General features: G+C 38.3%; 2 protein-coding genes and 1 pseudogene across 2 annotated transcripts; all 3 read right to left on the reverse strand.

The window, feature by feature from the left end:
• Nucleotides 1–9,902: 9,902 nt before the first annotated feature.
• Nucleotides 9,903–31,268, reverse strand: TICAM2 (TIR domain containing adaptor molecule 2). The gene is made up of 2 exons (XM_063086572.1): nt 31,181–31,268; nt 9,903–14,000 (listed from the first exon to the last, which is right to left on the reverse strand). The coding sequence occupies exon 2, from the start codon at nt 13,943–13,945 to the stop codon at nt 13,241–13,243; it is 705 nt and encodes a 234-aa protein (XP_062942642.1). The 5' UTR covers nt 13,946–14,000; nt 31,181–31,268; the 3' UTR covers nt 9,903–13,240.
• LOC134369817 (glyceraldehyde-3-phosphate dehydrogenase-like) lies at nt 19,906–31,265 on the reverse strand (annotated as a pseudogene).
• Nucleotides 31,269–47,803: 16,535 nt separating the features above from the next.
• TMED7 (transmembrane p24 trafficking protein 7) lies at nt 47,804–59,673 on the reverse strand. Its single transcript, XM_063086573.1, has 3 exons — nt 59,184–59,673; nt 54,138–54,383; nt 47,804–50,946 (listed from the first exon to the last, which is right to left on the reverse strand). Exons 1-3 carry the CDS (start codon nt 59,379–59,381, stop codon nt 50,710–50,712), a joined length of 681 nt encoding a protein of 226 aa, XP_062942643.1. The 5' UTR covers nt 59,382–59,673; the 3' UTR covers nt 47,804–50,709.
• Nucleotides 59,674–72,089: the final 12,416 nt, after the last annotated feature.

Below are 72,089 nucleotides of genomic sequence, written 5' to 3' on the forward strand. Positions count from 1 at the left end.
GCTGAGCAGTCCAAAGTCCAGGGAACACATCTGGTGAAGGCCTTGTTTGTGGTGACATGACTCAGGCGTCTCACATGGCAGAATAGTGAAGCAGAGAGAGAGGGTTTCTCATGCATTCTGCTTTTGAAGCCATCAGAACCATGCCCATGACCACCATTAAACCATCGTTGGATTAATCCACTTACTTGGGCATAGTCCTCACAATCTAATCACCTCTTCACGCCCCACCTTTCATCCACCATAATAGGATTTCCCACCCTTTGTCACAGTGAGGACCAAGCCTCCAATATATTAAACTTTGGAGTGGACACAATCCAATCCATAATACCTGCTTATCACAATCATAGAATTAGCGTTTTTCTTCCTGCTGATTTATAGATGGTTAAAATTTTCTTTGACAGTAAAATTATGACAGTGGGTAATTTCTCTTTATTGCTTTGTTTTGTTTTACAGGAATTTGTGCAGTCATGTTACTGACAAATAATACAATTGTTTATGATTACTTTTCTTTCTAGTTATGCAAATCAATTTTACTATTATGTTACTTTAAAAAGTTTTTTTCTATAAGCCACCATTTTTAAAGCTATATTTTTACATATGAGCCATTTACTTGTTGATTTAAAAGAAGAAACAGAGGCAAAGATATCAGACAAAGTTTATTTGGGCCAAATTTTCAGGCTACAGCCCAGGAGACAGACTGAGGTTGCCTCAAATATGTGTTCTGGAGGACAAAAGAGAAGTTAGTAGTATTTCAAGGGAAAAGCAGAATCTTAATGGGGTAGTTTCAAAGTTGTTTGCTAAAAATTTACATTGGTTTACTAAAATAACATAAGCTACTGATTAGCTACATATTGCTCTCTGCATTATAAATTCCAGGGACTTTGCTGCAGAGAAAGAATAAGGGTAACATTGTACAACTTTTGGGCAATCTATATCCAATGGTGGTGGCAGCCTTTCTACTAAAAACATACCTTTTAGCAATTAGCACAGAGCTGTACAAAGGGGACGTGATTGCAGCTCCATGCCCATATCTCTCTGGGCCCGATACATTTACCAGACCTTGCATAACTCAGATTGCTCTGTTATTTTTCTTTGTGGAATATACCAATATTTATAAAGCAAATGTATTTCACAGGGACTCCAAAGCCCTGAAGTTTCAGGTTTAGCCTAACTTCTTAAAAGTACACATAAAAATGTTAACCTCGCAAAATACAGGAAACTTTCTTCAGGCTAAAGTCTTTGTAACACAGCGAAGTTGCTGACTCAAGGACAGACAAGTTACTTGATTGATACGTAAAAATGCTGAGGAAGCTGCTGTAGGGAAAGAAAATGTTTGCTAAGATCAAGATTTTGTTGGTAAATTGACTTAACCTTTTGCAAATTGCATTATGGAATGTCACTTTGCTTGTCTCACTGATGTTACTAGCCTCTACTGTTAAACCATAATTAGCCATAACCACACCTATGTTCTTTCCCTGTAACTTCCTGGTCTGGAAAATAAATGTGGGGTGAGAACCCCAGTTCAGTGGTTAATTTCCAAAGGAAGGAATGCCTCTCTCTTGAGGGTTCTGGGAAATTAACCCCTTCAGGGTCTCTCACTGCTTGGAACAAATGGGCTTTGAGTAATTCTTTTTGCAGTTCCATCACCCAGGGGACAAATCCATGTGAGGCAAAGCAACATTCTTTCTCATGTTAATAAAACCATAATTTCAAAAAGAATTCTTTTAGAAAGAGCAGCTATATCATAAATAAAATGGGGAAAACATTCAGCATTTGTAGGCTACTCTGATTTTGAAAATATTTTTTGACCACTAGTACACCTCTTATACCTGTTACTCAACCACAATCTTGCTATGCAAGCTAACCTTAAAGAATTTCATTATTATAAAACAACGCTGCTTCTTGTAGAAAGTCAGAAAATACAACAAAACACAAAGAAAAAAAAATGCCCACAATCCAACTCTTGTAGATGGCTAATACTAATATTTTTAGTTTACTACCTTCTTGTCTTTTTTCAAAGTATATGTGATATACACATATTCAACTTTTAAAAACCAATTCACACCATATTGAATATGCCTTTGGTTTCTTAAATTATTGATGGAATTTTTATGTCAATAAATATTTATAAAAAATTTTTTTGAATCACTGAATGGCATTTCAAGATAAGGATTATCATAATTTAGCCAAAACTTCACTGATGTACATTTACATAATTTCTAACTTTGTTATTATAAAAAACACTATGAGGGGGTCTTCAAAAAGTTCATGGAAAATGCATGTAGTAAGAAAACTATGTATGGATTGCAAAATTGTTTTTCAACAAAATAAACTCATACTAACTTGTTGTAACATGTCTAAATAGGATCTAGTTTGAGGACAAAACATCAGTTTGAAAAGCACCCTAGAGCAACATGAATTCTACTAAAATTGAAGCAAGACATGCATCAAATTTATGGTGAAGCTTGGGTGAAATAATGATGAAATCATTACTAGATGATTTACCAAAAAAATCCTAAGAATATTGCCCTAAAGAAATTGGCAGTTTACAATGGATAACTCATTTTAAGAAGAAACAATCTCAACATATGACAAAAAAGAAAATAAAAAGAAAGAAGGAAGGGACGAGATGGTGTCAGCGTTGAGGCTCTCAGCAACAGACCATCCACATCAATGTGTGAGGAAAAAATTTACCTTGTTTGTGCCCTAATTGAAGAGGACACACGGTTAACAGCAGAAGCAACAGCCAACACCATAGACATCTCATGTGGTTCAGCTTACGCAATTCTGATTGAAAAATTGCAGATGAGCAAACTTTCTGCTCAATGGGTGCCAAAACTGTTGCACCCAGATTCAACTGCAGACAAGAGCAGAGACTTCAATGGAAATTTTAAACAAGTAGGATCAAGATCCTGTAGCACTTCTCTGAAGAATTGTAACAGGAGATTAAACACAGCTTTACCAGTACAATTCTGAAGACAAAGCGTAATCAAAGCCAGAGCTACCAAGAGGTGAAAGTGCTCCAGTCAAAGCAAAAGCAGACCAATCAAGAGCAAAGGTCGTGGCAACAGTTCTTTAGAATGCTCAAGATGTTTTGCTTCTTGACTCACTGGAAGGCCAAAGAACAATAACATCTGCTTATTATGACAGTGTGTTGAGAAAGTTTTCCAACCTTTAACAGAAAAATGCTCAGTAAAACTTCACTAGAGAGTTCCTCTCCATCATGACAGTGCTCCTGCTCATTCCTCTTGTCAAGCAAAGAGAAATTTAGTGAGTTTCTATGGGAAATTTTTAGGCATCCACCTTACAGTCCTGATTTGTCTCCTTGGGACATTTTTATTTCCTAATCTTAAAAAATCTTTAAAGGGAACCAATTTTTATCCAGTTAATAGTGTAAAAAAGAATGTATTGATATGGTTAAGTCTCCAGGACTCTCAGTTCTTTAATGATGAGCTAAATGGCTGGTATCATCACTTACAAAAGTGTCTTGTACTTGATGAAGCTTATGTTGAGAAATAAAGTTTATATTTTTTATTTTTATTTTCTAATTCCATTTTCCCAGGAACTTTTTGAAGTCCCCTAATACAATAAGCACACTTGTATACAACACTTTATACATATCTCTAATTTTTCTTGCTTTGGAAGAGAATAATTAGAATATGAATTTTTAAGTTTCTTAAGACATATTTTTAAGTTAAAAATGCTTACTATTAACTTTGGAGACATAACCATAATACAGAGTCGAAATGTTTTGCTCAAGTCCTAAAGCAAATATTATTGGTGCACTAGTGCCAGGCCTTCTTTAAACACTTGGCACATCTAATGCATACAAAAGATTGGCATTTTTGTTAAAAGCTCCCAGGGATGGTACATTCATGATGCTGTTTGGCATAAGATGTTCTTAGATGTGATGACATAGCATCATAAGGATATCAAATCTTCTTAAGCTAAGCCATAAATGTAGTACAGTCCTAAGGAAAGTAACAAAAGAATTTTTATAGCTATTTAAGCATATTTTAATATTATCATTTTAAAATTAATATTTTATACCATATACAATAGTCAATAAGCAAGTATAGGAGAAGAAATTCTAAAAATGAAGAGTAATAAGGGTGAACTAGCTTCCTGAGATATTGAAGTATATTATAAAGCTACAGTAATTAAAACAGTATGATAATGATGCTTAAATAGATTGACAGATTATAGGACAGACTGTGGAATCCAGAAATAGGTCCAAAATACATATATGAACACTTAGTAGATAATAAAGGTGACATTTAAAGTTAGTGAGAAGAGATAGATTATTACAAAAGGGTGTTAGAGCATTTGGAAAACAAGTAAGTAGATCCATATCTCCCAGTTTATGCCAGAGTAAATTTTATACAAGTCAAAGACTTTATGGGAACAATAAAACCATAAAGAAGAAACCAGAGGAAAAATTTTAAAGAAACTTCACATGGGGAAGTTCATCCTAAGTATGAACAAAACTGAAAAGAAGGAAAACAAAAACTTAGATAAAGAAAAAAATTGATAAATTCCAGTATTTACAAATAAAAAATATCTACATGGGGAAAAAACTACCATAAGCAAAGTCAAAACCTTCACTGAGAAAAATATTTGCAACTTAAATCATAGACAAGGGCTAATTTATCCAACATATAAGATCTCCTTTAAATCAATATGGGAAGACTAATAATTCAGTAGAAACTTGTGTAAAGGGTACACACAGATATCTCACAGAAAAGGGAATATCAAAGTCTCTTAAACATATGTAAAGATGTTCAACCTCACGTTTTAAAAAATGCCAATTAAAACTTCTAGGAGACACTCTTTTTTCTGAGATACTGGTTTTTAGCTATTAGATTGGCAAAGATTAAAAGTTTTATTGACATGCTCTTGGAAAGATCTGGGGAAACAGGCACTCTCATATAGGGCTTGTGGGAATATAAATTGATGCAACTTTTGGGGAGCATCTATAAAAACTTCATATACACATGCTCATTAACCCAGCAAGTCCATTTCTAGGTTTTCATCTTACCGATATATTCATTTATACATGTGCAAGTTTTCTTATATGTAAGTTTATTTGTTATAGGGATATTGTAATAACAAAGGATTGGAAACAACATAAAAGGCCATTGATACGGACTGGTTAAAATAAATTATGATACATTGAAACAATTAAGTATTAGGCAGTCAATAAGAAGAATGAAATGAGGAAGATCTTCACGTATTGGTATAAGATGACCTCTGAGATAGACAGATAGATATAGATAGATACGTGTATAATTTATGCACAAATGTGTATGTGTTGTTGTTTGTATATGTATGAAGTGTCTTTGGAAGAACTCACAAGGAGCTGGTAATATTAATGGGCTTTGAGAATGGAAACTGGTTTGTTTCATCGCACGTTTTGAATTTCGATATGTTTGAATGTATTAACTATTTTAAAAAGTAAATATATCTAAAATGTTTCAAGTTGAGTAGGCCCCTGTAACCACAAAAAAATTAGCTTGGGTCTTAATGAGGCAGTCCGAAGAAGAATAAAAGAAATATCTCATCAAAAGGCTAATAACCAGGACCTATTGTTCACCTAAATCCCCAATTGTTAGGTAGCCTAAATTATCTACTCCCCATGCCAACCACGTAGCAGAGCACCAACCAGTGCCAGAATTTCTCTGGCAGCTGAAATCAAGCCCAGAGCTGCCTTCACCTCCCTCTCCTTGTTTGCTAGCAATGGAGAAGCTACTACAGCGCGTGCTTAGACTGACCAATGAATGAACGGCTGGGAGCCTTCCAGTTCTTTAGCAAATATAAAACTCAACGAAGCAAAGAAAATATTGGAGTCGCTGGATGTGTGATTGCAGATCCTTACGTCATCCCCGCTTTAGAGCACGAGCCCTTGAATTCTCTCTCCCGGTTGTGCTCCAGCAATTGGATGCCTTCCTGCCTCAGCCACCCGACCAAGCCTAGAAGGAAGCAGTGTGTATGAGGCCCGCCACAAGATGGCGCTCTTCACAGAGATCGTTATTTTCTCCTAAGCTAAAAGCAGTAAATTTATTCTTAAGTGGCAGATGGATTGTTCCTGGGCTTTAGGCAGTCTTATTAGAGCAAAGAAATCCATTTGGCTAGGAAGGGGAAAAGCAGAGCAGGTGTCAAGATCTGGATCTAATTGCTTAGCTAATCAGCCATGAATAATTGGCAAAGTGAGGATGAAAGTGACTTCTGAGAATGGCTTACTCCCCCTGTCTTAAGGACTTTACCTGTATCAACTCACTCACTTTTCACAACAACTTAAGAGGTAGTTATTACTATGATTCCATTTTACAAATGAGGCAACTGAAGCATAGAAAGATTAACTAATTTGTCCAAAGTTATCCAACAAATAAATGGCAGAATTAAGATTGAACTCATAATGTGGCTGCACAGTCCGCACAGTCTACACATGGCATTTTATGTCATAGTAATTTTACATATGGTATGATCTAAACATGAAAAATAATTTTTGCTAGCTCTATCCCATCCTGAAACACAGATCACAGTGTATGTAGATGTCTATATTTGTTCTCCTTAGTTAATGTCTCCTCCATTGCTGAACAAGATTTTTATTCTAAAAATACAGAAAAACATGTAGAGATATGCATCCAGGAGCTATGCAACACTAATTCTCCAAAACAAACACTAGTCCCACTCATTTTCTTCCTCCCTATAAATCAAAGCAAGTGTTTCATTTAACATATGTATCATCTAGTGTGAGCAAAGAAAGAAAATAAAACAAGCAAAACAAAACAGGAGTCCTAAGCAACACTCTAAATTACCGTGTCAAGCACAGTAGACTTTTTGTTCAGAGCTAAATGACACTACCATCCTCTTTCTGTCCTAGACATAGATAGGGTGTCCTGGGAGGGCATCATGTTTATAACATAGCTATGTCCAAAAGTCATGGAGTCGGTGAAAGAGAAGTGCTGAGTGATGCTTGTTCAAAAGTGGAAGTGAGAAAGGAAAGCATTTTAGAATTGACGAGATCTTAAGAGTTCACAATTGTACAGCTAGAAAAATGTTAGAAATCAGCTACTGCAACACATTGAGTCTTCTGGAAGAGAAAACAGAAGACCGATAAAAGTTAGCTAGACAGCAGAGCAGTGGAATTGGGACACATAGCTCCTGGCACCCAGTCATGAGTTTCTCATACTAGGCAAAGAAGACTAAAATTAGGACAACCTCACCATGCGTTTTCTTGTTCTCACTTAGAAATTGCTATGGCTTTCTCTTTGTACTACTGAGCTCTCCTAAGATTCTCCACCATGGGAAAAGCAGACAGATCCATTGAGAAGCAGAATTATGGAGCCTAAAACCCACCAGGCTTTGGAGCCAGACCACTGGCTATTTCAATGACTCCGTTACCTACCAGCCTGTGGTCTTGGGCATATTACTTATGTCTCCAGCTTCAGTTTCCTGGGACTAATATTGAACATGATAAGACTAACCATGTAAAAATTTGAAGAATATTGGAGATAATGTAACTTAAGTGCCTGGCACAGTAGGTGATAAAAAATGAAACCTATTATTACTGATATACAATTTATTTATCAGTTGACAGTCTTCTTCTTTTTTTTCATTCCTCAAATCATTGCATGTGTGAGGAACTTCTACAGCACCTAACATGACTACAAGTGTGGGCTAATTTAAAAAATGATTATGAACTATTTAAAACATACAGAAGAGCATGGAAATTAATATACCATCACCAACGTATGTATCCATTGAAAATATAGTGCTCTCTTGTATGTTTTAAGACTTTAAGCAAATGGTATCAGATTGTCTATATTATTCTATAATTTATGCCCCTTCCCAGCATTATGTTTTTGAGATTTACCCACAGTCAAGTATGTAGCTTTGTTAATTATTTTAAATACTCTATAGTATTTGATTGTATGAACCCAACAATAATGTATTTCTGCATTCTCCTACTGATGGACAATTAGATTGTTTCCAGTTTTTCACTATTACAAAAACTGTTGCAGTAGGCACTCTGCTTACACGTGCTTCCTTGGGTACCTGTCCAGAGTTTCTCTAGGGTACAAATGCAGTGGAGGAATTGCTAGTTTCGCAAGATATGCTCCTCTTCCACATTGCCAGCCATTGCCAAATTGTGTCTTCAAATCGCTGTAGCATTTGTTGTTGGTTTTGCTTGAGTGTTTTTTTAGGTTTTATATTGAACCATACAATTTACCCATTCAAAGTCTGCAACTCAATGGTTTGTAGTATATTTTCAGAATTGTGCAGCTATTACCACAATCTAATTTTAGAACGTTTTCATGTGATCGTGTTATTTATAAATAGAAATGTGTAAAGCTGATTATGTGTCCTGTTCAATATATCGATGGAAATCCTCTGAAAGGAGCTAGTTTGTAGAGCTCTTCTTCAAATTGTAGAAAGAAGTACTTTCCTTGGTTTTTGTTTGTTTGTTTGTTTTTGTTTTTGGCAGCTGGCCAGTAGGGGATCGGAACCCTTGACCTTGGTGTTATTAACACCACACTCTAACCAGCTGAGTTAACCGGCCAGCCCTAATGTCCTTGTTTTAAACCTGTAGTTTGAGTAGGTAGTTGGAACAATCCTGATTAGATTATGAAACTGCTTAAATGTAGGTTCCTGTTATTTGCTAATAAAAGCACTCCTATTTATTCACCTCAGAGTAAAATGACTCAGAACTCGCCTTATTTGAAGAGAAGGGGAGGAGTGCTGTACTAGATAAAGGAGTTACTTCCCCCAGAACAATTCCCGGTCATGCCTGAAAGGCACCGAGATGTGGAGGGGTGTAGATGTGGGAGTGCATCATGTGAGAGCAGTGCGATGGCAAAGCTGAAGGGACAGCAATCGTTTTTTCTTCTTTAACAAGTTAACTTAAGCTTTTAATCAAATAATTTTTATGCGATGAGCTGTTAATTAATGACATGTTCAAGTTCAGGCCCGACGTTCCTCCCGTTGGTGTCTGGGGCCCTGCTGCTGGCTCCTGCCTCCTCCACCGGCGCCCTCCGCAGCCGCGCCCTCCTCCACCGGCGCCCTCCGCAGCCCGCGCCCTCCGCAGCCCGCGCCCTCCGCAGCCCGCGCCCTCCTCCACCGGCGCCCTCCGCAGCCGCGCCCTCCGCAGCCGCGCCCTCCGCAGCCGCGCCCTCCGCATGCACAGCTCGAGCTCTGGCTGAGCGCGGAGCTGCTCTCTCTTCTCAGCGCCGGAGGGGAACTGTACTGCACAGGGAGACAAGGCCCCGATCTCTCTTTCGCTTTGTCTAAAATCTATCTCCTGCAAGTTGCAAGCTCCCAAGAATAGGGTCATGGGTAGCTATCAACTCATCTTGCCTTCTCCCGCATCCCATGTTGCAGATTAAACGTGTGTAGGCAACAATGATAGTTCTAGTGGCATAGATGTGGTAGCTATGTGTGAGGGACTATGTTATTTAATCCTCAAAATAACCCTTTCTAGGAGGTATTATTATCTTTATTTTGAGATGAGGACACTGAGACCCGGAAAGGTTAGGTGTCTTGCTTAGGAACATAATTTTTAAAGGACAGAAATGGGATTCAAATCCAGGCAGTGACTCCTCAGCAGTGGTGTCGGGGTGGAGGGGGAACACCCTGGTACGTGCGGGTGGAGAGAATTTTAAAATAATAAAACCAGCTGGAAGTCAGAGGGTTCCCTATTAACACCAGGTATCCGCAATTTTCAAAGATGCAGTGATAAAATATTTTTTCTACTTGGGTGGACTGCTCCCATTATCTTATTAGGCTGGGCACTGTTATGCCTGTATTTGGTGTCTGACGCTGGAGCAGCCACGGTACAATTCGGTGGAGAGCAAAACTAAAACGCTAAGAATGGCAGAGCAGAAAGATAGGAAAAACTTGGGTTTGTTTTTTACATTTTTTTATTATTATTGTGGTAAAATATACATAAAACTTACCATTTTAACCGTTTTTAAGTGTACAATCCAGTGACATTAAGTACATTCACAATGTTGTACACCATCAATGCTACCCAGTTACAGAACTTTCTCATCACCCCAAAAGGAAACTCTGTACCCATTAAATAACTCCCTATTCCTCCCTCCCCCAGCCTCTGGTAACCTCTATAATTCATGTCTCTATGACTTGTGTCTCATATAAGTGGAATCATATATTTGTCCTTTTGTGTCTGGCTTATTTTATTCAGCATAATGTTTTCAAAGTTCGTCCATGCTGTAGCATGCATCAGGATTTTATTCCTTTTTAAGGCTAAATAATATTCTGTCGTATGTAAGAACCTGGGGTTTTTTTGTTTGTTTTTTATTAAAAGATGGCCAGTAAAGGGATCTTAACCCTTGACTTGGTGGTGTCAGTCACCCAGTGAGCCAAGTGGCCATTGCTATATAGAGATCTGAACCCATGGCCTTGGTGTTATCAGCACTGCACTCTCCCAAGTGAGCCACGGGCCCGCCCTGAACCTGGGTTTTTAACAACACCCTTAAGCCAATGGAGTTTGGATGTGTTGTCCCCTCCAAAACTCATGTGGAAACTTGATCTCCAATGTGGGGGGTGTTGGAAACTGATTGAGTCATGGGGGCGGATCCCTCATGAATGGATTAATGCTCTCCCTGGGGGAGGGGGGATTAATGAATGAGTTCTCCTGGATTAGTTCCCACCAGAGCTTGTTGCTTAAAAAGACCCTGGCACCTTCTCTCTCTCTCTTTCCTTTATATATTACCCAGCCTCAGGTATTTCTGTGATAGCAACACAAAACAGACTAAAACAGCCACCATACTTTGGGGACCTCTTAAGATAGATAATAATTTTATCTTATGGTTTAGGCCATGTGGCATTGGGTTTTCCTAAGTGACATAAGGCACAGCTCAAATTATTCTGTGTGATGCTCCAGGGTGGGCAATAAGACACACTGAGGATATGGAAGCTCCCTAGCCTGAGGCAAAATTTCCCAGAATTTCCCTTTGTATGTATCTATATCTACATGTGTGCACATAAGCACACATACACACAAACACATGACTAAGCCCACACTTTTACCTCTCTTTACATTTTCAGTTTTGATAATCCCTGTTACAATTGTTAATTTCAACATCTACTGTTACCCAGCACTTAACATTTTTTTCATCATAAAGAAATATATTGAACTCCAAATCGACAGATTCACGCTTCTTTTCAAAACACTTTTTCACAATCTTCATTGGAGTTAGAAATAACTAAGTTTAGTCAATGGTAAAGGATGAAAACATTTATTGAAAAAATACCACCAGCATCAATTTATCCAAGTTTGGTAGGCACAAAGGGTGGGTGGCTAATGTTTTATTAGTATATGAAATCTGAGATACAGGAAGCATTATGGCAAAAAGAATGAATACTTTTATTAACAGAAAAAGAAAAGTGAACAGTAAGCTACTATGATGGAAAGGAATTTTAGGTTAAGAAAATGTCACCGTGCAATGAAAGCAATCTCCTCCTCTGATAAGTGCTATAGAGGAGGCGGCTTGATTCACTTGCAAATTCCTCATGGAACATTTTGGTTCATAGCCATGAGGAGGGGCACTGCAAAAAGATGTGAGCAGACCCCAGCACTAGTGGAGGATACATAGAAATGGGGATAAGGAGAAAGAAAAGTCAGGTAGAATGTCTTTGCTCAGGGTACCTATAACAAATGTATTTTTAAAAAATCTGAGTAAGGATGTATAATCATTTTTTTCTGTGACTATAAAAGTGTAATAGACCACATTAAAAATGAATTATGCTATAAATATACAAAAATATCCTTTCATTGTAAGCTTATATGAAGTTTCTGCAATTATTATTTTATTATACATCACATTATAGGATTCTGTCTTTTTTGCTTGTTCCCTTTTCTGGTTCCTAGTTTCTCACATCCTGGGAGAGGACAAAGGCCTTTAGAGATCCATCAATTCAACCCTTTCATTTCACAGATAAAGGCAGGCAAGTGGCTTGCCCACAGTCACATCAATCCTCCGTGGCAGAGACCAGACCAGAACCAGGGCCCGTGACCCCCAACAGGAACTTTCCTAATTAAACATAGCCCATTCTCCAAACATGACTCATTCTCCACTCTGTCCCCAATCTCAGATGGGCAGAAGATACTGTGAGGGAAAGGAATATGTTTGGTTGAGGCCTCTGGCTTGTTATGAGTGTGGGGCACTAGAAGAGAAAGTGATAAAAATGCATCTCCTTCTTCTCCCCCAGTCTTTAAAAATAATCCACAACACACACACACACACACACACACACACATGCGCGCGTGCGCTACTCTGGATGTTTACATGATAAACATTTACTGGGTAGAGCATTGTGTGTGAAAGAAACTTTTTAAAGGCTGCCAAAAGAAAGGTTATTAATTTTAAACAAGAATATCTGACCACACACAATCATACCACCTTTCGGAAGGTCTGCAAATAAAGCCCTGGTTACAGACGATGACTAACACGGAGAGCTTTGTGCTCCAGTGGGCATCTCAGCACCACTCCATGCAGTCCCTAATCACACACTATCAAAAGGGCTTCAAATCAGTGGTGGGAACTGGCTCCAAATATGCAAATTCCAGCAGAAAAGAAAACACGTTTGACTGGATTATTTTAAAACGACCCACTATTTTCACATCTATTTCTGATTTCATATTCATCAGCACTCAACATTCTAAATTTTCTATTCTGGTAGTCCCTGTTTCTGCGGGACAATGCCCACAATGCTTTACTGCAACGTTCTTGAGAGGTGCCTCAAGAGAGAGGGTGGTCAGATCTCTTGGGGTCATTTTCTTCTGTGTCCTTTGACAACAAAAGTCAGAGCATGAAAGTGTTATCTCTTTCATATTTTTAAAATGACTATCATACAAGTTTTTGTTCAAGGTTCAATACAAGGAATAGAATTGAGAATATCCTTTGTCATATCCATGAAATAGGAATACTGTGAGAGAAAAGTTCTTGAAACTCTGACAATCTCGAGTTTACTGAAACATCAAAAAGTACCACAATTCTATGAACTGTCCTGCAGAAATTTATCTTTCTTGTGCTCCATAGGTTTCTATAAGAATAAGGCTCTCTATTTTCTGGAGGAAGCTTTGTCATTAAAAAAAAAAAAAAAAAAAAAAAAAAGGCTTTCTTTTATTTAAACATTTCCTAGAAATTGCTTTCTCAAGTGCAGATTAATCATTTGGCTTACAAAACAGGGGCCAGCCCTGCATTGTGTTTTCATCTCAGGCAATAAATTGTCTTTGTACCATATTTCTCGTCTCTTTCCATATAGTTTGTTGTGTCTTATACACAGAGTCCTGAAAAATTCTTTCTACTTGTGTAGGAAAGCCTCGACTTTCTTCCTCTAAGGCATTGATGGTTTGCAGAACAAAAGGAGTCCTGTCGCGGGGAAGGGGATTGTTCAGTGGCCGCATGGGTATGACAGAGTTGTATTTGTGCTGCCTGTTAACGGAGTTCATCAGGGACGTATAGAACTGGAAACTACACCAGGTATCTCTTAAAAAGTTTTCAGTCAATAATAAGATTGTCCATGCGGACCCATTTACAGCATCATCTAAATTCTGTAAATGCTGTCTGCCACATGGCATCTCAGCAAAGATTATGCCAGGTTTGACACCAAAGTCGTTTTCTAGCAGATTCTGGACTCTGAGGGCTTCCTTGGTGTCATCTTCCGCGTGCAATATCACAAATTTGAGGAACTCCTCTCCTGCCTCCTCTTCAGGCCTGTCTTCCGCTCTCTCAGCTCCCTCCCACTTTCTTGCTGGCTCCTCTGTTGTGCTGCTTCGCTCAGCGACATCACACAAGGACACATCTTCCGACTTCTTGGAATCTGACTCATGATGTCCTTCACTTGTATCCACGCTGTGGCTTCTACCCCAAGAGAGAGAAAGAGGGCAGGGATGTATTTTAGACTTTCCGATACCCATTATAAATATCCAAGGCAGAAGAAGAAAGCTTTATTTCTTAGCATTTCTTTTCAATCTGAAAGAAGAAATAACAAGGCAGAAGAACATTGTCAGTTTCATCAAGACATTAAAAATGGAAGCTTTCATTCAACCTGAACAACTCCAAAAGATTATAACAAACAGGTCCGAAGAAAGAAATGACGAACAGAAAACTGGGAAACTAAGCCACGAGTCTTTCGTTGAGCTTCACAAGGGCTACCACAGGCAGTCAGGGGTAAGTTAAACAGAGGGTCCAGTTTAACACAACAGGGGACACCGGAAATTGTAAACGGTATTATATTAACACTATAAACTCCTTATTAACACAAATTACTTTGGTATTTTGGTGAAAAGGTAACATCCCATTCTATCCATATGGAGTTTACATACAGCTTCTCCATCATCAATCAAATTATCGTGAGGAATAGAAACAGGAAAACCTATAGAAACATAATATTCAAATATTAAATACAAATGATTTTTGTAGCAAGCACAAATGCCAAATAGAACACAAATATCCTAAAGATGACCGGCAGCAGCTCTGCTAACTCAGCATAAAGAAAAGATCGGAAATGTCAAATGAAAGTATGTCTACGATTCACTGGTTCAGAGCTTTTTTGCTTATTGTGGTGGTGGAGCTGGTAGAGAAGAAATTATAATAAGAATGTGTGAAAAGTAAGGGATATCTTCTTCTAACTAATCCTGGAAAAACTGAAGAAAATATATTTATTCACCTAAGGAAAACTTAACATCTCAGTTTGGAAATGAAATCTACAAACAAAGACTTGTAATTTTCTCCAGCAAAATCAACAAAGAATGATTGTAGCTGAAATTCATTCTTTTATATAAAAAAAATTCTAAATTCAGAGTGGAAGAATTACATCAGCTGGGAAAGAAAAGTGCTCCATTTGAATCTATTTTAAATAACTCTTGGCAATGTTACTAATAATTCCCCCCAAATAGGCAGTTTCAAGGGGAATTCTATTATGAAAAGACAGAAAATTTAGAATAAATAAATATAGGTTCTATATTTTCAAATATGGGCCATAGGCTATATTCCGGGACATTTTATTCATTGTGCATGGGCAAAGATCAGATTCAAAAAGAAATTATAATTACACTCGTAATGACATAAGCAACATGGCTACTTATGCCTAAATAATTCAAGTTTAGAAGAAATTGTTCAACAGAAGTGGTGAAAACTGTTATGGGAAGAAAAGATAAGGAAAAACACGTTGAGAATTTCATCCTAATATCTATAAGGAGGAAAGTGGTTTGCTGCTACCTGTGACTAGTGAAGGCACAGCTGGCCACTGCTGTCATTCACCACATCTGTTCTTTAGGTTCTGGCTCCCTGGTGTATTGTCTGCTCCTGGTGTATTGTTTTAAGTACCAGGCTTAAAACATTTAGGTTTCACCTTCTTTGCCCCAGCTAATTGGGAGGAGATGAGGGTAGCCAGTGGAGAGAGGACATGACATCACTGCTCATAGGAATAAAAACATGTATGTGTATGTACATTTTTTATTTACTTTCTAAAAAAAGGTAGTGGTTGCAACACATAATAACTTCGAAAAGGTTAATTTTGAAAAATCTCACTCCGACCCTTGTCTCCATCCATACTGTTACTTAGCCCCATGGCCTCCTACTTTTATAGTTTCTCCTATATCCTTTCATTGTTTCTTTATGAATATATATTCTTTTTTTCTTTCCTTTTTTCAAAAGGGGTATCATTCATATACACACACACACGCCATATATATACCAAACAGCAGTATATAGATAAACACTAATATACATTTTCCCCTTAATATTATATCCTCAGATCTTTCCATATCAGCACATAGAGAAAACTTCCTCACTCTTATTTACAATTATATAATCTTCCATCATGTGGATGTACCATAATCATTCCCTGTTCTCAGATATGCAAGTTGTTTCCAGTCTCCTACTATTATGAACAATACTGCAATGAGTAACTTTGTACAAAAGGCATTTCATATGTGTGCAAGCTTATTTATAGAATAATTCCCCCAAATGGAATTTCTATATCAAAGGACAAATGCATTTCTAATGGCAATAGATTTGGCCAAGTTGCCCTCTGCTTTTGCTTTTAACTTGCTTTTAACACTCTATCTCCACCTCTTGCTCCAGAAAAGATCTAAGACCGAAGCTACTAATTAGTATTGACCAAAGCTCAACCGAGTTAATCACAACCCCTCAGGCAACAGAAAGGTGGAAAAAATTCATCAGAACAGAGACCTTAAACTGAAGTTCTGAAAGGAAGATCAACAGTTCTGAGATAAGAGACTCCAGAATTTATATCTAGGCAAAAAAGGGCCTCAATGGAATTCCCCACATTAAACAGGAGTAATAGGAGTAAAAAGAGTATGACAAATACGCTATGGCAAGTATGCAAAAATATTACAGGAAATAAAAAGAATATAAAAAAGAATCATAGCATACAAAAAATTTAAAATTCCATTTTCATTAAGACTAAGCATTCTGGAATCAGACAACCAGAGTATAAATCAAAGTCCTGCTACAAAATAACTGTGATTTTGTACAAGTTACTTCTCTGTGCTTTGATTTCATCATCTGTAAAATGGTAATAATTACAGTACCTACATTTACGGTTTTTATGAAGATCAAAGGGCTTAGAACAGTGCCTGGCACATAATAAGCCCTCAATAAATTTTAGCAGCTATTATTGTTATTAAATACACAACAAAAAAACGAAAAAAAATTGTATAACAAATGTTTATGTTCTAGGTAAGTGCTACTCAAAATGTAGTCCATGAAAAAATTGCCTGTCTCTGAACTCTTTGTTACCAGAAGATAAGGAGATTGTGCCAGGATGTAAATTAACTACATCAGTAAGTAATTCAGCTGACATTTTTTTCACAGCAAGACATTCTCAATGAAGAAAGCAGTTTATATTATGGTACATGCTTCTTAAATTATTACGGTCAAGCATTTTGAGTAACATTGCTATAGGAGACCCTAAAGAAAATACGTAATCAATGAAAAATTGTTAAAGATAACAGAATTAGATGAAAAGGGAGATTGTAGGGAGACTGTCAAGGACCTAAACACTATTAGAAGAAACAGAAACAGGAAAGAATGGAATAGACATAACTCAAAACCAAATCAGTTAAACATAGTAAAAAGGCTTGAGAAAAATCACAGAATATGGAAAGGAAAAAAGACACTGAAAGTAAAGAAATTTGGGAAAAGATATAGCTATGGAAATAAAAGCAACCAATGTAATGAAAACAATAGCACCTGAAATGAAAAAATAAAAAATCAATTGAACACACAAAAAAATTCAAAGATATAACAATTCACCACCCTAACTCAAATGATCAGTCTTAGCGTTGTTGACACAACCAGACATTATATGTCTCCTGATGTAATTTGATATGATATACACAGTGTAATGTAGAATGTATTCTTGCCAAAATGTTTAATCTGACTCTAATCAAGTCTTCAGATATAATCACCAGCTTATAGAAAATAAGGACAAGAAAAATGTCCATCAAGAAGTGAATGGAGAAAAATTGTGGCCGATCTATCTCATGGAATTCCACTCAGCAACAAAAGGGAATGAACTATTGATACACGCAATGATGGATGAATCTCAAAATAATTATTTTATGTGAAGGAAGCCAGATCCCCCCAAAAGTACACATTTTATGATTCCATTTATATCAAAATGCACAGAATGCGAACTGATCAATAGTGGCAGAGAGCATTCCTTCAGACTTGATAAGGAGGCGGCTCTATCACTTCTCTTACCTGTAGCATTTCTGTTTTATATGACGTTCTTGAGAACTAATTTGCCTTTTATTTTTAAAAATTCCCATTACTTACAGAGCTATGTTCTACGATGGTTCTCCTGAATTCTAAAACTCAGATTGCTCTCTCATGGAGACTTTGTTCCATCACCTCAGCTCCACTGAGTGAGGTTTTATAATTTGAATACATGCTGAGGTAGGATCTAGAAAATGCAAGCAAGGTCCTAAAGAGTTAGCCAGTTTTTCTTAGGAGTGAAAGAAAAGCTTCTAGCTTAATAAGCAGTACTAAAAAGTAACTGTCTGAATTCATTCACTCAACAAATATTTATTGATAATCTACAACCTTCTAGAAGCTGAAATTCAGCAGTGAACATAACAGAAAAATATCCTTGCCCTCATAAAGCTGAAATTCTACTGGGGAAAGACAGACAATAATAAATGAAATATGTATATCATACAGCATATAATATAGTCTATAATTGAGAAATGTGTTGTTAGGCAATTTCATCACTGTGCCAACATCACAGAGTGTACTTACACAACCTAGATATTGTAACCTACTACACACCTAGGTTATATGGTATAGCCATTGTAATCTTACGGGACCACCATCATGTAAGTGGTCTAGTGTTGACTGAAACGTCATTACATATATACACAAAGGTACTTCAAAAAGTTCATGGAAAGATTAATATTATCTTTCAATTCTGTTTTTCCATGAACTTTTCAAAGTACACTCGTATATACATACACACACACTCATATAGTATAGGAGAAGGTGTTAAGTGTTATGGGAAAAAATAAAGCAGAAAGCTTAATAAAAACTGTTGAATGGAATTTTTGTTGTTGTTGTTTTTAAATAAGCTTGTTGGGGATAAGGGACAATTGAATGACGATATCAATGAGGGGAGGAAGTCATCCATGCAGACATCTGGAGGAAGAACATTCTAGGCAGAGACTAACAAGCATGCAGGGCGTGAGACTGGAGAGTGTGTGGTGTTTGAGGAACCATGAGAGGGTGGGAGAGGGCACAAAGGGGCTGAGTGAGCAAAGGGTTGAGTAGAAGGAGATAAGCAAAAGGAGAAGCCCGGACAGGGTTTGGAGCAGAGATGTGACAGATCTGACTAGTTTCCATAGGATCACTCTAGCACTGACAGTAGAAGGAAGGGAATCAAGGACAGAAGCAGGAACACTAGTTAGGAGATTGTGGCAGAAACCCAGTGGGAAAATAATGGTGGCTTGCACCAGGGTGGTAGCAGTGGAAGTGGTGATAAGTGGCTGGATTTGGGGTATATTGTGAAAGCAGAACTCGGAGGATTTGCTGATGATGTTGAGTAGGCACTGAATACAGAGTCTGGAGTTTGGGGGAGAGGTCCGGCCAGGAGATGTATCATTGGCATTTATCTTTGTATAGGTTGCATTTGAAACCTAAAGACTATATGAGATCATTAAGGGACTGAGTATAGATAGAAAAAGGAAGTGGTCCAAGAGCTGAGCCCTAGCGCTTTCCAATATTATGGAAGATAGATAGATATAGATATATAAATATATGTGTGTATGTGTTTGTGTGTATATATATATATCTGTATCGATAAGTATATCTATCTATCTATCTTACTGGTCCTGTCTCTCTGGAGAATCCTAACACAATCTTCCCTAAAAGTTTGTTGTTTAAGAATTAAAAGTTAATTTTTGCATTTTTAAAACACTTAGACCACCTGGGAAGAGAGGCTCCCAAACAGTAGTAAGTACAATAATCATCAGTAATAATTTAATAATAAAATACACACACATATACAACTTTCAGTCTGTCTGTATGTTTACCAATATATAAGAGAAAGTTTATATATTTTAAATCACGGCTATTGAAATTTAAAATTTTAACACATTTAAAATTATGGCATCTAGTGCTTGAATCCTTCAACCACGGAGAGCTTTTAAGTTTTCTTTCCTATCTGAACAGCACCATCTTGTGGCAAATATATGTAAAATTAAGGATTTCTTCACTTGTTCTATTAATAAACATTTTGTTATTAATAAATGCTGATTGTTGTTAATAAATAAGTTTTGTTGGAAACTTACTCTGCACCAAGACCTGCCAGGTTTTAGGGATGTGAAGCCAGGGTAATTAGAAATACAACTAGGACTCACTAGACTGGCACTTTATTCAGAATAGCAGGTGTTAAAAAAGCACTCAGGAGGGCCACCTGCAGAAGGCTGCCAACAGGAGGGAACACTTCACATTAGCAAGACCAACAGCGGTGGATATCATCCAGGGAGCAGGAACAGCATGTGCAAAAAGACTAAGGTACCAGAGGGCAAAGGAGGTTAGGATTATTTTGTGCTAGACATTCATATGGCCCAAGTCCATGTATGTGGGGGTAGAAGGGGCAAGGGATAGTGGTAAGAGATGAGAATGGAGAGATAAACAGGATTAAGAGAGCATACGAACCTAATATATTATGCTTAGGACTTTGGATTTGATCATGTTGGCAGATAGAGAGCCCCTAGTAGGTATTAAGTAGGGGAGTGGTATGTTCTGACTTGTTTTAGATGGGTTAAAATAAAATCTGTAGTAAAGAGAGTAGGCTAGAGGCTGTAAGGTCCTAGGCTGGGAGAATAATGAGTTAAGAGGTTGTTGCAGTAATCTAGGTGAGGTAGCAGAACTCTGAACTAATGAAGTGATAGTGGAGAGAAAGATACCTAGGAGGTAACATGGGGTGACAGAGAGGGAAGAGTCAGAGCTGCCTCCCAAGCCTGTGTCTTGTGTAACCTGGAAGACAGTGGTGCTATTCGCTGAGATAAGCAATATAAGCAGGGTGAAGTGGGGGTGGGGGTGACCAATAAATCCAGTTTGGGACCTATGGATCTAGGGTGCCCATGACCTAGAAGAGAAGCTCTTCAATAGGCACTGGGACATGAGGCATCAAAGAACTAATAACAGTGCGGGCCGGCCCCAAGGCTCACTCGGGAGAGTGCAGCGCTGGGAGCTCCGAGGTTGCGGGTTCGGATCCTATATAGGGATGGCCGGTGCGCTCACTGGCTGAGCGTGGTGTGGACCACACCGTGCTGAGGGTTGCGATCCCCCTACTGGTCAAAAGAGGAAAAAAAAAAAAGAACTAATAATAGTGAAGAATTATGGAGCCCAAATCTGCCAGACAGAAACCCAGAAGCCAATCTCCCCCTAGGGTATTTTCTACTTCCAGAAGAAGAAAGGCTGTGCTGTGCTTTTTTTTTTTTTTTTTTTTGGCTGCGTACAAGGGACTTTATTGATGGTACACAACAAGGTAGGGCTCCCTAAGCCCCTCCTCCAGGGGGTCTGGGATGGAAACTGTGTCAATGAGGGGACATTCTCAGTGTGTTGGGGGACTGAGTTGGGCTGGGACACCCCAGCAGCTGAGGGCCCCTCTCCTCCTCTCATGCTCTCGCTGGGGCTGGTGGTCCTGGGGGCTCTTACTCCTTGGAGGCCATGTGTACCATAAGTTCAAACACTCTCTTGCTGTACCATTTCATTGTCATGCCAGGAAATGAGCTTGACAAAGTGGTCATTAAGGGCAATGCCAGCCCCAGTGTCAAAGGTGGAAGAGTGCACATCACTGTTAAAAGTCACTGGAGACAACCTGGTCCTCAGTGTAGACCAGGATGCGCTTCAGGGAGCTCTCTGATGCCTTCTTCACCGTCTTCTTGATGTCTTCATATTTGGCAGCTTTCTCCAGACAGCAGGTCAGATCCACAACTGATGTGTTGGCAGTGGGGACAGGAAGGCCATGCCAGTGAGCTTCCCATTCAGCTGAGGTATGACCTTGCCCATAGCCTTAGCAGCACCAGTAGATGCAGGGATGATGTTCTGGAGAGCCCCATGGCCGTCATGCCACAGACTCCCAGACGGGCCATCCATGGTCTTCTGGGTGGATGTGACAGCATGGACTGTAGTTGTAAGTCCGTCCACAATGCCAAAGTTGTCATGGATGACCTTGGCCAGGGCAGCTAATTAGCTGGTGGTACAGGAGGCATTGCTGACGATTCTGTGGGTGTTTTCGTAGGTCTCATGGTTCACACCCATCATGAACATGGGGGCGTCAGCAGAAGAGGCAGAGACGATGATCCTTTTGAGCCTCGGCCTTCTCCAAGGTAGTGAAGACACCAGTGGACTCCACAACATGTTCAGCACTAGCATCACCCCATTTGATGTTGGCAGGATCTCGCTCCTGGAAGATGGTGATGGCCTTCCCATTGATGACAAGCTTCCCATTCTTTGCCTTGACTGTGCTATGGAACTTGCCATGGGTGTAATCATACTGGAACATGTAGACCATACAGTTGAGGTCAATGAAGGGGTCACTAATGGCAACAACATCCACTTTGCCAGAGTTAAAAGCAGCCCTGGTGACCAGGCGCTTAATACGGCCAAATCCATTTACTCCAACCTTCACCATCGTGTCCCAGGGTGCGGCTGGCACTGTGCAAGAGGACGCAGCTGTCTGGAATAGGGAGGATCAGAGAGTCTGTGCTGTGCTTTTGACAACCTCTCATGGTCAATGAGACAAAAGTATGAGCCTAGGGTCCACCAACATGACAGGCAGCCATGTGCTTTGGGGTGGGCACCTGAACTATACCCTAGGTGCAAGGATGATCTAGAAATAGAATGATCCTCCCAGAAATGGAAGCATAGTTTTAAATAATCCCAGTCCCTGAAATCAGATTAAGGTGATCACAGATTGTTACTGTTGCCAGGGACCTGGCAGAAGCAAAAATAAATCCTCTCTGGAAGAAGACAAAAGAATGAGCAAAGGCAACCGACAATAGGAACAAACTTATGCAGATTCCAGACTTGAATTAATAACTATGGTTGCCATGTTCACAGGGATGCAAGATAAGACTGAGAATTTTTTCAGATAACTAGAAACTTTTGTTAAAAAGGGATGGCAATTAAGAAAAAGAAAAAATCTAGAATTGAGAAAAATAACAGTTGAAAACTAAGAACTCAATCGATGAATTTAAAATCAGATTAGATCAGTAGAAGAAAGAACTCATGAACTGGAAAACAGCCTAGAAGAAGCCATTCAGACTAAAGCACAGAAAAGAAAAGAATGAAAGAAGGGCTGGCCCGTGGCTCACTTGGGAGAGTGTGGTGCTGATAACACCAAGGCCATGGGTTTGGATCCCTATATAGGGATGGCCGGTTAGCTCACTTCAGAGAGCATGGTGCTGACAACACCAAGTCAAGGGTTAAGATCCCCTTACCGGTCATCCTTTAAAAAAAAAAAAAAAAGAAGAGTATAGAAGATATAAGACAGCAGATAAGAAAGAAGAGAGACAATGGGACAAAAGCGATAATTTAAGAAATAATGTGAAGACTTGGCAACACTGAAGAAAGGCATAAAATTACACATTTTAAAAGTCTTATGAACCTTGAGAAACATAAATAGAAGGGAATCCACACCTTGCTTCATCACAGTAAAACTTCTGAAAGCCAACAACAAAGAGAAAAGTCTTACAAGCAGCAAGAAAAAACAGATTATCTTCAAAGGTGCAACAATTAGGATATTTCTCAAGAAAAACAATGATAGTTTTATCAGCACCATGCTCTAAATGAGTGAGCTATCCTGCCAGCACCAACAACGATAGTTTTAAAGTGTTGAAAGAGGGACTTCTGGTTGAGATGGTGGAATAGACAGTCCCCAGTGTCACTCTCTCCCACAAATCAACCAATTTACAACTATAAAAAAGCAACAACAGACAAGCTGAGTCCGCTGGAGCTCAGGGGAAGAGAAGGAGAGACCTATGGAGTGCGTGAAGGTGGAAGAAGCCACGATGAGAGAAAGAAAAAAACATTCCGAATGTTTCGAACCCCAGCCACTTCCAGGCTGGAGCTGCTGAGTGCATGGGCAGGAGCCAGCAAAAGCCACAGCTGTGCCCTTTGGATGAAGTTGCTTGGAGGCAGCAGGGGAGAAGAGGGCCACCAAGGCCAGAAAGACCACTAACAAAGTTCCTGTGGACCCACATAGGAGTGAGGTGCCACAACAACTGAAAAACAGGAGCCACTCAGAGGTCAGAGAGTCACTGCAAGGGACGGGTGCACGGCCCATCCCATGGGAAGTGTTTGCAGCATGGGCGGTGGGAGAGATGGGCCTGCCAGGAGAACACTGGAACACTGGGGCACAGCAAGGATAGCTGATCTGCTCCCCAATCAGCATAGGACCACTCAGAGGAAACTGGTCAGGAATGCAGAATTGCATGGGGTACAGTTTGATGAAAAGATTCAGGCCCAGTCCAGAGTTTCTATACAACCCAGGCTGACGATTTCACTAGACCCAGAAGTACCTATAAAGTCAACCATTAAAATCTGAGCTGCACAAAAAGCCTTTCCTAGGGAATCAGCAGCAAAGCAGCAATTTAGCTCAACCACATAGCTCAAGTACTGGTCCCCACAAGAAGTTTCACCATTTTAGAAGTAAGCAAAGGACAACAAATTAGTTCCAGCACAGAGTTTAAGTGGTGGGAACAGCAAATAATCCAACACAGAAATGAAAGAAAAAAAGTACTCGCAACCAGAGACAAAGTTTGATATTAACTAGTAAAGGTCTCATTTCACCAAAGAACACCTATAACACCTAGAAGGACTGGAAGTCCCCTGGGCTACCAAGCCAGAAAGGGGGGAGAAAATGTCTTTCATTTACTTAAAGAAATGCCCCCCAACATCTGCAACCAGTCCTGAGCGTAGGGGATGAGGGCCTTGGTCATGCCCCCCTGACACCTGCGGCCAGCCCAGTGGCAACCACTGAGCCACTGCAGGAAGTTCCCTGGGCTGTCCCGAGCTAGGGCAGTGGGGGGCTGAGGGCCTCGGCCATGCCCCCACAACACACACAAACAGCTCAGTGACGACCACCAAGCTGTACCAAGAAGGGCCACGGGTTCCCAAGCTGGGGTGGTGGTGGGCGAGGGCTTTTGCCACACCCTCCTGACATCTGCACCCAGCCCGGCAATGACCAAGCCACCACTGGAAGCCCCCTGGTCTCCCCTATGGGAATGAGGGGGGTTGCCACAAGCATCAGTCCCACCCCTCCTCCTTCCTCCTTTTCCCATTACATTTCCTTCCCCTTTCCCCTCTCCCTCTTCCTCCCAACTGCTCCACAATAACATCCTAGAATGTAAAAAAATAATGTTAATAAAATAAAAAAGCAATTGAAAAAAAAAATTCAAGTGGATTGGCATATAGCAACGATGAGATAATGTGCAAGTACAGTTAGGTGGCTAATTATAAGATTATAAAAAAATTTCTACCTTTTATTTTTTCCACCAATCATCAGTTAAAGAATGTAATTGGAGGAAAAGTTAATGACACTATAATGACAAAAACCTTACAACAAGTAAAAATAAATTTAACAGGAAATGTGTAAGACGTATATAAAGAAAACCATAAAACTTTACTTAAAGACATAAAAGAAGCTCTAAATAAATGGCAAGACATACCCTTTAAAACTAACTAACTAACTAAATAAATAAATAAATAAAGTGCTGAAGAAAGCAGCTGCCAATCTAGAGTCATAAACACAGTAGAGAAAGCACAAATAGCCAATGTCAGAAACGAAAGTGGGATCTAACTAATGACCTTGCAGAGACTAAAATGTAATAAAAGATTTATCATGAGTATACACTAACAAAAGTGAAAACTGAGATGAAAAGAACACATTCCTACCAACAGACCATTCCTTAAACAGACACAAGAAATAAAAATCTGAATAATTCAGTTATTATGAAAGAAATCAACTCATAATTGAAAAATCTCCCCACAAAGAAAACTCCAGGCTCAAATGGTAACCAGGGAAATCTACCAAATATTTAAAGAAGAAATAATAAAACCAGATGATTGAAAAAGAGGAAACACTCCCCAACTCACATTTAAGAGACCAGCACAACCGTGACACCTGATGTGAATATTACAAAAAGGAAAATTACTCTAACTCATGATTATTACATTAAAAATCATAAACAAAATGTTAGAAAAATAAATCCTTTTTATAAAAAGGACACTATATCATAACCAAGTTGGTTTATTTTAGGAATGCAAGGTTGAATACATGCATATACACACACACACACACACACAAATTCATACATACCATTGAAAGATTCATTATAGTAAAGACGTCTATTCTCTCTAAATTGATCTACAGATTGAATGCAATCCCAATCAAAATCTCAACAAGACTTTTTTTATTTGGGTTTTACAAATTCAATTCCAAAATTTCTATGGAAATATAAAGGGCAAAAATAGTCAATACATTTGCAAAGAATAAGTTGGGAGGACTTGCTCTACTGGGCACGACACCTACTATAAAAGCTACAATAACAAAGACAGCATATTACTGGCAAAATGTTAGACAAAGAGCTAATGGAATGGGATGAAGAGCCTTGAAACAGAGCCATACATATACAGACACTTGATTTACAACAAAAGAGGCACTATGAAGTAGTGGGAAAAGGACAATCTTTGTAATATGTAATGCTGGGAAAATGACTGTTGGTCAGATAATGGTTATATGGATGTTTACTATTTGATTTATTTAATTATATACTTTCTTCTGTGCACTTTTGTGTTATATTACATATTATGTTATTACTATATTAAAAAGTTTTTCAAAAATGTATCATGCTTGGCCATTTTCTCTTCTGCCATGGCTCCCAGCCCTCCCTTACAGCTCTATAACTTCAGACATGGCTGAAATGTTTCCTCTAACTAAAATAACATTATCTTCTTATCCATCTTTTAAAGATATGCTCAAATTAAAATACATAATACTTACAGTAATGATCCCAATTCTGTGTTAAAATTAGAGTGAATATGTATCTTTGCATATGCTTCTTAAAAGTATATGTATGTGTACATACATATTCACACACACACACAGTTGTGTGCTTTCCTATAGAATACCAAGTCACAAGGGCACTGTTTGTCTTAGATGTCTTATAATTTTAAGTAAATAAATATATATAAATGCATGTGTTTAAATCCAAAACAATACCAAACAGCAAAGTTATACATTTTTCTCTGTGGATCAGCCAGTTCAGGAGACTAAATTCTATCACTGGCTCTCAGTCTATAAGCACAAAACTGCTCAACTTAACTGAGCTTTCCTCAGTCTGAATGGCAGCTTGACAAAGTGTTTATGCTGTGTGCCAAAATTTTGTTTTCTAGCAAACAGTTTCCATGCATAATGACAAAGTACAAGTGATAGTGGCTGCACCTGTCAGAAAGAAAAATACGATGGATGTTTTTAGCTAAAATTGCCTTCAGAAAATGATCAAAGAAACAGAGGGTACAAAGATCAGCAGGCAATTAGAGACTGGCGGAAATCCTTTGGCATTAAGAAGGCATCATAAATATCCCTGCAGCCTAGGAGGACTGACTAACAATTGTGTGAACTGGATGGAAGGTGGTCTGGTAATGGGATACAAATTTAAAGTTACATCATGAATTTCCTTTCATTGCAACAGTGTACCTTGGTAGAGGATGAAACCTATCAGACCCACCAGCCCACTGTGGCCTGGGTCAGTAGCCCCACTGGATCTACCTTCAGTGGCTGAAAACATATGATGTTAGGAGATTTTTCAAAGACAGACAAGCTCATTTCCATCCGAGATGATGAATTCAGACCCAATTCAGTTAATGTTCCTTCTTCCAAAAGGCGTCCCCTTCTGTAGGTTTACAGCACTCTTGGCTCCATACACTACTCTTAACGTGATTCCAATGGAGACTAGGCCACAAGAACAAATATAAGTGACAGACACCAAACTGATTTTAGAACAGTCCCTCCTTCTGTGGACCAAAACTGTCTTACTAGGTCAAGCAAATGGCATCTGGCCCATAATAGGCACTCAATAAGTGTAGGGCAGATGAACAGACAGGTGAACAGATGAATGGATTAATCAATCTTTCCTCCTCAATCTTTTCTGCCTCAGATATTCCATGTCCCGGTCAATGGTGGTAGAAACCCGGAAATCATTCACATTCTTCTCTCTATTCAAAACAACTCTCTCTCACAGCTCCATCCAACTAATCCCTAAACCCTGCTAATAATTCTGTCTCTTAAATTTTTCTCAAATCTTTCCCATTCTCTCCACGTCCCTGCCTATGCCTTAGTTTAAGACCTATTACTCCTTCTTTGATTTTTATAAGTTCCCATAATATCCAACTGGTCTCATTGCCTCCCAGTCTCCTCCCCTTTACATTGTCTCTAGAAAGATCTTTATGCAAGGAAAACTGACCCTATTTTTCTCTTGCTTATAAATATCCTTGGTATACCCTATACCTTCAAGAAAAAATGTTATCTTATTAGAATAACATTCTAGACACTCTATGATCCAAACTCTGCTTTTATCCATACATCTGCCCCACCACATTACTCTTCAGAGCTCCAATATCCAACTATTTGCAATCCCCCGAAATGTCATGTCTTGCCTCTGTGTTCCACCTGCTCAGAATATACCCTTCCCCACCCATCTACATGAATAGCTCCATTTATGTTTCAAGATAACACTCATGGATCATATTTGTCAGAAAGTATTTCCTTTCATCTCTAAGTATTCCTACTCTGTACGCCCATAATAACCAGTTCATGTCTCTTATAATATGTATCCCACAGCACCCTTAAGTGGTCTTCCTTGCTGGCCTGGGAGGAAGCTCCCACCTCTCTTCTGAAAGACAGGAAGGTAGTACATATGCAAATGATAATAGAACCAGTTTCTTGGGATTAAAATGAAAAATAAGCATTAAAAACTAATTGTCTTTTAGTGCCCAATGGCTTTTCATAAAGATGAAAATATTGTCTTTCATTTCCATTCCCACATATTTTTAAGAGGGAACTAAATTTATCTATAAAATCTTGTCAAATTCTGATAATGGCTCACTCACGGCAGAATTTAAAAACTTGTATAATATTCTCTGAACATGCTCCTTTATTTTTCTTCTTTCCATTGAAACTGACTGTTCCTGGTACCATTCAAAAAATCTCCAAATTAGAGACTACTGTTTCCTACTGAAACAAAGTAATTACCAAAAAAAAAAAAAAAAAAAAAAAAAAAAAAAAAAAAAATCATTGCATATTCTTTTGGTAAACTGGATGATATTTTGCTTTCATTTTCTATATTTAAAAACGAGAACTGGTATTAAAGGGCAAATCTTCTCCAAACTAAGTAGAGATCTTATGAAAATATGAAACAAACACAAACTGTTTTATCAAAAGGAGGCTCAAGAGAAAGATGACTGTGCATTTTTAATATTAGTACTAGCAACCAACAATGTTTTAAAGATGCCATAAGCTTCATAGAATACATACGAAAAGAGTAGCATTCAGTATTTAACAGCAACCCACTCCACGAGGCCAGTGAACAGGGAAGTGAAGGAGTTTAGTCTGCCATAGTCTAGCAGAGACCTGCTGCGGGCAAAGGGAACAGCAGCACTGTCACTACAGTGAAGTGGGTGAGAGAGAAGTTAGGAGATGAGATCAAAGAAGTCAGGCGCTGGATCACACAGGGCTTAATGCTATTGGAAGAGTTTGGTTTTGATGATTCTGATGAAAAGCCAACAGAAGGTTTTGAAGGGAAGTGAAAGTTCTGATTATGTCTGAAAAAAATTACTGCTGGTTGGAAAAAGACTGTAGAGGAGCAAGGGCAGAAGCAGGGACTTTACAATCTCTAGGTAAGAGAGGATTGTGGCATATCTTAGAGAGGGAAGGAGATGTGGTCAGATTTGAGATATCTTTTCAAGATAGAGTCAACAGAATTTCCTGGATTCTTGGATGCAGGGTCTGAGCTAAAAAGAGGAGTCAAGAATGATTCCTAGAGTTTTAGCCTAGCTGAATGGTAGTAATGTTTACGGAGATAAGGAAGGCAACTGAGGAGGAGCAGAAGGGAGGACCAGGTGGGTGTGGTATCAGTAATGTTCTTTGTACGTACTAAATTCAAATGCCTATCAGACTTCCATGAGGAGATGTTGAGTAAACATCTGAATGTATTCAGAAGAAGTCACAGCTTAGAGATGTTATTTATAGCCATGGAATATGGCTTGGGTAGAAATTACCTTGGAAGAAAGTATGGCTAGAAAGAGAATGTGGCCAAGAACTAAGCCTCATGGCACTCTAAGGTTGAGTGGTTGAGATACAGGAGTGACCCTCGAAGTGGAAGGCAGTGTAGGAAAATGTGGTGACCTGGAAGCCAAGAGGAGAAGAAAGAATATCAGTGAAGAATATTAGTGAATATTAGTGAAGAAGAAAGAATATTAAGTTGGAGGGAATGATCAGCTGTGAACTATTACTACTACAGGAAAAATGAGAACTGTGCACAGACACTGGGTTTAACAAGATGGTCACTGCTGACACCAAGAATAAATAGGGGGTAATGGAGACAAAAAGTCTGAGATGAGAGGGAGGAGGAGGAAGTAGGAAAAGTGGAAAGGCAAGTCTTTCAAAGAGCTGTAATATATATATATATATATATATATACACACACACATATATATACATATACATATATATACACATATATATATACATATACATATATATACATATACATATACGTATATATATATACATACACGTATATATGTATATATATACGTGTATGTATATATATATACGTATATGTATATATATATGGGGGCAAAGAAGTGGAGTGAGACCTAGAAAGGAATGCGTGGTCTAGGGGGGATTACTTAAAGACAAGAGATTTAACAGCAGGTATTTGTTAAATGAATTAACAACAACAACAAAAAATACCCATGAGGAACAAATGACTCAACAGATGAGGTGCAAATGACTCAACAGTATAAACATGGTTTATAATTCAAGTCGCACACAGCTGAACATAAGAATAACATTTTCTTTGCCTCAATGTACTTAAGTCATTATTCTGTACCAGTTCACCTATTTTCTTATTTAAATGAGATATAAAATGAAGTTGCTTAACTCCATTTATAACCAACACACTACTTAAAGTGTTAAAATGTAAGGATCATATTTTTAAAGACTTTTCTTTAAGTTTACTACCCGGGAAAACTGGAGCACTCCTAATATAATAACGAAAACTAGCTCACAGCTGCCAGCCCAAATTATTTTTATCCATATTAGCTTTGGACAAGAAGCCCAATAAGAAAATCCAACCCCACACCCCCAGCACTGGCTCTGTGCGCCTGGCTGGGGCTCACGGACAGCCCCGAAGCCATTTAGGACGCTGGGCTATTTGCTTCTGGTTCTGAGGTTCCTTTCAAAAGTAGGTTTTCTAGTCAAAACGAAACAGAAAAAACGCAGTTAGTGGATTTTCCCTTTCCATTAAGGCAACCGACTGAAAGGAGGCAGTGGGCCGGCCCCAGGACACCCGGTGCCCACGGCGGCGGCTCTGGCCCGAGCGCCCCGTACTTGCCTGGAAGGCGGGCGGCGCCGCGGCCAGGCCGGCCCGTGGCTTTTTCGTCGTCGTCTCCCGCGGAGCGAGCCCGGTCGCTGTGCGCCTTGCCCGAGGAGTCTCGAGCGGGGGATGGTCCGGTACGCGGCCGGCAGCAAACGCCGACCCCACGGCCACCGCCGGCCGCTCTCCGCCCCGCCCGCGCCCTAGCAGACGGGCTGACACTTGAGCCGTGGGGGAGGCGACTGTTCGCGCCCCGCCTCGCAGGCCCCGCCGCTCCCAGGGGCAGTTCGGGGAGGCCCGGCCGCTGCGAGTCGGGGGTTAACGAGGCTGGATCACTGTCGGCAGAAGGAAAAAGCCGGCCAAGGATGGGGAGGAGGAGAAATCTCGATGGGGAACTGTCACCGAAGCAAATGTGGGCTCTCCCTGAGCGTCTCTCTTTTTAGAGTGTTCCCTGTAAGTCACGACTTCGAGGTCAGGAGAAACCCTGAAAGGAATTCCAGTGTCTGCTCCTTACAGACCAAACAAACCCGAGGCCCCTCAGAGGTACAGCGACTCTCCTGGTTCCCACAAATGGTCTCTTGACTTTTCCTGTCCCTTTGGGGCTCTCTCACTGACCACTGCGGTCAGCCACAACCCTGGCCAGGGGTGCGCAGTGCATGAACTCCTCTCCCAAAAAGCCACTCTGCGAAAGACCCCTTTCCTCGGGTTCCTTTTCCACAACCGAAGCAGACGGCAACTTCACTGAATATTGAGGGAGAAGGAAAAAGCACTCATGTAAAAGCACAAAAATTCTTATAAAGCTAAAAACGCGATCTTAACACTGCTACCTCAGGCTTCCAGTGCTAGTGCAGAAGTCTCCCCGCCCTTCAATTCTCAGACAGCACCTCCTCCCTGCAGGAGCTCATGGACAGGAAACTGGGGCGAAGGTCCGCATCCGGGTCTCAGTCATATACAGGTGGAGCTAAGAGTTACCTTTTCTCTCCCAGCAACAGGATGGACCACTGAAGGTAGGCAGTGGCAATAGTAATTACTCAGTAAAATGCTATTGTATAGTCGGAAACAACATGTTAAGCACCGTGTCAACACAATTAGTTATTCGCCGACAGTTGTTTCTCCTCACTCCACCTCCCAACAATTCTACCTAAGCTCCTCAGGTAAATGTGGCCTCCTTGTTACTAAATTCAATTGACACTTTTTTCTTTTTTAAAAAAAATTGGGGGCAGTTTGCCCTTAGGGGAATCTGAACCCTTGACCTTGGTGTCAAGCTCTAACCAACTGGGCTAACCAGCCAGCCCTCAACTGGTAACTTTTGTTGCACTCATTTCCCCTGGAAGTCATCTTCCTCAACTGACAAAGTTGACCATCAGTCTCCTCCAAATGCTGTATTTCCTTCATGTCAACGACCCCGCGTTGCCTTTGCCTTCACCTGCTTGTTAAAATTCTTCTTTCAGTTTCCTCTGCCTGTTCCTCTTCCTCTGGCAACCCTTGAAATCAGTGCTTTTCACACTTTTTCACTGAAATACCACTAATGACAGATGTGATAAACATTTCTACCCCATTCACCACTTACATCACATGCATAAGTGAGCCTGAAGTCACTAATGTCAAGGGAAAATTTACTTGAGCTGTTCAATTTTAAGTTAAATTACTCCAAGCTTTGCATTGTTCTTCATGATATGTTCACATGTTATACTAAAAAATACTTTAAATTGGTTCTAAATTTAATTGCTTAACATTTTCTCTCCAAATTTTCAAGAAAATGCACCAATCACTTATGCCACAAGTATTTATAGAGTGCTTTCTATGTGCTAGGTACTAGTATGAACAAGAGAGACATGGTCCCCAGTCCTCATGGAGATTTTATATTCTAATCTGGGAGACAGGTAAACAAGCAAGACAATTTCAGATTGATAATGAATGAATGGATGGATGAAAGCAGATTAAGTGGGGAGGAGTGCTAACTGGATCAAAAAAGAGATGGCTTCTCTGACATGTAAAATGTTTTTCCCATGGCTTCACACCCTTGAAATCTATGGCATCAAATGCTGGTGTTTTCAAGGTCTTCATCCTCTGTTCTCAGATTACTCTGATTTTCCTGAATATCTCACATATGCCCAGCACACACACACATAAATCAGTAAGGATATAAATAATTTTAACATGGTTAATGAGTTTGATATATAGATTGTGGCACCCAATACAATTTCAGAATACATACACAGGTCCACAGGGGACATTAACAAAATTAAATCATATTTTTGGCCATAGAGCAAGTCTCAACAAATTTCAAAAGACTGAAATAATACAGAATATGTTCTCTGACCACCTAGGTATGTGTGAAAATCAAAAACAAAAAGGTATCTAGAAAAGCCCCTATATGTTTGGATATTAAAAGATACATTTCTAAATAACCTATGGGTCAAAATATAAACCACAATAGAAATCATAAAATATTTTGATCTGAGTATTATTAAATATCAAAACATGTGGGACATAACTAAAAGCATAATTAGGGGAAATTTCTGGTCTTAAATGTACATATTAGAAAACAAAGCCTGAGAATCAACTATCTAAACATCCAGAGAAAATAGGAAAAAAAAAAAAAAAAACAGGAAACAAAATCCAAATAAAGAAAAAGATGGAAACAACAAAAACAAGAGCAGAAATTAAATAGGAAAAAAAAAAAAAAAAAGAGAGAGAGAGAGAGAGAGGCTAAACAAGAACAAAAGATGATTCCTTGAAAGACTAATAAAATTAATAAATTACTCGTAAAACTACTCAAGAAAAAAAGAGACAAAGACACAAATAATACCAGAAATAAGGAGGCATCACTACAGATCATAAGACATCTAAAAGATGTACGATATTATTAACAACTCCGTTCCAATAAACTATTTAGATAACATGTGCTATCTTCCATGGGTCTCTAGTGCTCCCTACATGGTCCTACTGGGGATGCCAAGAATATAAGACCCTGACTACTCTTCACCTGGGATGTCTCTCAGGTTAGTGTTTATAGAGAACAACCTTGAGATATAATGTAATATTTCCTTCCAAGACAAATAGGCTAGCTTACTGCTTGCTATAAAAGTGATAGATTTCTCAAGCTCAGTGTCCCTCAGCTGTGACACAAAGCCACTGCATGTGTAGCATCTACCTGGTCCCTTTCATGTCACCCCATGAGACTTGTGGACAAGAGAAACCAATGAAAATATGCTGATGATACACAGCAAGCAGTACCATGAGTAACATCAAAGTCTTTTGTCTCACCTTGAGAGAATTATATTAAGTGAAACAAGTCAGGCACAGAAAGAGAAATACCACATGTTCTCACTGATTGGTGGGAGCTAAAAATTAATATATAAATTCACACACACACACACACACACACACACACACACACACACACACAAACCGGGGGGGGGGGGAGAAGATATAACAACCACAATTATTTGAAGTTGATACGACAAGCAAACAGAAAGGACATTGTTGGGGGGGAGGGGGGGAGGGAGAAGGGAGGGATGTTTTGGTGATGGGGAGCAATAATCAGCCACAATGTATATTGACAAAATAAAATTAAAAAAAAATAAATTAATTAAAAAAAAAAAAAAAAAAAAGTCTTTTGTCTCTGATCCAAGAGTTTTGTGTCTTCTGCCAGCATCCATGAATTAGTAACAGGCTAACTTATTAGAGTGTAAGTAGGGTAGAATTAAATCTCAGACCTGACAAAATGAACAGGTGAGACTTTTAGTGATGGTGGAGTGATGATACCAAATTCTGTCTCGCAAAAATGAACATAAAACTGGACAAAATTGTAAAAAACAACAAAAAAATTCAAATATTTGGGGTCTCTGAAAATTGACCAAGGCAAACAACAAATCGAGAATCATTTATTCTTTTAAAAATTGCTGAATTTTGTGTAGGAATAGTGGAAGTCTATGGCATTCTTGCCAGAAGCTGCTGTCATCCCACCTACTCCACCCCCCACACTAAACAGCCCAGTTGGTGCAACAGCACGACCATAGTGGGGCTGACAATGAAAACCAGGAGCTGCACTATTGATAGGAGCTAACTTGGTTTGGAGTATGTGACAAAAAGTCCATACCTAGCAAGGCTGTCAGTAAAAATCACAAACTTGGGAGGAAATAAATAGGGAAAGCCCCTAGCTGTGTTAACCTGAGGTCATAGTCTCAACATGAGATAAGCCAGAAACTTAACAGGGAAATCCCAGAAATGAGAGAGCCATTCACATAACTCTACTTGATGGAAAGCCTACACATATACACAGGGGAGACAAGAAAATTCAAACCCTCTGTACATTCCTGGCTGACTAAAAGTCTGTGCTATGCAGGAAAGATCTGAGAGAGCTCAAGGACTCCACACATCAGTGGCTGAATGCAAGGCTACATACACTTGCTGGGGAGACTCAAGAGGACCTGACAGAAAGAAAAAACCAGGGTTTAAAACAGCCTGAACTTTGAATGTGCTTCCGGACCCATACACAGATCCATTGCAGAGTGGAAACTTTACAAGCTTGAAGTATTTGAGCACAACCTGTGACACACACACACACACACACACACACACACACACACACACACACACACGAACTGAGTAGAGACATCAGCAGCCACATTCCAGGGAGAAGAGTCCACAGATTAAGTCTAGGAGAGTTAATAAAACAAAACCAAAAAATGACAAACAGCATCAACAACAAACAGGAGGAAAAGAATCCAAGATTTGTTACAATATATGAGTATTATCTAAAATGACTAGTTTTCAACTAAAAATTACTGAAGATGCAAAGAAACAGAGAAGTATGACTGATATTTGGGGCAGGGAGAGGGTATCAACAGAAACTGACTTTGGGGGGACCCAAATGTCGGATTTCACCAGCAAAACCTTCAAAGTAGCTTTTACAAATATGTTCAAAGAATTAAAGGAAAGTATGCTTAAAGAATTAAGGAAAGAGAAAAAATATTTGAAAAAATAAAGGCTGAAAACTTACTAAACTTGATGAAATTCTACAAATCCAAGAAGTACAACAAACCTCAAGTAATTTAAGCACAAAAGTGCCATCCTGACCCAGGATTATGCCCATCATTCTACTTTTATAAATTTTAGAGGAATTATTATTATCTTGATATTCCACAGAACATCATACTGGTCCATTTTAACATTGGCGCCTTATGCTACTAAGGTCTGGTGAGCAGGATGCAGCAAACACCTTAGATATCTTGGTAAGACATGTGTGCCAAATGTGAGTAATAAACCATGTAATGGCCTTAGGGGAGTTCCTTGTGACCAGAATAGAGCGTGCTTTATAGACGGACTTACACAGTATGGGTACAGCCAAAAGTTGATAGCGACTGCACTATAAAGAATTAAAGGAAAGTATCGTGTGAGGATTATAGGTGACCCTGAAATTGAGAGTGGGGTTGGCGTGGAGATGGGGAATCTTCCTGATAGGGAGAATTTATAGCTGCACACCTGGTTATGCACATTTAAGAAAGGAGAAATGGCCTGAGGAACTGATGTACACTGACTCATAGGTGGTGTCTAATGGATTATACAGCTTTTAGGTACTCAGAAGAAAACTGAAAATTAGTAAAAATAGGACTGCTGGTGAGACATGGATGAGCCTCTTAGAATGGTCAGTGTGAATATATTCATGTCCCACATAAGTCTCTAACAGGAGGCATCTGGGTGAAGGAAGCTGTCAGTAATAAGGGGCACAAAATGAACTCTTTTGTGGGATGTCAGTCAGTCTTTTTCTCCAGCCAATCCAGGGCTATGTATGTATAAAGTGGCCATTGCAGTAGGGATAAAGGTTCAAAAATATGTTCTTCTGCTCACCTAGGCTATTTGGCCACCACCATTGATGAGTGTCCATCCTGCCAACATCATACAGTGTGACTATACTCCAAGACTGGGGCCCTAATATGGCATTATTCATTCCCAGTGGAATTTGCTGGCAACCTGGTAGCATGCTGATCACACTGGGCAACTTCCATAATGGAATAGGTAGCACTTTGTCTTCACGGGGATAGTTCACACGCTGTGTGTAAATTTGCATTCTCTGACTGCAATGTTTCCACTGGCATTAACATTCAAGACATCACTGAGGGTCTTACCTATTGCACAGGAATCCCACAAAACATTTCTTCCAACAAGGTACACAGTTCACAGCAAAGTGAACTCACAGGTCTTAATGCATGTTTCACCACCTATAAGTAGCTAGCTTGACAGAACACTGGAGTGGCAAAATGAAAGCTCAGTTACAGAGACATCTGGGAGACATCATGAAAAGTTGGGGTTCTGTCCTTCTGAAAGTGACATATTATTTTAACAAGTAGTCAATATATGGTGTCTCCACACTACCAAGATGTACAGGTCTTGGAACCAAAGGATAAAAGGAAGAATGTCTCCTTCCACTATTATACCTAGGAATGTACTTGAATAATTTTTGATTTCTTTTCCCAGAATGTTGGGGTTGGTGGGTTGGGAGGTTCTGGAGTCCAAAGGTAGAACATGTCTGTCAGGAAACACAATCATGTTCTGATGATTTATAAGCTGAGGATGGCCCTGGCCTTTTAGAGTTGCTCATACCATTGAACCAACAGAAAAAGATTTCAATGGATTGGCCAGGGTAACTAATTCCAGTTACCAGAGGAAAATTGTGTTGCTGTTGTACAATGGAAAAAAGGCTACATCTGGGAAGTAGGAGGTTCACTGGGGCACCTCTTAGTACTCCTTTCCTTAGTAGTCCTGGTCAGTGGAAAACTGTAGCAACCCAATAAAACAGGCTCAGTTCTTTAGAAATGAAGGTTTGGGCCATCCCATCAGATAAAAAAAATCCCATCTAGTCAAAATCCTGGAGAAGGATAAGAGGAACATGGTATATGACAGAAGAAGGTGATGATTACTAACTTAGGCTTTATTACCAGCTTCAGAGCAAGGGTTATAGCAGCTGTGTTTCATTCTGGTACTTATTTTTTTCCATGCTTTCCTCCTATCATATACAAGGAACACCAGCTAACATTTTAAGTTTCAGGGAATATGACCAAATGCAAGAAATAATGGATGAAAACAAAATTTAAATAAATCAACTCCAACAATATATTACAAGGTATGATATGAGAAAACAATCAGTGTTAATCAGAAAACATTAACAAACTAAAAGAGAAAAACTGTATGACCAGTTCAATAGGTGCAGAAAAGCATTTGACAAAACCCAACATCCATTCCTGATAAAAACTCCAGCAAACAGGAATAAAAGGAAACTTCCTCAACCTGGTAAAAGGCATCAATGAAAATCCTACAGCTAAAATCATATTTAATGGTGAAAGAGTGAATTATTTCCCAACAAAGGTCAGGAACAAGAAAAGGATGTCCATTTTTGCTACTTCTATTCAACACTGTACGGGAGGTTCTAACCAACCTCCCGTACAGTGGAAGCAAACAAAGAAAAGAAAGACTGGAAAAGTAGTAAAAGGTATTTATTCACAAACAACATGATCATCTATAAAGAAGATCAGATGAAATCTACAAAAAACTTCATAGAACTAATAAGTGAGTTTATCAAGGTTGCAGGATACATGATTAATATACAAAAAAATTCCATTTCTATATATAAGCAACAAATAATTGAAAGTTGAAATTATTCACAGAAATAGAAAAAAATCCTAAAATTAGTAAGGAACCACAAAAGACTACAAATAGCCAAAGCAACTGTTACAATTTGAATGTCTTCTCCAAAACTCATATTGAGATTTAATTACCATTGTCATGATATCAAGAGGTGAGACAATTAAGAGATGATTAGGCAATGAGGGCTCTGCCCTCATGAATGGATTAATGTGGTTATCATGAGAGTGAGTCACATAAAATTTAGTCAGCCCTCTCTTGCTCTCTCGCCCTCTTGCCTTTCTGCCTTTTGCCATAGGATGATGCAGAATGAAGCTCACCAGATGTTGGCACCATGCTCTTGGACTTCCCAGCCTAGAGAACTGTAAAAAATAAATTTTCTTTCATTATAAATTACCGAGTCTCAGGTATTTGTTTATAGCAGCAGAAAACACACTAAGACATCAATTTTGAGAAAGAAAATCAAAGGTGGAAGCATCATACTTGCTGATTTCAAACTACATTACAAAGGAATAATAATCTAAACAGAATGGTACTGGCATAAAAACAGACACACAGACCAAGGTAACAGAACAGAGAGCCCAGAAATAAACCCATGCACATACGGGCCAACTTACCTTTGACAAGGGTGCCAAGAATACACAATGGGGAAAAGAGTCTTTTCAATAAATGATGCTGGGAAAACTGGATATCCACAAGCAAAAGAATAAAATTGGACTCATATACATAAATTAACTTAAAATGAATTAAAGACTTTAAAAATGTAAGGTCTGAAACCATAAATATCCTAGAAGAAAACACTGGGGAAAAGCTCCTTCAGATTGGTTTTGCCAGTAATTTTTTGGATATGACACCAAAAGCATAGGCAGCAAAATATATCAAATTAAAAAGCTTCCGCACAGCAAAGGAAACAAACAAAATGAAAAAGCAATCTACAGAATGAGAGAAAATACTTGCAAACCATTTATCTGATAAAAGGTTAGTATCCAAAATAATAAGGAACTCAGTAGCAAAAAATCAAACAACCCAATTAAAAATTGGGCAAAGAACCTGAATAGACATTTTTCCAAAGAAGACATACAAATGGCCAACAGGTATGTGAAAAGGTGTTCAACATCACTGATCAGAGAAATGAAAAGTCAAAACTGCAATGAGATCTCACCTAACACCCATTAGGATGGTTATAACCAAAAAGACAAGATAACAAGTGTTGGCGAGAATGTGGGAAAAAGGGAACCCTTGTGTTGTATACTGCTGGTGGGAACGTGAATCGGTACAGCCATTTTGGAAAACATTATGGAGCTTCCTCAAAATATTAAAAATATAACTACCATATAATATAGTAATCCCACTTTGAGGCATATATCCAAAGGCAATGAAATTGAAGTGATATCTGCACCCTCAGGTTCATTGCAGCATTACTCACAATAGCCAAGACGAAGTAACAACCCAAGAGTTCATCAACAGATGAATAAAGAAATTGTGGTACATATATACAATGGAATATTATTTTATCCATAAAAGAGAGAAACCCTGCCATTTGTGACAACATGGTTGAACCTGGAGGATATTATACAAATATACACAAATATTGCACTTACATGTGAAATCTAATAAAGTCAAATTCATAAAAGCAGAGAATAGAATGGTGTATGCCAGGGACTGGGAGGTGGGGAGGGAAAATGAGATGCTGGTCAAAGGGTACAACTTTCAGTTATAAGTTCTGGGGATCTAATGTACAGCACACATGGTAATCAATGTGTTAACTAATTTGACTATGGTAATCACTACACAATGCATGTATATCAAATAATCATGTTGTAAATCTTGAATATATTCAATCTATGCCAATTAAATATTTTTTAAAATTGAAGTTGAAAAATTCTATTTGCTACGGGTTGAATGTATTTCCCAAACGTTCATGTGTTGAAAACTTAATCCCTTGTGAAAGTGTTAAGAGTGGGAAATCGGATTATAGTATTTGAAAGGTAGAGCCTGATAAGATTGGACCTAAGGACCATGCCCTAGTGACTGGATCCATCCATTCACAGGATAATGAGTTGATGGTTTAATGGGTGGTCATAGGTGTGGTTATGACGGCTTTATAAGGAGGGCAAGTGAGCAAGTTAGCTCTCTCTTGTTCAGCCCCTTCCTGCCAGGTGAAACCCTGGCTGCCACGGGACTCTGGAGAGTTCCCACTAAGGCGGCGGCCCTCACCAGGTGCAATCCTTGGACTATGGACTTAACGGTAAAAAAAAATTCCATTTCTCTATAAATTATCCAGTTTCAGGTATAAGTACAATGAGAAGGCCTAACACGTGTTTATCTGGATCTCAAGAAAGAGAAGGGAGAGAATATTTAGCAGAGGCAATATTTAAAGAAATTGATATAAAAGGAGTCTTCAAAAAGTTAATGAAAACGCATGTTATGAAAAAACTGCAGAAATTTCAAATTTTTTTGCACTGAAGTAAACCTGCACTGACTTATTATAACATGTCTGAACAGAGTTGAGGCACTGTTGGGTTCACAGCAATAGCTACACTAATTGTATGGCTAGGCATTTCATAACTAAAGCCAAAACATTTCATTATTTTAGTTACACTGTTTTCCATTTGTATTGTCAGGGCTAGGGGTTAGGGCCCATCGGCCCTTCAAACCGGTTGTACAGGTTGGGTCACAAACCCCTCACACGCAGGTCCATGCTAGGTAATTGGGAAAGATCCCAGGAGCCATTAGCAGATGACACAAGCTCAGTTCTAGCAGTAGCAGCAGCAGCTTGCAGCAGCAGTAGAAGCAGTAGCAGAAGTGGCGGCGACAGTGGCGGTGGCCTCGAGCATCCCGGCAGCACCGGCAGCAACAGCTTGCAGAAAAAGCCTCCAGCAGCAGTAGCAGCCTCCTGTGGCCCCCCCTACCCCTGGGAGGGGGAACTCTGGATCAGAGCCACTCGTCCTTTATACTTAAGTCCATAACCCAAGACACCTGGGTGCACGTGCATAATATTTACATCAAATGCTCGGCAAGATTCTGAACACCTGAGGGGCCCTGACCATTTTCCTTCACTTACCCTACAGGCACTAAGAAGAATAAGACATCAAAGTGGCCCCTGTAAGAGCAATATGAATTCTGCCAAAATTTAAGTGAGAACAAACATGAGATTTATGGTGAAGCTTGGGTGGAAGAATGGTGAAATCACTGATAGGAAGTGGGCTGGCCATCAATGGTTCAAGGGCTCAGATCCCCATAACAGCCAGCTGCCAAAAAAAAAGAAAAGAATATATGCACACAAAATGTCACCAAAGCAGAAAAAGAAGATGGAACCACATTGACACATCAAAAATCATGCTAGCAGATTTAAATACAACTCTGAGAGTAATCGGGAGAAATATAAAAAAAAAAACAACAACCCATAACCATCACTAATACTACTGAAGACTTGAACATGATTAAAATGACCTAGTAGACATATATAGAGGACAGCACACAATAACTGAAGGACAAATTTTCTTTTCAAGCACACTAAGATTTACAAAAACAAGTCACTTGTTAGGCTATAAAGCAAATGTCAGCACATTCAAAGAATTCAAATCATATAAAAAATATACTATCTGATCACAATGCAATTATGTTAGAAATTGATGATGAAAGAGAACTTAAATACCCATGTTCGAAAATTAAAAGTTATATCCAAATTAATATCTATGGATCAAAGAAATAATATCAGAAAATCTTTTGAAATTAATGAATAACTAAAATGCTACATATTGAGACTTATAGAATGGAACTGATGTTAGGCAAAATTCTAAGATAGCCTCTGATATCCCTCCCCAACCCCATATCCATACCTCTGTGTGGGCAGAAGCTATAACTTGCTTCTTACCAAGAGAACATGGTGGAAAAAGAGGTGAAAAAATTTTGCAGATGCAATTAAGATTCCTATTCATTTGACGCTGAGTTAGTCAAAAGGAAAATTATCTCAGGTGGCTTTAACCTAATCAGGGGAACCCTTTTCAGGACTTCCCTGAAAGAAAAGACTTCAAGCCAACACTCTCTCTTGCTGGCCTTAGAAAAGCAGTTATGTTGTGAACTGCTTATGTAGAAAGGCAGTCTCAAGTAGCTGAGGGCCTCAGTTCTACAGCTGCAGGGAACTGAATTTTGTCAAGACCTTTTTGAGTTCAGAAAAGGACCCTGAGCCCCAGATGAGAATGCAATTCAGCTGACTTGCTTACAGCCTTTTGAGACCCTAAGCAGAGGATCCAGGTAAGCTATGCCGAGACTCTTGTCTCCTAGATATTGTGAGGTAATTTTGTTCTTATAAACTGGTAAATTTGTGATAATGTGTTATACAGCATAGAAAACAATAAAAGTAATAGACCTCTGGTAAAACTGGTCAAATAAAAATAAAGAAGATACAAATAATCAGTAACAGGAATGACTGGGTGGAATCATTGCAGATCTGGCATATGTTAAAAAGATAAGTGAACAGGAATAACACTGTGCTAATAAATTTGAAAATGTCGATGAAATGGAAAAATTCACAGGAATATTCAATTTACCAATATTACACAATATTACACAAGAAGAAACAGACAACCAGAACCCTATTAAAAAGAAACTGAATTGGTATCCCACAAAGACACCAGGCCCCAACACACTTCCCCTATTATTTCTAATAAACATTTAAGAAAGAAGAAATGAAAATCTTATACAAACTCTTCCAGAAAATAGGAAAAGAAAGCTACTTTCCGACTCATTTTATAAGGCTAATAAAGCCTTGACTGAAGCAAAAATCATAAGACAAAACAAATTCAGCTATTAAAAACAAACCACATCATGGCCAGGTTGGTTTTACCCCAGGAAGAGGTTAGTTTAACACCAGGAAACAAATTCATATAACTTACCAAATTAAGAGAACAAAGTCAGAAAAATCATGATTTTCTCAATAAATACAGAAAAAGCTTTTGATAAAATTCAACATCATTTATGATTATAAAAAATCTCTTAGCAAACTAAGGACAGGAGGGAAATTTCTAAATCTGATAAAAATACCATGAAATGCTTACAGGATACCTTGAAAGCATTCCCAGATGACAGGAACAAAACAAGAATGCCTACTATGACCACTTCCATTCAACATTGTACTGGAGGTCCCTGCAAATGCAATTACACAAGAAAAAGAAAGAAAAGGTGTGAGGAATTGAAAGACAAATCTGTCATTAATTGTAGGGGATACATCTGTATTTATAGAAAATTCAAAAGAATCTACAGATAAATTACCAGAATTAAAGATTTAGCAAAGTTGCTGAATAGAAAAATAAATTTAAAAATTTTATTTACATGTACTGGCACCAGAAAATAAATATAAAGATAGTATCAAAAAACACAGGGCTGGCCATTTAGCTCAGTAGGTTAGAGTGCTACCTTGTAACACCAAGGTCAAGGGTTTGGTTCCCTGTGCCGGCCAGCTGCAAAAAAAAAAAAAAAAAAAAAAAAAGAAAGAAAACAACATTAATTAAGCAAAATATGTGGAGTATTTCATGAAGAAAATTGTAAAATATTATTGAAAATTTAAGGAAGACCTAACAATGGCAAGATTACATATTAATTCACCAGAAAATGCACTATTATAAAGAACTTGTTCACAGACCAAATATAATCCTAATCAAAATCCTAACAGATTTATTTTGTTTTGTTGAAACTTGATGTGCTAATTCTAAAATATGTACAAAAATGCAAAGGATCGATGACAGACAAAATCTTGAAGGACAAGGTAAACAAGGTATAAAAATTCTTAAAAGCTTTAATAATTAAGACAATATGTTATTGGTGTACAAACTGATCAATATAATAAAAGAGCACAGAAATACACCCGTGTAAATGTGGGTATTTAATAGATGACAGAAGTGGCACATTCAATCAAAAGAGAAAGATGATTTTTCAAGACAAGGGGAAAAAAAAAAAACAAAACTGGTTACCTACTTCACCCCATACACAAAATTCAATTTAAGTAGAAGACAAAACTACATATTTTAGAACACAGTACAGAAGATATTCATGACCTCAAAAGAGGGAAGTAGTTTTTAAACAAGACATAAAAACACCAACAATAGAGCAAAAACCTGGTAAACTTCAGTAGGAGCAGAAAGATAAACACAAACTGGGAGAAGACATTTGAAATAGTTACCACCAAAGCATAAGTATCCCAAATATAAAGGAATCCTGCTTACCAAAAGAAAAGTTAAACATTCCAATTTTTAAAAATGGACAAAATGATTTGATAAGGAATTTAACAAAAAAGGAAATCCAAATGGCAAATAAATCTGTGGGGAAAAAAAATGACCTCATGAAAACGCAAATTAAGCAATGATGAGGTACCATTACAAGGCCAGAAGATTTTGAAAGTTTTAAAGTCTGACAATACCGAATGTGGAAACTTCCAACGCTGAAAGCACTGATTGATTTAGATATGATCTAGTAAAGTTGGAGACACACATATCCTATGACCCACCAATTCCACTCCTAGATGTATTCTCAATCATACATACATGTAACAGCACGTATATACAAGGATGTTCACAGTGACTTTGTTTGTTAATAGCAAAAAACAATCCAAATGCCATCACAGTAGAAGAGACACATATCTGTGATGTATTCATGATGAACTACCACACAACAATGAAAACAAACTAATCATATGTATCAACATGGATAACTCTCAATGTTGAGCAAAAGTGACAAAAGAAGACATGTAATATTTATTAAATATAATTTAATACTTTATTAATATTAAATTTTATTTATGTTTACTTTTGCCTGATATTTTAGGATATTTTTAAGGAATGCAGACATTAGCACTACTCAAAGTGTGGTCCACAAGTTGTACTGATCAGCTGTTTGTTATTGGCTGATGAAGAAATAAGCATATAAAGTGACAAATAGAAAGGAAGCATTTAGAAACACTGATAGCAACTTGACATTGCCAACACATTCAAACAGGTGATTTTGTATTTACAAAAGTATCAATCTGTGATGGCTTGGGAATTAAAAGTGTGAGAACTAGTACACTTAACTGGTAAAAATACAAGGAAAAGTAAGAAAATTATTTTCATTACAAGCAGAATATTGGTTTTCTGAAGTGGAGAGATTCAGAGATGTGGCCAGGAAAGGACACACAGGAGCTTTCTAAGATACCGGCAATGTTGTTTCTTAACCTGAGCATTAGATGAGTGTATGCTTTGTAATTTTACCTCTTTAAATTGCACATGTTGAATTTTTGTGTTGTGATGAGTTCACAATTTAAAAAGGTAAAAAATTTGTTATAGACAGTGTAAATACCAATTTCTTTAGAAATATCCATAAAAATAACTGAAATACACCAAAATGAATGGTGAGGTATGGGTGGATTTTATTGTTTGAACCATTATTTATAGAATGTTGTGGCTTTCTCTTTTTAAGGTGGTAGTGATCATTAGTAATTACAAGCACTAAAAAGATTATGCCAGACCAGTGTTAGTTCTAGCATAACTGGCTTTCAGCAAGGAATCTAATTCCTAATGGTAATATCTCATGGATAAAATGGAGGAATGTGGAGCAAAAAATAGAATAAGGCCGGTTGGTTAGCTCAGTTGGTTAGAGTGGTACTGATAACACACCAAGGTCCAAGGTTTGATCCCTGCCTCTCCCTCATCTCCCCCACCAGAAATAAATAAAACAGAAAACAAAAAATAGAATATCATTATATTTACCTCCAGAATTTAGAAACTCCTGAGATAGAGAAGTTAATCAGGAGATCAAACATCACCTTTATTGTCAACAAAGTTAAAGAACATGCTTATGGATTTGTAGCAACATGGACTGGCTAATACCCCAAATCCCTGAATTAGAGATTAAACCAATTACTGGCAGTCACACAATCATAGGCCTCTCTTGTGGGGAAACAAAGTTAAACTCCTTAAGGAGTAAGTCTTTTGATCTATATATTCTCTTCTTCCTCTAGCACTTTATATTGTGGACCCTTATAAGTCCATTCAGCTTCATTACTTGTGTAATGTTAGTCGCTCATATAGGCATCCAGTCTCCAACTAGGTTATGTTCCTATCAGTCAGACCATCTTATTCACTCTTGAAACTTCTAGCAGACTATTATATGCACGAGACATTCAAACCCTTTCATATTTGTGTCATGTATTGTTTAAGAGTCACATGAATAAGAAGCCACAGTAAGAACTATAAGAACTAAAGAAAGATCAAGAGACTAGAACTGAACCAATAATAATTATTAAGTGATTATATATGCTAAGTATTGATCCTAAGTGTTTTATAAACATCTCATTTCATTCTCACACTAAATGGTATTACCTGAGTAGCAGATGGAAAAAATAGAAATATAATTAACTTACTTGTACAACGTCACACAACCATGATTTGAACTTGGCTAAGACTCCAAAGCCAAAGCACCGAATTGCTATTGAGCTACAGTGAAATCAAGATAGCTAAGCCTTCAGAAATCTACCCTTATTTGGTGTTTGTAAGGGAACAGTGGTTGAGGAAGAGGACTCTGGAGCCAGACTACTTTGGTTCATATTCAGATTCTAATTACTGTGACGTGAGCAGACTTCTTAATCTCTCTATGCCTGTCTCATCTGTAAAATGGGAATAATATCCTTAGTTCATAGGATTATTGCAAAGATGAAATGTGTCAACACAAGTAAAATACTTAGTACAGCAACTAACACATGGTAAGCATTCAATAAATATTAATCTATATTTACTGTTATTTGCCTGCTACTTCTGTAGAACTGTGTTCAGGAACCACTGATCCTCTACTGCATAATGAAGACAAAGAAAAAAAAAAATCGATGCAACTGTGTGTTATAAAACCTAAAGTTAATTTACTAAAAAATTAAGAGCTTTTTAAAGCAACTGATGGCTTAACTGCCTTTCACCCACACACACTTTCAATAAGGAATGCAAAGAAAAGGTTAAAAATGAGGCAGGATGCAGTTGGTATTTCTTCTTTATTTCTTGGCCAGTCCCTCAGATGTTTTAATGAATTACCAAATAAATAATCACTCTTGTCACAAAACTGTACTCCAAGCTGTAAATTTATAAGGAGCTTTAGAAAGATTTAAATCCTAACAGAAACAAGTGAAATCAGTTTTTTGAAAGATTTTTTTATTCTACAAGAAACTGATTAGTGCAATCCTGCAGAACCAACATATGTCAATTCAGAGAAATTTCTTTTTCTATTCAAAAATAAATGAAAATCCCCTTTGAATTTATTATATATTAATTTAATTTTTGAAAACAATAGTCATAGGGTCTGCTTTGTCCTATTTAATTATAAATGCTACACATTTACAAACTAAGACAAAAATGGATAGTACAGAGCTTTAAATGAAATCTTTCAAAGAATACAACTGCTTTTCAGTCCACTGTATTTTCAAAGTTGATTATCATCAAGCCTGGATGAAAGCTGTGAACCACAAACCATTTGTTTCCGTAATAGAAAAAAGAATGTTTCGATTTTTAGCAAAGTAATATCTTAAAATGTATCTTCACACAATTGAAATTTTTGTATAAACTTGTATATCAAGTCATTTTCCATTATTTATTATACTTTAAAAATATATACAACTATAATGTTCAAATATGTATTCTGAGCCATATGTCCAAACATAAATATTTGAGAAATTCAAACTGCTGCAACAAGTTATGAAAGGATTAAAGAAATAAGATGAGCTACAAATTATGTAGTAGGAGGAAGAAAAAAATGTTACTTAGCATTTCTGTCTAGATAGACATGTATTTTCTAATTTATACATACATACCCAGTTGAGTATAGACAGCCATCAAAATTTAACCAGTTACATAAAGCCTACACTAAGCCCACAATATTTTCTACAACAGATAACAGCAGTGATTTCAAAAATTTTAATATATCCCAATAGTTTCATCAAAAATGATTTGCGGTTATAATCTAATATCATAAAGTTTTGAAAGGCACAGATTAAATGAGTGTACTATCTATGCCAACTCTGTAAGATCTATACCTGACTGTTTAATTATGGTATAAGTATCTGAACACAATAGAGTAGACAGGCAACCAGAAAAGGACATTTTACATATGCCCATGCTTATCAATCACATTAACATTAGTGTTTAAAACTTTCAAATCTAAATATAAAGGGACACTTACAAAGCTGCAGGACAACTTGAATACAAGAACCCAAACAGATAAATCTGCAAAATCTTAAACTTTACTTCTTAATCCATTGATAAATGTTGTTTAAGGAGTAGTTATTTCGTCTTCAAAAATCTTAAAATTAAAGGGCTGAAAACAAGTCCACCCCTGCTACACTGTGGTATCTGAAATTAGCAACCATGACAATTTAAATTCATTTTGCAGAATTCTACATGCAAAGTGTATATATGCATTTTAAGACAGCTTAGAATTAAGAGTCAACTTCTAGTCAGTAAGGATGACTAGAATTGTTATCCAATCAGTACTCTATGGTATCACATATCAAAGTCTCTACGATATGAGTTTTTTTCAGTACTCATCACATTTGGGTGGGGAAGGGAGGCATGGAAGAAAAACAGTTGCATTTAAAAAAAAAAACAGCAGAATAGCTTTAAATAACGATACAATTTTGCGTCATCTTATATCCTATTCTTGAATGCTTGAAACAAAATCTTTTTTCACTCAGCTCCATCTACACAGGTTTATGAAATGTAAACTAAAACCTATAGTGTACTGAATGTGCACTAAATGAAATACAATCAATAAAGATCACAAAACAGGAAACACAGAGCACTTAACGTTTTTAAAATCACTTTAGGGTTGCTAACCAGAGATTGTAGAAATAAGATGTGCAAAACAAAAACAAGGACGGAAAAAAACAAAGAAACTAACTTCTCAGTGCATCACACCCATGAGGATAAAACGTATGGCACTAATGTGATACTAATATTACAACTGTCAATTTAAGCTGGTAATAACTCAAAGAAATTAAAGCCACATAGGTTAAGAACCAGCCAATTAAAATGGTAAAACAGAATCTTTTTCCTTTGTAAAAGCACTGAAATTGTAATGAGTGCAGAGCATATAACATATTAAAAATTTCCCCATTTCACTTGCCTCCATTGTAGTGTCTTAAATTATTCTGTAATTATTCTGCCTTTTATTAACAGTCTGATTTTTTAAGGCCTGTATAAACTCTATTATGCTACTGAAACACATGGTTTTCTGTGGTAAGAATGCTTTTAGGAAAAAATAATGTAGCTGGTTATAAATCATAAAATAAACATCCAAAACAAGTCTGACACCTTCCAAGTTAGTGAGAAGTAAATTATACAATGATGTGTCAATTAAAAATTATATCAATATTAACTAACATTCCTATGGTAGATTTTTTTCCCCCAATAAACAGTGCAGAACAGGGCTTGGGCTACAGTTAATCACATTTGGTTTTCTTAAAAACAAATCTTTATTCACTATAAACAATAAAAAGGCAATTTTCTTCCTCCATAACACATGTACACAGATCTAAGGTTTTTAAAATATTAACTACCTATAAGAAAAGTACTTTTAAATGGCTAAAAGGAATCAAAATACCAAAGTTTAGTCTGTGAAGAGTAGATATAAACAACCAAGAAAAAAGTAGATCATTGGTGTTGAATATTTAACATGAATAGCCCAAAATAAGTTCCAAAGTTTTCCACCTTTACAAATAAAAAAAGGTGTCCTTTCCACAGTTTAGGGATATGCGTTGAACATCCCTCCCAACAAGTGTATGAGTAAGGTTTTAAAAATGTTGCCAATATTAAGTTCTTCAGTACCTAAAATTAATTAGAGGACAGCAATATTACAGTGGCAATGGTGCATCAATTCTCAAAACGTAGTTATGATCCAACACGAGTTGTGGTGGTTCTTTTATCTGAGAAAAAGCTTTTCAGAAGAAATACCTGCCCTATGCTAACCACCAGAAGAATAAGGGCTTCTCCTACTGACCAATAGGCCACTCTTGTATTTAGATCCTCTGCTCGGCTTCGGCCTTGAGCTTCTCTCAAACGGAAATGAGTCTGATAGTCGATGACAGACTTCAGAGCTTCATGAATTGAAACACAGGCAGATTCCATCTAAAGAGAAATATTTTCAGTTAGTACGCTGAATACTTTCTGTATACTCCATCTAGCATATTCATCTTTCAGTTTCATCTTAAGTCTTCATTTGATTAACATTCTACTAAACTGGCACTCAATCATTCACTCATTCATTTATGACAGTTGTTCTGGCAATGCAACCCCTCTGCTCACTCCCACTAGGACCTCTAGGACAACTGGTAAAGCTAGAGCTCTCGTGAAGCAGCTGTTCTCCCCAGACTGGAAAGTCACAACTGTGGCATCAGTAAGTAAAGTGGTAGATGGAACACTAAGCTAACAATAACAGAAATACTATCAGCTGACACTGGAGCTAGAGAATTTCAAGCCCAGGTTCTTCAGAGAAAAATGAGGAAGAAGAGAATGGCAGGTCAGTAAGTTCACCAATAATGAGAGTATAAGTCAAAGCCCAAATATTTACAAAAATAAACCAAACATGACATAAAAACAGGTTAAGTTAGTCAAAGTTATTTGAACTATTTTTAAAACAGGCATAATATTATTTATCAAAATCCTTAGCTAACTTTGAATCTAAAAGTGATAGATCAAAACAGAAACTTTTTTTTTTAAACATTTATCTATTTGCTAAATAATCCCTTATACTAGTCAACTAAACCAATATATACCAATGGGATTCAATTTGACTGTGTAATCAGTTTGTGAGCTTTCATCTGATACCTTACCTTTTTACACATTTATTACACCATCTGCTTTGAGAAAGGTATCTAATTTTTCTGCATACCAGTGTTTAATATTTTTCAACTGCTAAAAACTTACTCCTGGTGATGAAATAAATGCATCATTATTATTTTATATCACGAACCATGTATTAAGAATTTTAAGGACAAATCTGAGTTTGTCTTAGTTTTAATTAAGGAATACAAAGATTAGAAAATAATTTAAATGTTTAAAAAAGTTCTACCAAAATATACATAAAAGAAATAATTATAAAAATATTCAATTAAAGATGCTTTTAAAAAATGTGAGAAATTATGAGGTCAACAAATTGAATTTACATATTACAATATGCAAATGTTTTTGTTGTTTTTGTTTTGTCTAGGCCCCTAGAAGGTAAAGATTAGCAAAACTATGCTAGAATGAATGACTTCTAATTTGTGAGAAGGGGCTAGAGAGAGAGATGCTTCTACCACTTCTTTGCTTTCTATGTATTCTCAAAATGAAATGTGGCCCAAGCATTCTTCACCTGGAAAGTATGCATAAAATCAAGGACTTCACACAAATTCAGAATGTTTAAGGACTTCTTAAAGCCTATCCATGGAGTATGAGTTAAGAACTGCTTGACTGGAGAAAATCACAAAAATTAAGAGACTAGTTACAAGGATTCATACATTTTTGAGATGTGTTTTTTTTCTTTTAACCTGTAAAGTGCAAACTTCTATATGTATTCAAAAGTACAGAGAATAGTACAATGAACCCCCATGTGAATAACTATTAAAACAAGGCCAATCCCGTTTCATCTATATTCCCCACCTATTTTCCCCAATTAAAGTAAATCCCAGATATTTTATCACTTCAGCTACAAATACTTTCATGCTTTCTAAAAGACTAACACTTTTTAAAAATATAACCCCCAAAGCATTATAACACATAAATAATTAAAAATAGCTCCTTAAAGTCATCAAATATAAAATTAGTGTTCAAATTTCCCCTAATGTCTCAAAGGTTGTTTTCAAATCAGAATCCAAACAAGGTCAAGACAATCATTTGGCTGATATGCTTTTAAAGTCTTTAATCTTTAGGCTCTCTTCCTTTTTTCCTTGACATCAATTTCTTGAAGAAACTGGATCCTTTACCCTGTGGCATTTCACACTTCCTGGATTTTGCTGATTGCATTCCCATGGTGTTCCTACTTCCTTTGTATTTCTTGTAAACTGGCAGTTGGTGCTAGAGACTTGATGGGATTGAGGTGTAATGTTCTGGGTGGGAACAGCTCGTAGTCACAGTGAGTGTTCTGTACTTTTTACTGCATATTATCACAAGGTACATACTGTCTAGTTCTCTCTCCATTTGTGAATGATCATTAGGTAGTATCAGTCTGATCCATCCATTATAAAGTTCCTCACTGGCCTTTCACCTAATAGTTTTAGCAGTGACTGATGATCACTGCCTACTCTAGATCCATCATTTTATTAACGAGTAAAATATGGTGTCAGTAAAACTATCATTTATTATGAATTTACTAGCTGATAATTTTTTCAATTTTAAAGTATGAACACCTGCTTTATAGGTATCCATAGTATATGAGAGACTTATTACCTTTCTGAAAGTAGAAAAGACTAAAATTTTTTTTAAAAATTGCGATATGAATATAGGAGGCAAGTGGTACTGCTTTATTACCACTCATTTCCTATATGTACTCACTTAGGTTTTTAGAGCCAGCTACCTTATTATACAAATGGAACCTGGGAACACTGAAATACCAGTTTGAGGTTTTAACAAGTGGTAAATAATTCTTTGTGATGCCTAGCTGAGTATCTTTTAGATATTATCTAAGCTCATGCTATACTTGAACTAGAAGTAAAACAACTCATCAACTGAGCAGTGTCTGTTTACTGGCTTTAAATTTCTTTCACTAACTTTCTCTTAAAAAGCTTTTCTTCAAAATAAAACCCAATTCAGCATCTGTAACTATTTTCATTAGATGACTTACCATTAATCTTCAACATTTTACCTTAATTACAGCAAAAAATATTGTAAACAGCAACTTAAATAATTCAAAGTACCTGTATAAAGACTACCTTGTAGTATATTGATATATTAATTTAGGGAACATTTTAGTTCTAGTTACAGCAACCTACTAAGGTATGGGAGCAACATAACCCCCAGATTACAGAAAATGTTTCAGAATGTTGGAGCGGGGCTTAGCCTTCCTAAATTTTCTTTACTATTATTATTTTTACCTTAGTAATCTTCCTCCTATTTTAATGCTTTTTACTTTCTTTACACTTAAAAGTTCATAACATTTTTTAACAGTGGTGAATTTCACTATAAAAGTCTGAAGTTCTCTGTGAAATGTCTAATTTACTATAAGAATTAGGTTTTAAAGATTGTGTTAAGTCTCAAAGTTCATCAGTGAGTTAAAACATAATATTAAATTATGTTTTCCTCTCCTTAAATTACCAACATTATATTGCTAGCTTTTTATTTACCTGGGTAAGAGCACTGACTCGATTCTCACTAGGAAACAAAGGTGGGTCTTCTCCAACTTGAAAATCAAAATATACGGTTTTATGTGTGAAAGTAGAAAATTCATTGCTGAAGCAAAATTTGTATGTCCCATTTTTGGAGGCCGTGAAGGTAAAACTATCATACTGTTTCTTCATTTCTTTGTATAACACTTTACCATCAGGATCTTCTAATCGACAATCTACATCATAGTGACCGCCAGTAATCACCTATAAGAGATTTCAATAAAAAGAGATCACTGCAACTAACAAGTTTTAGAAATTAACGAGATTTCCTGTTAAAATAGCAATAATGACTTTTATTATCACAGACAATTTTACATTTTTTGATTTTCACCAGTGGATGTAACTTGTGAGGCAGATTTCAGTTCAACTAAAGCTTTATAGAAACTGAACAAGTTTCCTCATGCAGGAGACAGGGAACTTTTATTCACTTTAAACTAGCCAGACAACTGTGCCAGTTAATTTAAGTCTATTATATATCTTAATTCTGCCAACAACCCTACAAGAGAAGTTTTTTTTCTTGCATTTGGCAGACTGAAAAACTAATGTTGAAATAAGTTAACCTACTCAAAATTATCTAGTAAGTGGCAGAGGCAGAACTTGAATTCCGAAGTCATTATCTGTAACCCCTAAGCTTACTGCCATATATTTTCCTTCTGAAGATTTTCTCACCCAGGTTCCAATTAGCATCAAGCACATGAATGGATAGTGTACCGAAGTAGTAAGGTATGTCAGTCCTTAGCATAACATCCTATGCAAACTTCTATCACAGAACTTAAACCTCATTTTACTGCCAAATTAAAAATAGGTTGTGTTTCTTAAATTCTTTTATAGACAGTTACGTAGAATTTGATACATATTTTGTTTTGAACTACATCATTATGAGTTGAGTAATGTAGGGGGGCCTTTCTAAGAATATGTACAGTTATCATTTACAACCTTGCTTCCAAGAGAAACACAACCGATTAAACAAAATATTGTTTAAATACTTGTGATTAAAACAAAACCAAAATAGAACAACACAAAAGCAAAAAAATCTGTTCATCTGGAAAGTCTGTATTTAAGGGCAAGCATATTGAAAGGAAAGCCAGGGGTAAGTGAAACGAATCTGAAGTGAACTGTAGAGCTATTTTCAAGGGCTTATGCTTATTCAGTTACAATTTGGGTCATGTGGGCTGCACAAAAAGAAAGAAAGGGAAGGGAGAGTTTTTTTCCTGAGGTAACTGGGCAAGCATCATAAGAGACAAAGGGGGAAAAGGATTAAAGAGGAGAAAGACCTCCTTACATGAGAAAGAAATGAGTAGGAAGAAAGAGGGAGAGGAAACAGAAGAAACATGGAGTGAAGGTATCCACTTAAGATGTGACGAGGAACAGATGATATTCGGCTTGAGGTTTTCCAATTGCAATGAGATTGGGTGGCAAAACCTTGTTATTTTCAAGCTTGAACCCTGTTGGTTAGAATAATATTGACATTCTAGATCAGTAGAACAGAGAGGTTAAACTTTGGACTTTGAAGAAGTATCTGTTACTTATATGACCTTTTGTCACGATGACTAACTGTATTTCAAGACAATTTTTATAATTAAACATAATTATATACTTAGAAAACTAAGAAATACATAAACTGTAATATACAGATAAACTGTTTTGATGGAGTATCTTATCAACTTACCCCCCCAAAAAGTCAATAATCTTTTCTCCAGGTGAAAATAATGACTTCATTTTGATATACCCAATTAATTATTCATATATAGCCTTTGTACTTTGAATAATCAAATACATCCATAGAAACTGAGTAGGACCAGAACTGATCATCACCCTATTTTCTTCCATCAAACTTTAAAACAAGTAATGTTATTTCAGTTAATAGTACCCCTTTAAACCTGTCTGGTCACCTACAATTGAAACTGGGGATCATCCCAAACTAGGTGTCTCTACCCATCCAAATGATTACAGAAATCTCTTGATCTTATTGCCTCTCTCAAATTCATCCCATTCCTTCCATTCCTAATCCACAATCCAGACAGGACTACTGCCACAACTTCCTAAAAGGTCTCCCTACAACCCAATCTCTTCTTCTATCCCAAGGTTTCTCATTATTATTCCCATTTTGAGCTGGATAATTCTTTGCTGTAGGGTGCTGTGCACTGTAGCATATTCAGCAGCATTCTTTGTCAGTACCCACTAGATACCAGTAACAGCACCATGGGGGGGGGGGCAACCTCTCCATCTCTCCTCATCCCCCACTGAGAACTAATTTAAAACCTTTTGATAATTCTCTGTGGCCTACAGAAAAATCCAAACCTGTTAAGAATGGCATACCTCAGCATCTCTTTAATTCAAACCCTTGCTCATTCTATGTTACTAAAATACCAGCTTACGAGAAGTTCCCTGAACAAGTCTTTGCTTTACATCTGAACTGACAGTTTCAGTTCAATAGAGTTTGTTTGCTAAAGAAAAATCACAGGACCAAAATAACAGTGCTTACAAATCTACAGTTTATTTCAGGAAAAGAATACAATACAAAACATCACAGCCAAAGGCTGTCCCACAGCAAGAGGTCTGGACTCCACTGTTTCCCCTGCCCCAGGTCTGTGGCCAGACACATAACTTTCTCAAATCAGGAACCACCCAAGAGTGAAAAGAATACCCTGGAACCAAGAAACCCAAAAAGGAGTCTTGGCTGGGTTTAATATTTTGCTGGTCACACAGGCATATTCCTGCTGTGTAACCAGTCTCAAGAGCAGAGCCCTTGGGGGCAGGGGAGCTCTCACCAAGAGCTGGTGCAAATCATCAATCTTACTGTTATCAATAAATAATGACAAACTGGTACAAACCACCCCCAAAGTCCTCGGATTCACAGTCACAAAACAAAACTATTATTACTCAACATATTTGCACAAAATTTAGCAAAAGAGCTCAGGTTAATTTCAGGCCTCCTGGAATTCTCACAAGCATATCTACCTAAGATGCCCTTTCCTCCCTCCTCAGCCACCTTGTAGAGCAACTACCATTTATCTTCTAGACTCAGCTGAAACATCAGCCCCTGAACTAAATTCCCCCAATGATCCCTCTCCTCCACCAGCACTATACCTAGTGCGTACTTTTATTGTTGAATATAATATCACAACTGTATGAAGTTTCCTGAGGTCAAGGTCAGTCTTGTTTATCTTTAGAATGCAATATAATAAAGTAATTAAGAATTTAACTTGAGGACTGGCTGGTTACTTCAGTTGATTAGAGCCTAGTGCCGATCCCAGCCAGCCACCAAAACCAAAAAAAATAAAAACAAACAAACAAAATTTTAACTTGAGATCACATACTGTCTCTGCTACTTCTAAGTTTTGTGACCTTGGGTCTTAACCTAACTAAGCCAGTTTTATCAGGAAACAACCACTGTATCTATTTCATACTGAGTATTACTGAGAATTAACTAATACACCTGAAATGCTTGGCATACTGTCTACACATAACAGATGCTAATTTTTTAGCTACTGTAGTGGTATCCTCAGCACCAAGCACAGCTTCTGCACACATAAGAATTCAAGAAATGTTTATTAAATTCGAACAAAGAAAAATTTGGCTTACATTTTATAATTCCTGCTATCTTCTGTTACCTGGTCCTGATCCACAGGTCATCCTTAGCATCTCTTCCCTCGCCCCCTATAGCCAACTCATCACCAAGTCCCATTGATTTTACCTACTACTTTTCTCCAAGCCTTTCAATTTTTCTCCTTCCCAATGCTACTATCCTAGTTTAAGCCAGTATCAGTTATTACCTGGACCACCACGACAGCCTCCTAATCAGTGTTCCACATCCACTCTGCAACTCCTTACCATACCTTCTCTACCTGCATAAGTTATTATCCATGCAGCTACCAAGAATATTCTAGTCATGTCACTGAACTGCTTACAACCCTCGGATGGCTTCTCTTACTCTTAGGAAAAACTAAAACCCTTGCCTTGGCTAGCAAGGCACTATATGTTCTGGCTCCTGCTGACCTCCCTTCCTCTGGCTCCTTGTTCCTAACACTATTGGACCTCTCTATGGTCTTCAAATTCTCAGTGCTCACTCTTACCACAGGCTGTATTCCCTCTTCTCCCTTACCAAAGTACTTACAACTCATCCTTTAAAGTTCAGCTTAAAATCATTTTCTAAAGGAAACTTTCATGGATCACAAAGATCAGATCACATATCTCCTATTTACTTCTCTTAAAGCACAGTTCTAATGAATGAGCAGGTACTAATTAAGAAGGGTAGGATGGGAGGGGAATCAAGAATGACGGCAGTGACCCTATCTGTTTTGATCACTTTTGTATCACCAGCACCCAGCATTCAATAGCTGCTCAAATGTTACATGAGCCTACCAACAAAAACTGAACGAGTAAAGATTGTTACAATCAACTGAAGAGAACACATCCGGTTAAATAAAGTTCCTTTTTAAAATCTAATCCCAAAGATCAGAAGGGACCTCTCATTTACCACAGCAATTATTTCTACACCACCTTTGGTCGTTCGGTCTCTAATGGAGCTCTTCCAATGACAAGGACCACATTAACCAATAGTCCTATTGTCACTGGAAAAACTGAAAAGTAATGGGAGTTGGATAATGGCCGCACTTCAAATCCGATTAAAGAGGAGGTGTGGATTAGTGGGGGTTGATTACTGTCTAGTGGGGGTTGACATTAGGCACTAAAGAGCAAGAACAATTTTTTTTAGAAAGAATCCTTTAAGGAAAAAAGTTCAATAGGGCTTAAAATGAAAGACATTAGAGAATAGAAAGAAATATCACAGCTAGTGTAGGCGTTTCTGGAATTCTTAACTTAAATGTCTCTCGCCCAAGGTTTAGAAGAGGAAAGCCAAATGTCCTGCATCAGCACCTAGAAGTAATTCTTGAATTAACCAAAACACGGAGAAACACGGACAGGAGGGAGGCACCCCCGCAGGTTACAGCCCCAACCCTGGAGCCTCCAGCTGGGGCCCACGGACTGCCAGGCCCGTGGTACCTGAAACTCTAGGGTGCACTTGGTGCCCTGAGCGATGTCCTCGTAGAAGCACTGCTTGGCGTTGTCGGGAAGCTCGAAGGTGATCTCAGAGGCGCCGCCGGGCCCCGGCACCAGCAGCAGCAGCAGCAGCGCTAGCAGCCTGCAGCCCCAACGGCCCACGGCGGCCGCCCAGCGCTGCGCGGACCCCGGCCGCGGCATCCCGAGACGACGGAGGCGGCGGAGGCGACCTCAACGAAGCTGTGGCGAGACACGAAGTCCGGTCTGCGCGGACCCTCCGCGCGCGGCAGGCCTCAACCCGGGCCGCCCCGCTAAGACGCACGGCAGAGCCGCTCCGAGCCTCGGAGAGATTCGGAATGAAAACTAGGCTCTGGGTTCGTGTGAGGGGAGCTTAGGCGCCGGGGTCAGGTACCAGGAAACGACCCACGGTGCGAATAGAAAGCCGGCAGAGAAGTACAAAACGCCTGAGATGGCCGGAAGTGAGCGTGAGTGCTTGAAGGGAAGGGGCGGGGCCTGAGGCGACCCGGATGTGTTCTCCTCGGGGGAGCGGCGTTGGAGTGTGTACGTGGAAGCCCGCGAAGCGACGGCTCTGCCTCCGCCGCAGCCTGGGTGAGGGGCGGGGCCGGCATGGCGTGGCGTGGCGTGGCGTGGCGTGGCCAAGAGAAGGGGTGTGGCGGCCATTTCCCCGACGGAACAGTCGCTCTACGAGTGTGATTACGCTTCCGTGGCTTTTGTCTCTGAAAGCTGAATGCTGGGGGATCTCCGAGGGAATCTTGAAGAGCTCATTTTGCCCTTGGGGACTAGTCACCGGTGGTGGAGGGCTATGCATTTTGCGGAGAGTTTTCTCATGAATAATAATAAATATTCGGCGGAAGTATCTTGGCAAAGAGCGCTAATTCCGGGAACAGACTACAGGAGTTCTAATCCCTGCTCTGCTGCTTGCTGGCTGTGTGTCCTTGGGCCAGTTGCTTAAACTCTCTGCCTCTGTCTTTGCATCTTCAAAATGAGGATTATTGCAAGGTTTCAATATTTGGAAAATGCACCTAGAAGAGTGGTTGGCACATAGTAAACACAGGATAAGCTTTTGTTAAATAAAAATAAACATCCATTAAGCATTCCGTATCATCAAGCAGTTTGCTAGGCACATTCCATATATTGTTATTACATCCTTCAAACAACCCGGTAAGGTAGGTGTTATGCTTATTTTACTGATGAGGAAATGAAGGCTCAAAAAAAGTTGTATAACTTGCCTATGATCCCACAACTGCTTTGTGTTGGAGTGCTTAAAAAATAATAGGAACGTTAATAGTTACAGGCGATGTTTTTTTATAGTTCATTATGTATTTTCTCATGTATATAAACTCGAATTAGGTATTTTTTTAAATAAATGACCACGGTGAGGCTCCAGTCAGCAGAGGGCGAGTAGAGGGTTTATGACAAGGAAATAGAACCAGATAGGACCAGATAGGGAAGTGGGCGGGGTGGGGGAGAGAGTATTATGAGAGGGAGATGCAGGGCTGCCCCGCAGTCCAGCGGCGGCCTGGAGCACCCAAAGCCTCCAAAGACGGGAAAGGAATACAGAAAACCTATGAAGTCAAGGTCCTTAATTGCTGGGAAGTTATTAGGGGGAAATTGCACCCTCCTGAGAACTGGGCCAGAAACAAAAGCATTATTGGTGAGTGGGAAGAAGACTGAATTTGAAAATAGAAAACGTGGGTTCTAGTTACTAACTCTGTGACCTTGGGCAAGTAACCTGGCTCTTTTAAACAAACCTCAGTTTCTTCTACATAAAATGGCAAGACAAAAAGACAAAAAAGAATGAATAACATTAAAGTCACAGTAAAACAACCCGATAGGCACAAATTTTGAAGTGTAGCAATACCAGATACTGTGAGCATACAGAGCAACAAGATCTCTTACACACTGCTCCTGTAAATGTAAATTGGTACCACTACTTTGGAAAACAATGTGGCATTATCTAACAAAAAGTATGTGTGTGTGTGTGTGTGTGTGTGTGTTCACTTTACATATTCTTTAGAGTATAGTGGTTCTCAAAGTGTGCTCTGAAGCACACTTTTTTTCCCCTGGGGCCTCTGAACCCCCTGGATTTTCATTATGTATTTCAACCAAAGCAACGTCCTAGCCGATTGAATGTAAAAGGTGATAAGCACCCAGCTACTTCTATGAATCTAGTTATGAAATATATGTATAAAAATGTAAAGCAATGTCACTCCTCTCTCAATTTTTATTTGGAAAATATAGTTATTTTTCATTAAAAGATCTGTTATTTATGTAAACATGTGTAGTGAGTTGAATTGTATTCCCCAACAAACGTGTTCAAATCCTAACCATTGTGAATATGACCTTATTTGGAAATAGGCTTTTGCAGATGTAATTAGATTCAGGATCTCAAGATGAGATGATCCTGGATTTAGGGTGAGTCCTAAATCCAATTGACTGGTGTCCTTATAAGAGAAAGGAAAGGGAGATTTGAAACACACAGATACAGAGACACATGGGGAGAATCCCATGTGGAGACGAAGTCACAGATTGTAGTGATGTGTCTACAAGTCAAGGGACACCAAGGATTGCCCACAGCCACCAAGAGCTAAGAGAGAAGCTAAGAACAGCTTCTCTTTCAGAGCCTCCAGAAGGAACCAACCCTGGCAACACCTTAATTTCAGACATCTGGCTTTCACAACTACAAGAGAATTTCTGTTGTGTTAAGCCACCAAGTTTTGGTAATTTGTTATGAGATCCTCAGGAAATAAGCACAACATGTTGTGGGTTTATTGTTATTATAAACAAATTATTCAATACATATATTTAAATGTCTCAATTTTTCATTTTAAGTGTTTTAATTTTAAAACTTTAATTTTTAATTTTTAATATTCTAAGATCCAAAAATGCGAGAACCACTGCTTTAGAGAAATTTATGCACAAATATACCAGGATACAGATACAAGAATACTTAAAGCCAAAGCCTAGTTAGAGTCCTAACTGAAAATACACTAAATATCCATAAATTTGGATATATTCATAAAGTCGGTGCTGTAGACTGGATGCCTCCCAATCTCATTAAAGCTTATACCCCACTGTAACTGTTGAGGGTGGGAAATCCTATTATAGTAGTTGAAGGCTGGGGGAGGTGATTAGATTTCAGGACCATGCCATAGTGAATGGATTAATAATGGTTATCAGGGGCACGGTTCTGAGAGCGTTAAGAGGAGAGTGAATGAGGTTAGTCCCTCTCTCTGCTCCACCCTTTTTGCAATGTGATAGTCTGATGTCAATATCACCACCACCAAGGCTCTCACCAGATGTGTTCTCTGGAATTTGGACTTCCCAGCCTCAGAAATTAAGCAGTAAATTTCATTTTCTTATAAATTATCCAGTTCTGTGTATTTTGTTATAAGCAACAAAGACAGACTAATACAGCGGAACATAACAGCAATGAAAATGAGCAGATAATAGCTACATGGGACAACATGGGAGAATCTTACAAATGTTATGCAAAAGAAGCTAGGCAAAAAGCAATCATACAGAATATAAAGTCTGACAGCAGGCAAAACTATACAATCCCATTTTCTCTAATGTATGGTAAAGAGTGAGAAGCAACACAGGTGCAGAAAGTAGAGGTCTTCTTTGGTACTGGTGATGCTCTTTTTCTTGACCTAGATGGTTGTTACATGTATGTTCACTTTATAATTACTTGTTAAACTTACATATGATTTATGTACTTTTCTGCATGTATGCTATATTTCACAACAAAAGAAGGAAAAATTAATATACTGGATGAATCATTGAGCCATTATTGTGGGAAAAAATACATCAAAACTTGTAGCTTAAAACAATCTGCATTTATAGTCTACTGCACAGTAGACTGTAGGTCATCTGGGTGGGTCTGGTCTCAGCTGGACTCATCCTCTGTGGTCAGCTGGGGATTGGGCAGGCAGCTTTGCTGATCTTGGCTGGGCTCCTTCACATTTTTGCAAGACAACTGGCTATATAGGCTGGTCTAGGATGGCCTTGGCTGGGACAACTGGACTATCCTTGATGTAAAGTCTCTTATCCTCCAACAGACTAGCCTGGGATTGGTCACATGGTGGTTCCAGGGTTTCAGGAGGGAGAGTGTACAAGGCCTCTTGAAGCCTAGGCTCAGAACTGATCCCTGACACTTCTGCCTCATTCTATTAACCAAAAGTCACAGGCCTGTTCAGATTCTAGGGATAAGGAGGAACTGCAAAGACACCATGTCAATCAGGGTTCCATTAGAGAGGCAGAGTCACTAGAAGGATAAATAATAAATATGTATATTTGTGTGTACGTACAATATATTATAGAGCCAACTAAACAGTCTATTGTAGGCATTTGCTTCTGTCTCTGGTGATAGAGCCTGAAGTCTGCAGATAACACAGTCAAGAAAGATGATTGTGAAGTGGAAAAAGGAGAAACTGGAACCTGTGAGATAAGCCATACCTATAGCAGTTTCTCACTGCCCCCAAGCCCCCAACTTCAATGATGGATGACCTGCAGAAAAAGTTGGTTTTCTTCTTAATGAAGCCAAACATCCACCTGGCCTGGGAGTCAGAAAGCTTCAGGCATAAAAAGGGTTATCTCTGCTGCTTCATCACTTCTGTCTTTCAAAATATCTCCTGTGGCCCACTAACCTTCTGTCTTTCAAAATGTCTCTTGTGGTCCACTAACCTTTGGCTATGCAGGGAACAGAATTCTAGGAAACAGTAATTCCAGCTTAGCTAATTTAATACCATGTGAACCTACCACAGACACTGCAAAAGTGGAGGTGGAGTAAGGGAAGAATTTTGTTCATTTTTGCATTCCATCCACTCACCTGGTTAAAGAAAGAAAATGACTAAAACAAGATTCTTGCCTTTGCAGGGCTCATGATCTCAAAGATATGAATTTAATTTTGTTCCGTATTTTCAGTTTATCTTTTCCTCATTTCCCAGGACAATTATAAGGATCAGAAAGAGTATATATGTGTGTATGTGGAAAGCTTTATAAAATACACAAAGCAATATAATCTTTATGTCAGGTATGCACTTTTACTAGGGACTACAAAGTATTACAAGGAAAAAATAAAGCTTAATTTGTTCAGTTTGCAGTGAAAGCACAGTGACGGAAATTTTGACATACATGTAGTCTTTGAGCCTAGGTTGTCTCATACCTCCTACTCATATGTAGGCTTGGAAAATTACCTAACTTTTCTGATATCCAGTTTCTTCATCCATAGAATGGGAGTAATTGTAAGTGGCAGAGAGGATTAATTGAGATAATGAGAAAATACCTGTACACCGCATAGCACAGTGCTTGATACACAATAGGGACTCTATATAATTAGTTCTTCCTCAAAAGGCCAGTATTAAAAAACAGAACAAAACTATCTTTTATATTACTGTTACCAAACCAAGTGGGATCCATTTGCCCATGCACCACAGAAAGCCAATAACTAAAGCAGATGTCTTTGCAGTAGAAAAAAGAAGGTTTACTCGCAGGTGGCCATGTGATAAGGTGGGAGATTTGCATCTCAGATCCTGCCTTACCCACAATGGTGAAGATGTGGTTAAGGACAGTGCGAGGTGTGGGGGATCATGTTTGGCTAAAGGGTTTGAAGGAGTCCTTCAGTGATCTGTGCCTGCTCAAGCTGTCTGCATGTTCAGAAGATGGTGGCATTAGGATCTGGAGGTGAAGCCCTTGGGCCTGTGACATCAAAAGTTCAGACATTCCTGCAGGCTCAGTGATAGGTCTGTGGGCTCAGCCAGCCTAGCCTGGTTTGTATTGGGCCAAACTAACTTCAATGATCCTGGGGGGAAAAAATTTAGGCACACAGCTCATGACTTCTGTGCCAGAGGTGTTATTATTTTCTTTTTTAATTTTTTTTGTTTTGGTGGGTGACCTATAAGAGATCTGAATCCTTAACGTTGGTGTTATTAGCATGGAACCAGCCAGCCCCAGAGGGGTTATTTCAAAGGGCAGAGAGGAAGAAACGGAATGAGACATTAGTAATGGAAATTTATTGGAAGAATGAGGAATTTAAACAAAGAATAAACTTTAACTGAAAGCCATGGTTACATTACTACTATAGATATTGGGTCTCTCCTCTTATTTCTATATGTTAGAATATTAGATCAGATTGAATAATCATATTAGAACTAACATAAATGTAAGATCCAAGAAGCTTCAAAAGACAAGGTTTAAGAGTCCAGATCCCCATACCAGCCAGTCACCAAAAAAAAAAAGGACAAGGTTTAGGAGGAAAGGAGGGACATAGCCATGACTTCTTTGGTGTCAGCATCAGATACAGATAAGGGAAACTCTAGGATAAAGCATTTGCCATCCAATTTAAGCAGCACCTGACATAAGGAGATGGGGACTAGCAATGTCAACCTCTTCACTTATAACTAAAGCCTGCATTCCTCATTATCTGAATCTGAGATATTCCTGAAAGCATGTTGGATAGCAATTTCGGGGATAATTAGCCTATATTCTATTTCCTATTTTCTTAAATAAGAAAAATAATTATGTATTCCATATCTATACAAAAAAATCTGACCAATTGTTCCAAATATTGCTAACAACATGCTTCCACTTCTATAAAAATCCATCAAATGTATCTGGATAACATATGCATTCAAAGTGTTAATTATCCAATTATTCAACACTTAATGGGCTCATTGATGTATGTTTGTATGCAGCATTCAAGGATACTCTACAGTATCAGATATGAATTATGTTTTCCTTCTGTAATATGCTATACTACAAAGTATATTACAAACAAGGACACGCTATGTTAAAGATACATCATAACCCTTAGCAAAATAAAACTTGATGAAAGAAGGCAGTTTAAAAGTAGTTACTTTTCAATTGCTTAAGTGAGGTTTGGTGGGAAGAGAGAAGGGGGGCTGTAGTTTTGGTAGCAGTTTGATGATGGATGAATTTTGAGAGAGAATGAGCCTGCGAAGGAGTTAAGTGATGTAACACATGCCAGAACTTTGTCCAGGTCTAACTTCAAGGAATAGGCAGATAGGCTGGCGGGTTGGCTTAGCTGGTTAGACTGCCACCCTGTAATATCAAGGTCAAGGGTTTGGGTCTCCATACAAGCCAGCTGCCAAATGAAAAAAAAAAAATAGTGAGAGTTCTTCAAGGAATAGGCAGACAGTCTTCTCACCTTGGCACTCAAGACTCAGCCAGTGACTGAGAAGCATTGCCTGAAGCAATAGGACAAAACCCGAAACTGCAATTAAATCAAACCCTCAAAGTGCAATCCATTTGCTTGCAATTATACAGCTCCTAATAAAAAGATAGTGCTTGCAAATGCATTTCTAATTGTGATACTTCTGCTCATGTCACAGTCACAGCCATTTACAACATCAATCATTTCCTGTCCATGCACTAAAATATCTTTTAAACATTTGACATTGAGTATTAAGAGTTGCTCTTCTTCCTCTTCCTCTTCTAATAGTGAACATTAAGTTGAACAAATCTCAGCATTCTCCCTATTTTACTATAGTCTATACTTACATACACATAAAACCTTAGCAACATTTGTGATAGTTTGTTTTGAGGTTATCACTTCCCCCAAACATTGATAGTCAGCAATTAATTTCAGGATCAACTTTCTAGAGGACATTTTTATTTAATAATGTGGAGAAGATAATATCTATATTGTATAATTCATTTCAACAAGAGCAAGGACCCATCCTACCTAGAAAAGTCCAGAGCTGGGTCTGCAGTGCACTTCGCATCCTCTGCTCCAGATGTCTAAGCTATAATATGCATATTTTGGCTGGCAGATTCATTACAGTGGACTTTGAGTCAGAGTGAATTTGGAGAAACATTGCAGTCTTCAGATGATGAGAATTCAGAAAGTGAGAGATACGTGTATTTTTGCCCAGCCCCCTTAGATTGCTCTCTAGTAAAGACTTATCTGATATCTCTGATATTTAAGAGAAAGTCAAATGGACATATTAATTCATTATTCTTCCGAGTTCCTTAATCTGTTTGAAGTGATAGACACAAAGATATACACAAAGGGCACATATTCAGACTTTTGAGAATTCCCAAGTCTATGAGTACTTCTATAGCATATAATTTTTCCACAATAGGCAATAAAATTGAAATGTAAAAATTAATGTGACCTCTTCAGAACCTCACTGAGACTGGCCGCCTACTTGATATTGTATAGCAAACAAAACCATGAAGAAAAGCTGATGTTGGTCATTTGTGCAAATCACATTCATGTCTCAAGAAAAGAACGGATTGTCAGATGCCACTTATCTTCAGAACCCACTTATCAACAGCTGGAACACAAACCACAGAATCTCTAGAAGCCAGGAATCCAGTCTACCAGATACCAGCTCATCAGAAAGTGCTGTGAAAGTCAGACGATGTTGCTCAGTTCCTTACAGAAATCTTCAACCATTGTAGGTTTTAGATTTCAGGTTATGAGCATAATATTATTGGGCAATATTTTAAATCTACAAAATGGAAGTTAAAGACTAACAAACACACCACCTTCTTTCAGAAAGTCAATTTTGCATTCTTCAAAATGCAGGGAGTAATGAGACCACACCAGAGTCTTTCAGATTCACCTTCCCTCTTTCCACTCTCCCTCATCACCCCCACAAACATCACGCTGGCCACTAGGTGGTGCTGTTCCCTTTTTAATATTTCTGCCCAGGCACAAACACTGGATGGTCCCTTTTTCATTTGAGATTTACAGTAGCGCAGCCGAAATGTTTGAACAAAACTTTGCTAAAGGCGCACCAGTATAGCAAAAGGAAGAGGAAAATAAAAATTGATTAGTGAATGGATCACAAAACTACATTGACAACTGCTTCTGGAAAGTCATGTTAAAGGATTTGGACTTTTTCTTAGGGTGGTGCAGAACCATTGAAGAGTTTCAACCATGAAAGAACCTACCTAGAGTTCTATTGTAAAAAGAGCTTTCTGGCTGCCATATAAAGATTGCATTAGAGAGGTGCAAATATGGGAACAAGGAGATCAATTAAAAGACTGTTACAGTGACCTAGATACGAGATGGTGATGACCAGAAATAAAATAGTATGTCTGGTGATGGCTGAGTGGCACCTGTGGGACAGAAGTGGGTTGGGAGAGGACAAGAGTCAGTACAGAAGTGGGTGAAAAGATACTGCCAAGGAGTGACTGAGTAGAGTATAGAAGATGTTCTGAGAGAAAAATGGGGTGGGGGGAGGGTGAGAAAGAGATTGAGATTCCCTGAGGTACAGGAGAGGTTTCTCTGAGACCAGAGTACTCAGGAATTCAGAGAAATCCTGTTGATCCAAAAGATACTGGAGCATCCTTGCAGTGGAGAGCAGAGAACAATTATTTCTGGGCAAGCTATAAGGTGCCATTTCATAAATGAGCACCTCAGTTTCTAGGCACCGTGCTAGATGTCTGAAATATCGAGAAGTCAAGCATCTTTATTTTTATTGTAATTTTCTTAATTTTCTATCATCTTATAAGACAGAGAACTTCTCCTTGCTCCTATATTTGGTACATAATAGGTGGTCAACAAATATTAGTTGAAGGGATGGATGGATAGATAGTTAAATGGATGGGTGGAGAATAAGAATGATAACTGTATGAACGTAGAGCACCATTCAGAATCCAGCTCTTTCCTTTTATATTGATACACATGGCAATCTTATTTTAACCACTTATAAATATTAGGACTATATAGTGTGCCATTTTCAAACAACTGTATTTACTAGGCTACACTTAGTATGTATGATTATCGTTTTCATTTGTAGGGATATCTCAGTTGGAAACAAAACTACATTGACAATTGCAAAGGAATTGTTCCATGTATGTGGTCAGGGCAGGAAACGTTGGAGAGGATCTTAGTTCACTTGCATTGAGCTTCATTGACAGGGCTTGCACTATGCAATAAAACAATGTCTTTTAGTTTAACATAGGCACTGGGAAAATACCATCAGCCATGGTCTTGCTGAATGAGGCAGACAATGCATTATAATTAAGAAGCCTCGTTAGAGAATCCTTTGAAAAGGCCACCCTGTACAATTGTACTAACTACAAATTATTCTATATTATACTGCCATATAAAACATATTAAATGGGGAAAAAAGAATACTAATCTGTTTCTGAGCAGTAGACTCATTCTACGGTTGTCTCATTCATTCATATAAATATCTAGGGGGTGCTGGCCGGTTAGCTAATTTTGTTAGAGTGCAGCATTGTAACACTGAGGTTAAAGATTCAGATCCCCATACTGGCCAGCTGCCAAAAACATTTAAAAAATAAAAAAATAAAGCAATCGTCCTTGACCTCACTACTTCCCTCAGTACTGCTTGATTTAGTGTTCTGATAGTGAGAAGGAATGAACTCTGATGACTTCAACCTGGCACCTCTTGCCATAATATTCCTTACTCCGTGGGTCAGGAGTGAACGTGGAAATGTTATCAATTGTTGGTGCTATTCCAACCCTATTGTCAGAAACAGAAAATAACCACAGAATGTATCTCGTGCCCTACTGGGCTTAGAGTGAGGCAAACTTGGATCAAAACTTCATTTATTACTTGATCCCTGAGAGATTTTTTTCTTCCTTACACCAAATATAAGGTGTCTTTTCCAACACCACTTCTCCAACTCTCTGGCACCAACTGGGTGTTCAAGGATTCCTTTCAATTCTGACATTATCTATTTGGAGTTATCATCAGATCCCATAAGTTAAAGGGCTTGGCACCACAGAGCCACCCTCACTTCAGATGCCAATTGCAAGTCCTGGCCCACCTATACGTCTAATTGATCCTCTTTAAATCAAGGGTTCCCACAATTGTCTGCTCATGTTTGATAATTCACTACAGCAGTTCACAGAACTCAGGGAGGCACTTTACTGACGATTACCAGTTTATCATAAAGGATATAACTCAGGAACAGCCAAATGTAAGAACTCACAGGGCAAGAAAGAAGGGGTGCACAGAGCTCCCAGGCCCTCTTGGGGCACACCACCCTCTCAGCACCATGAAGTGTTCATCAACAAGGAAGCTCCCTGAACCCTGTTTAGGGGTTTTTATGGAAGTTTCATTATGTAGGTATGATTGATTTTATTTTTGGCCATTGGTGATTAACTCAATCTCTAGTTCCTCTCCCCTCTCTGGAGATTTGGGGGTTGTAAGAAAGTTCCAAGCTTCTAGTGAAGGTTTTTCTGGTGACCACACCTCATCTTGAAGCTATCTAAGGGCCCGCCAAAAGTTACCTCATTAGAACTAAAGACATTCCTATCACTCTTATCATTCAGGAAATTCCGAGGGTTTTAGGATCGCTGTGACAGGACCCGGGGATAAAGACCAAATACATTTCTGTGGTACCACAACTCCTTTGAGCCCTGCTCTGATTGATGAATTGTAATGATGTTTGGGGTTCCCAGGAATCAGTGTTAGCTGGCCAGTATCTAATAATGCTTAAAATTGAAGTGATTTCTCCAGTACATGATTTTCGAGGTAAATGGCCATGATCCTCTGGGGAATGGCTAGCAGTATAAACAAGGAAAGGGCCTTTCTGAAGGACACCCAACGTCTTTTTAGTCAAAACACTCTAGGTCTGTGAACTGACTCAGGTCTGGAACTGGATGGAAGACTCTCTAAAGTGGAGGTTCAGCTCAGACTTCTGTTAACCTTTCCCCTATGTGGAGTTCTGCCTCACTAGGTTACTTATTGATTTTATTCCGGTGGACCTCACCAATTAACCACAACCTCATTTCTGCACATTACACCTTTCTTTAGGTCTGATTAGCAAATCCGTTCGATGCCTTTTATAATTAGTGGAAATGCATTCTTTAAGGCACTGTCTTTTGGGGCCCTCCTAACCCCACTGACCTCAGGGAGCCCATTTTTAGTGAGCTTTCCCCACCAGCCTTCCCAGCTTACTAAGGACAGCCAATAAAACATGTCTGAGTGGAGAGTGTTTTAGTACTCTTCTCCCCAAACTAATTATCATGGCAAGAGTGAAAGGAGAGTCTTCTGGGCTGCAGTGGTGGTGAAGGTGGGTGGGATGGGTGCTTATAATCTTCAGTTCAACATAAACGTCCTCTGAAGTCTTTCAATTCCTTCCTCAGCCTCATGCAAAGGAATCTGTTACCTTTCAATATCATTTAACATGGTCAATCATTCATTGCAGGCTTGTACTCATATTTGCTGGTCCAGACAGCACACTTTCAGAATCACAGTTGATTGTCTGAGCCAAATCAACACCTGCATCAAAACATAAACTATCTGAATATATTCTCTTTGCAACTAAACATCTTCAAAATCCACTTCCATGAATATTCTCCAGACTTTCTGAAGCGTGAATTTATAAATTCTTGCAATTACTTGTGAATGTTACTCTCATTTTCCCTACTCTGGTTCTGTTCTTCACTCTATTTGAGTTTGAATTCTAGTCACCAGGCAAGGACAATGAGACAGGGGCGTGATTGTTAGCTCTCTTCTGCAAGGGAGGCGAGCAAAGGCAAGCAGCAGTGAGTACAGCATTTCGGAAGATTGTTGGAATTCAGGATTCTAAGTGTGCCCTGATATTGCTCTTCTATTTGTTAGGATCCTAATATTTACTGATCATTGTTCTTAAGAAACATAGTGAGGTTGTGAATTTAACTAATATTATAATTAGTCAGCCCAAGAATTAATCTTTGGGTTTGGTTTTCAGTGACCTCAAGCTCCAGCAGTCACTTGAAAAGTTTAGAGTTTTATACTGTGCTTTGGGGAAAGATGTAACATATTCAGGTTGTTCTTAAAATGAGAAATATAGCTAATTTCTATTTGTACTACAGGTTTTATGTGATTTCTATAGAATATGTTCATAGTGCCTGTATCAACAATGAGGATGGATAAAAATTATAGGGAAACACAA

Source organism: Cynocephalus volans, chromosome 2, assembly GCF_027409185.1.
Source record: "Cynocephalus volans isolate mCynVol1 chromosome 2, mCynVol1.pri, whole genome shotgun sequence".
NCBI classification, from domain to species: domain Eukaryota; kingdom Metazoa; phylum Chordata; class Mammalia; order Dermoptera; family Cynocephalidae; genus Cynocephalus; species Cynocephalus volans.

Coding starts and splice junctions, on each gene's coding strand:
- TICAM2 (XM_063086572.1), bottom strand. CDS start 13,945: ATGGGTATCGGAAAGTCTAAAATACATCCCTGCCCTCTTTCTCTCTCT.
- TMED7 (XM_063086573.1), bottom strand. CDS start 59,381: ATGCCGCGGCCGGGGTCCGCGCAGCGCTGGGCGGCCGCCGTGGGCCGT. Junction 54,384..59,183: donor AGTGCACCCTAGAGTTTCAG/GTACCACGGGCC, acceptor AATCTCTTATAG/GTGATTACTGGCGGTCACTA. Junction 50,947..54,137: donor GAGTCAGTGCTCTTACCCAG/GTAAATAAAAAG, acceptor ATTTCTCTTTAG/ATGGAATCTGCCTGTGTTTC.